Consider the following 71775-nt stretch of genomic DNA (forward strand, 5'->3'; position numbering starts at 1 on the left):
ATTCATGTCCCAATCTGTGTTCTGAAAGGTTCTACCAGATTACACCTCTTGGTTTTATGACAAATGTACATGAGTTAGGACATTTCCTCCCAGCTGACCAGAATTTACAGCAAGGCCTGGCAGTGTTGAATATGGGTTCAAGCTGCTTTCCCTGGGAAGAGCGGGGTTTTCGTCGGTCATAAGTGCCATGGTTAGGTAGGGACAGCACAAGCAGTGCCTTTCCAGGTCAGCACCTGCCCTGAGCCCACGGATCATTGGCAGTTAGTCGTAGAGAACTAGGTGTCTCTGTTGGTGAGTAAAATCTATCTTCTTTTTTAAAAACTGAAAGATCTTAACATTTTATTTTTAAGATAAAAACTTAACTTTGACAATTTTCAAGCCTTCAAAAGAGTTGCAACAATAGCACAGTGATTTGCCAAGAGTTAACATTTTACCCGTTTGCCTTTTCTCTTTCTATACACAAAACTTTCACCCGAACCATTTGAAGTAAATGACCTCATGGCCATCACCAAACAAACTTCTGTGCCAGGATTGTGTTTTTTCCCCCATCATGTTTTTGCCACAGTAATTACTGGCCAAAAGAAAAAGAAAACAGTAATAATAACCCATGTAACATGTTCATTTGCTGTCCCTCTCTATCTATTTCCTTCATTTCTCTTTCCTTTCTAAACAGATCAGGCCTAAAACAGTAACAGTAACCCATGTAACATGGGTTATTGTTTTCTCTTACTTTGGGCAGGTAATTACTGAGAAATTAAATAGATTGGAATAAATGCTATACTCTATAGTATTACTCCATAGTATAGATACTGCCACTTAAGAGTATCTAACCAGAATACATGTTCTCTTATGACTATAGGTAAATGAAATAGACATATACTGTCAATTGCCTCTAAGTTTAAGGGCATAATTTCGTTTGTTTCCTAGGAATATTATTCTCTTTAAGGAAGGTGGTGCTGTAAGAATTTACTGACCTGCCAAGCCACATAGCTTGTTAGAACCTGAGCCAAAACTAGAACCCACAGCCCCGACCCTTGGGCCAGTCTTCTTAGTTACAGTAACTCCCAGTTTAAGCCACTTCATATCCTTTCAGAAAATAGGATGCTTAAAACATTTTTTAAAAAATCAAAATCTTTCCCAAATAAGCAATTTGTGTTTAGTCTAGGTGTCTCATGCTTTATTTCAGAATAGATTTTTTTTTTTTTTTGAGATGGAGTTTTGCTTGTTGCCCAGGCTAGAGTACAGTGGCATGATCTTGGCTCACTGCAACCTCCGCCTCCTGGGTTCAAGCAATTCTCCTGCCTCAGCCTCCCGAGTAGCTGGGATTACAGGTGCCTGCCACTGTCCCTGGCTAATGTTTTCTATTTTTAGTAGAAACGGGGTTTCACCATGTTGGCCAGGCTGGTCTTGAACTCCTGACCTCAGGCGATCCGCCTGCCTTGGTGCTGGGATTACAGGTGTGAGCCACTGCGCCCAGCTTCAGAATAGCGTTTTTGGAATTCCTTGTTAGAATAAAAATAAGTATTTCACTTTCTGAACACACTGTTCTTTCTTACAGGCAATCTGTACAGAAGCTGGTCTGATGGCCTTAAGAGAACGTAGAATGAAAGTAACAAATGAAGACTTCAAAAAATCTAAAGAAAATGTTCTTTATAAGAAACAGGAAGGCACCCCTGAGGGGCTGTATCTCTAGTGAACCACGGCTGCCATCAGGAAAATGGTTGGGAAATTTCTCAATCCCTGAAAGGGATGAGGTTGCGGGAGTTGCCCAGAGGAATCCGTGTTCCCATTGATTTTTATTAGCAAAGCATCCTGTGTCTTTTGGAGTACGATGTGTAAGTGCCCATTGGGTGGTCTGTCTGTTGGTCACTGTGCAGCAGTCTGCTTCCCAATAAAGCGTGCTCTTTCACAAGCACTTCCTGTTTCTGCAGTCTCCACACACACCTACCGCTCAGCAGCAGCCTGTGGGTGGACCCAGCTGCAGGGAAGCCTGTGGATAGGAACTCAGGCTGCAGTCACAAGGAGTGTGGACCTCACTATGCGTTCCCCACGTCACACCCCCAGAGCTGGCGTTCAACAGTAATTATGGCGGGAAATGGTCACTACCACAGAGCCAGGGATATTCGTTGTTTAATAAAGGCTGAGTTAATGTGGCTGTTGCTTCTAAAGGAAGTCCAGCATTCCTTTTTGGAAGTTTTGTGGACCATGCGTGTTTCAGCACTCTGAGGGCAGAAAATAACTACTGGTGTTCCCAAGAGACTGAGGATTCCTAGAGATGTCTTGAAAGCCCTTGTTCTTGGGCTTAGAAACCTCATCCCTTTCAAGGTGTTCAGAAACATGTCAGAACTTCCCCTTCCCTTTCTCCATCTATTTCCTTCATTTCTCTTTCTGAACAAATCAGGCCTAAAGCTATTAAGTGGCGCAGATCAAGGTAAGCATTCCCTCGACAGGTGGCCTGGCGTGGGTTGTAGGGGCCCATGTTGAATGAGGAGGGTGTATTCGTTTTTTGTTAATACCATAACAGGTTACCGCAGGCTTTGTTTAAAAACAGCACAATTTGGCCAGGCACGGTGGCTCATGCCTGTAATCCCAGCACTTTGGGAAGCTGAGGCAGGCGTATCACAAGGTCAGTAGTTCGAGACCAGTCTGGCCAACATGGTGAAACCCCATCTTTACTAAAAATACAAAAATTAGCCATGAGTGGTGACGGGTGCCTGTAGTCCCAGCTACTCAGGAAGCTGAGGCAGGAGAATCGCTTGAACCCAGGAGGCGGAGGTTGTAGTGAGCCAAGATTGCATCGCTGCACTCCAGCCTGGGTGACAGAGCAAGACTCCGTCTCAAAATAAAATTAAATTTAAAAAAATAAAAATGAAGACCACAATTTAATCTCAGTTCTGTTGGTCAGAAGTCCAACACGGTGTCTCCAGGCTAAAGTCATGCTGTTGGCAGGACCGTTCTCTCTGGCGTCTCTAAGGGAGAATCCGTTTCCTTGCTGAGCATTGTTGGCAGAATTCTGTTTCTTGGAGTTGTGGGGCCGAGGTCGGCATTTCCCTGCTGGCTGCCAGCTGAGGCCTTTGCCCGTCTGTGAAGGCCACCCTCCCTCCTGACTCGCGGCCCTTCATCTTCCGCCTGCAGCAGCAGGCCCAGTCCCTCTCTCCAGCTGACCCTTCTTTCTCTCTGCCTTTTCTACTCTTACGGATCCTTGTGATTACATTGGACCCGCGCAGATAATCCAGGATAATTTCCCTGTTTTAAAGTTTACAATCTTGATTTTTATCTGCAAAGTTCCTTTTGCCATGTAACATCCACAGGTTCCAGGGCTTAGGGTGTGGCCATCTTTAGGGGCGCCACTCTGCCTACCACAGAGGACATTCACACATGGGGGTGGCCCAGTGCAGGGTGAGGACAGGGTGCTCGTGGGGAAGGCGGGTGTCAGCCCAAGCAGGGTGTGGAGCTGTCTGTGTGGAGAAGCCCCACAGCACGGGGACTCAGCATGGGCAGGGGGAGGGTGGCATCCGTGTGGGGTGTACGTGCAGGGCTGGGGTGGTCCAATACGGGGAGTCAATATGGGCAGCCCGATGTGCAGTACGGGAGCCCAAGTGGGTGAGGAAGGCATCTGCAGGGACGGGCTGGTGGCAGGGGAGGGAGGCTGCTTATGTATGGAGGCAGTCAGGTAGGGAAACAGGACGGTGGGCGCCAGGTTTCTCTGAGGAGTTAGACACAGAAAGGAGAAAACGAGAAGGACCCCTGTCCACTGGGAGCGCCTAGGAACAGTGACACCCCAGCTGCAGCAAGCGCCCCTAGACCCAGACCTTTGCTTCTATGTATTATTCTCCATTAAGGAGTGAGGGCTGATTCCAGGGCTAGGCAGGGAAAGGACAAGATGAACCCAAAGTCTGTTTTGCCAGAAAGCAAGGGAATGCTCAAGGAATGATAGGGACATGTCCAAAGGACACCGAAGCCTATGTGAAGGGGCTTCCACTGGCCAAACCTGGGACAATCTGAGCATCCTAACAGCTAACTATTAATGGAATTCAGTACAGCCCTTTAAATAGGGAACTACACACACATACCACTACATATGAATTGATCTGAAAGTTTGCTGAGGAAGGGGTATTTACAGAGTTTGAGAGTATCCCACAAAACACCGTTCAGTTAGAAAGGAAAGTCCCACTGGAGAAGCGCAGCAGACACCGTCTTCGCCAAGTGGTCAAAATGCACATCGGTAATGGGCACTTTGACAGTACGTGCCACCCAAGAGTGTCACTGCTGTCACACTCCTGCCAAAGATGCTTAGCCTGAATCCAGTGATGAGGAAACACCAGGCAAACACAAACTGAGGAACATTCTACAAATTCAGAACATTTCAAAAGTATCCACATCTTGGAAGTCAAAAAGCTTCCAGTTGGAAGACCAAAGAGATGACAACCAAATGCAGCTCCTGCTCCTGAACTGGACCTTTTCCTAGAGGATGTGACCGGCCTGAGGACCCGCTGGGAGTACCGTGTCCATGCCGACTTCCTGCTCAGTGTCTGTATCGTGAGCAGGAAGCAGACTATCGGCAACTGCCTCTCACATGGTTCAGGAAAGAAACTTCTTTGTAACGGACTTGCACCTTTTCCCGAAGTTTGAAATTAAAAAACAAAATAAAACCCAGCACATCAGTATTGCCTTTCCCTTATTGGTAATAGCTGAGCCTTTTCCTCTAGAGGACAGTCTCCCTCATGTCAATCCTACAAAAGCAGCTAAAGCAAACGCCAGGGCCTAGAGTGTCAGGGTAGCAGGCTGAACTGTACCCCACCCCAGCTGCTTCTCCAGTTTGCTTGTTGACCAAAATGCTGAAATTACCGTTTCAGCAGCTGGCCACTGAGGCCTGCAGTGCCAAGTGCAGGAATGCAGGGGTAAGTGCTTGTGAAGTAATAGAATTCCCATAGCAATTTCTTCCCTGGCTTCCTACACTGGTGAGCCGGACAGGGAGAGCCCTGTCTGCCTGCGAAAAACCCACCGGCTCTTTGGAGCCCTTCCTCAGTAGAACCATTTAAGGTGAACTCTCCCATCACTCCCTCTGCAGCAAGCCCAACTTCACTTTTCCAACGCAAAATAGTATGTGTGCCTTACAAGTAGTAGCTGCCTCCTCCTACTGGGGACACCACACAGAGGTGCCTCCTGGCCTCCACAGGCCCAGCAATCCTGTGCCAAAGGCACTGCCCCTGCTTCATTCCAGGAAAGAACACTGTCCCAAACCCGCGGCGGGCCGACCACTGTGGTCTGACATGGTCAGTGGCTCCTTTGAGGAAACGAGCGCTTCTAATGAAGCGCATGAGCCACTGTTTGACTCAAGCTCAGAACCCCCTTCTCAGCCCTCCGAGCTGACAGTTAGTCTTGGGAAGCACGGAGTCGTCTTTCAGAACTTCATGTCAGCAATCTCAAACAGGCTTTTAAAAAACAACAGTGATGCTCTCGACATCTTGTTGGTCAGGCCTGAGTTTTTCAGCAGCCCCAGGGCACGCTGCCTCTCCAGCTCCAGGCGGAGGCATCGCGGGGGTAAACTCAGGGAACTTTCCACACCCTGCGTGCAGGCCAGAACATCAAGCGTTAACTGCGGGTCTGAACACAAGGGTAAAATCTGCTCACCAGCCTGGGGAAAACATCCTAGTGCTGAAAAACCAGCCCTTTATCTCAGAGAGGGCCTGGCAGGGCCACCACGCCGCCAGCGGAGGGGACTCACTCACCATGCAGGGGCCGGTGCTGGCTGCGCACAGGGAGAGAATGAGCAAGGACGCTGCCACACGTCAATCATCATCGGTTTAATGACCCCTTGGCATGACTCTCTGGCTATATACAAATATACACATATTCACATATATAATATGTAAATAGCTTTTGTGTCATTTACACACCCAAAAAGTGTGCAAGATGTGAAGAGGCTGGCAGCCCACATTATTACCATCGAGAAAGAACATTTCGAAAGCCGAGGTCTCCTAACACACACGTTCTCCGCTCACGCCTCCTAGCTCTGCAGGGTGGGCGACTTGGCCTTGCTGCTCTCTAATCCTCCAGCAGCAGCTCCAGCTCCTCCAGCGGCAGGCGCACCCGGAGCTCCTTCTCAGTCATCAGGTCCAGGATCTCCTGCATCTCGTCGGGGAAGTACTCCACAGCGTCCAGGTATAACACCTAGGGGCAGGCAGGAAGGCCACCCCACTCAGCCTCCACTTCCTGTCATGCTGGAGGAACTCAGGAAGCAAGGGCCAGGTTCCTGGGGACCCTGCCATCCTGTCGCTCCCCACGGCCCCTGCTCCCCTTGGCTCAGACTTTCTTAACTCGGGCAGCACTGGGCACGTCCAGGAAGGACACCACATTCGCAAAAGCGAGCAAACGCCAAGCGAGGCCTTCTCTTTCAAAAGCGGGGCCACGAATTGCTGGCCGTCACCCTCAGTTTGACTTCTGAGTGTCACCTGACCTGGGCCCTCACAGCCGGGCTGGGATATATCCCAACTCTTTCGGCATCTGGGCTGAACTCAGCAAATGCTGGGAAACCTGCTACCCACGGCAACACTTCCATGAGCTCCAGCCCCAGGCAGGGCCAGGCTCTGACTCCACAGGGGACAGCTCCACCAGGAAAAGGCTCTAGATGTACCTTGGGACAGGGTATGGCATCCATGAGCTGAGCATCCCCGGTGCCGCGGAGCAGGCCGGGAAGACACTAGCTGGACGGAGCCCTGGCGGGAAGTCTTCGGGAAGCTGGAGACACCATGGCCTTTAACACTTACCTTTGCCCAAGGGCAGTTCTGAAGCGCTTTGTAGAATACACCTTTGCTTCTTTCTTTATTTCCTAAGGAAACCTGGGGTGAGGGGGAGAAAATACACACATGATTCGTTGACACACAGAGGCTAAGGCTACACAAACGCCCCTGGATGACGGGCACAAGCCCCTCAGCTTCAGTGAGCCTGCCTGTGCGGAGAGCCTGTCACCGTCACGGGGGCCGTGGGATGGGGGCAGGTGCCAGGGAGCACTCTCAGAAGCCACTGCTGTATTGGGGTTGTTTCCTCCCATACAAACGGCCCAAGAGTGTCAACCCTGAACACGTCTGACTTTTTAAAGTCTCGTATCTCCTCCTCTGCTGTGGGCTGTCACGTCTGGGTGTTATAACAGTGCTTGAAACCAAGCAGCGTCGGTGAGATGAGGCTGAAGACCTCATACAAATAGAGAAAATCTTCTACGATACTTATATAGAAAACATAGAGAAGATACTTGCTTTAATACTTGCCATTCTGAAAACCATCTTTTAGAGAAACGAGGCGGCCAGGACGGTGATCACTACCTTACTAAAGGTGCAAGTTCCATCAGCAATCTCAGCATCACTGTGTGGATATTCAGCACGTGTTCTCTAGATATAAAACCCTCCATCGCGACTCAGCCACCCAGCCTCCTTCCCAGCCCAGTGTGGAAGGAGACCCAGCCTGGGACCTCCGCTGACAACAGCCCCTCTCCAGCCCCTCCAAGGAATCACAGCCCACACGGGCAGCTCCACAGGTAGCTGGCTGTGCAGCCAGGAGTGGGCATAGGCAGGGCTTGTGGAGCTGAAGTTTCTGTGTTTCCATCCACCCCGTCCTTCAGGCTCCCCTCCCTCAGAAGACTGTTCTAGGGGACACCAACCTTGCCCAGCCAAGCGGCTGGGGCACAGCATCCAGCCCGGGACCAGTGAGGGCTGCTGACCGGCCTCCCAGAAACCTGAACAGTGGCATCCAGGGACTCCAATCTCCAATTTACATCTCAGGAACTCCATCTACCAAGGATGGCCTCATTCCTTTTTCAATTTTTTTTTTTCACGGTCTATGTTGCCCAGGCTAGCCTTGAATTCCTGGGCTTGAGCAATCCTCCCACCTCAGTCTCCCAAGTAGCCAGGACTCCATGGCCGGTCCTTCTCAACTGTTAACTCCCACAGTCACAGGGACCGGAACTGTGATAACCTTGCTTCAGGCAAGGCCCAGTCTGTCCGCAGCCTCTGCAAGTGCCACGCACAGGGCCAACTGTGAGGCTCGGAGGACTCCTGAGTGTCCTCCCTGGCGGGAGCCTCCAGTTCTGAGGCTGAGCCTCTGAATTTATAACCAAAGAGCCATGGAGCGCTGTCTTTCCTTCCCATGACAACATACTTCAGCGTCCTTTCCTAAGATACTGACAAAATTTAAGACTTTTTTTGTCGTTTTTGAAAGAAAGAAGAAAAACTTTATGACTGTACTTTCTCCACCATGCACAGCTAATCCTGGAACCCAACAAATCCAGGTACACAGCTGGCTAGCCTCCATCAGCGCTGGAGACGCCCCTACTGTATGGAGGTCTGGAAGGGCTTGACGCCAAGTGAAAGCTTGCTGTGACTATGTGTGGCTTCCGTGCATGATTTCATATTCTGAGACGTGGCCTGTGTGTACCTTTGCCTTCTGACTGGTGCAGAGTCTCAAGGGAGGGAAGAGTTCATGGGCGCTATCTGGCTCTCCTGGTCCTCCTTCCTCACCTTCTGAATTGACAACTGAGACTCCTCATGAAATTCCTAAGTCAGGACTGAAACCTAACAGAGGGGGCAACTCTTCTTTGCTGGAGTTCCGACGGTACTGTGTCTGCCACCCCACGGGATTGTGGCCAGGTAAATGTCTCCTCAGGTGGACTGGGAGCATCTCAGGGAACCAACAGGGTCTTTGCTGGGAACCTAAGAAAACAGCTAATGGAGGAGAACTGCCCTGATGGGTCCCCGAGTGAGTGTGTGATTCGGCCAAGGGCAGTCTCCCAGAGGGAAGCGGGAATGGAGACTTCATACAGAGGCCTTCTCCCTCACACGAAGCCCCAAGAACTGAATCTCATACAAACCATCCGAAGAACTCAGCCAACAAGATGCTGGCCAGGCACGGGGGCTCACGCCTATAATCCCAGCACTTTGGGAGGCTAAGGCAGGCGGGCTGCTCGAGCTCAGTAGTTCAAGACCAGCCTGGGCAACATGGCAAAATGCTGTCTCTACAAAAATACAAAAATTAGCCCAGCACGGTGGCGCGCACCTGTGGTCCCGGCTAAGGTGTGGGGGTTGCTTGAGCTCAGGAGGTTGAGGTTGCAGTGAGCTGAGATTGCGCCACTGCATTCCAGCCTGCGTGACAGAGCAAGACCCTGTCTCAAAAAAACAAAAAATGCTCACGACTCAGACCTGAGCTGGGCCATTAATAATTCTCCCCCGCAGGACCACGGGGGAGACGAGTGACAGTGGCGGACAGCTGCCTGTCGGCTGCATCACTAACGTCCCAAGTGTCTGAGCCCTCCGTGTAGAGAAGCTATCTGGTTTCTCGTAATCACTTGTTTTGGCATTTGTCTACCTTCTTAGCAGACGTGTGCTGCCTCCCCATGGGGGAAGCAACATCTCTAAGAAAACGAGGAAGCTGAAGGTCTTCAGGCTCTTGCAAATTTTGATTCTCTTTTTTTATCTCCTTACAAACAAATCTGAGCAACTGTTACCTTATACAGCTTTTTAACTAATTTAACAAAACATGACCAACCTTGCCCAAACAAAAAAAGATCCATTTCTATAACGCTCCCTCCTTGTGCTCCTGAGAGAAGACGGACACTCTGCTGAGAGGTTTACTGGTTTATCTCTGATAGATAAAAAAAGGGGGCTTCTTTTCCCTCCCACCAGATCTTGTAAATGATGGCCTTTCAATATATACCAATTCCTGCCAGCTGTCAACAGGATGGAAGAAGTTATACTAGAGGGTAAAAGAAAATCTAATGATTCACAATTCAGAAATGCCACTGTGCCCTTTTTATTTACGACGTCTTTCATCAATCCCATGAAATCAGCTAACTGGCTTATATACTCATAGTTCCTTCTTTATTGTGTAGGCACACGTCCAAATTAAAGGATTTTAAGTATCTTGAAAATAACTGCAATTTTAGCTAAAACAACAAAACAATAAACAAGCCAGGCGCAGTGGCTCACGCCCATAATCTGAACACTTTGGGAGGCTGAGGTGAGTGGACTGCTTGAGGCCAGGAGTTCGAGGCTAGCCTGGGCAACATGTGAGACCCCATCTTTACAAAAAAATAAAAAAAACCAGCCAGGCATGGTGGTGCACGCCTGTAGTCCCAGCTACTCAGGAGGCTGACGTGGGAGGATTGCATGAGCCCAGGAGGTTGAGGCTGCAGTGAGTCGTGACAGTGCCATTGCAGTCCAGCAGCCTGGGCAATAGAGTAAGACCCTATCTCAAAAAAAAAGAAAAGAAAAAAAGTTTGGTGGAGAGTGTTAATGTATATGCAAAACAGCGCATTTGAAAGTCTCTATTACAAGTGAGGTTTTAACCTGCTAAGTTCCAACATTAGTGGAAAATTTTAACTGCTGTTTGTCCAATTCCTTTCCCTCCCATATTCTCCATGGCCAAGAATAAGCTTTAATTCCTTCAAACTCTTTTTTTTTTTTTTTTAGACGGAGTTTCGCTCTTGTTGCACAGGCTGGAGTGCAGTGGCGCGATCTCAGCTCACCACAACCTCCGCCTCCCGGGTTCAAGTGATTCTCCTGCCTCAGCCTCCCGAGTAGCTGGGATCACAGGCATGTGCCACCACACCCGGCTAATTTTGTATTTTTAGTAGAGATGGGCTTTCTCCATCTTGGTCAGGCTGGTCTGGAACTCCTTCAAACATTTTTACAGGGAAAAAAAGTGCAAACAAGCAAATACGCTTGCATGCATGTTGCAAGAGTGTATGTATGTGCATATGTATAAGCATGCATGTATGTGCACATGTACACAAAAAGGCACAATCGCACAACCAGCCTCACAGCCCTCCTCCAGGGAGCCTTAGCCTTCCCCCTGGCCTGCCAGGCTCTCTTCTCCTGCCTCTTCAGACACTTGCTACCTTCCTCTTGCATGCTGGCCCTAATGTGATTTTTCCCTGTGTTAACAAAGTGCTAGGAGCCTGCCCAGATGCCTCAGGAACTGCTATGGGCACTCTGCTCTAATTGGTCCTTAGTTCCAATACTACCTTTCCAAAAAGAGAGAAATTCCCTAAGGGGTCAGATATTTTTTTCAAAGCCAACAAGCACTTTTTGTCTACAACCCAACCAAACTAGGCTAATGGCAGATTCTTAGTAAAAATATGGTACATTTGCACCTTACCCTGCCTCTACCTGTAAAAGACTGGGCAAGTTAAACTGGCAAATGTGCGAGCTCCACCATTTTAAACGTAAAGATGGGTGGAATCTTTATGCTGGGAATATCAGGGAGCATCTGCCCTGCTCCCTCAGCTGAGCAGCCTGATGACAGGAGTGGAGGTTTCACTAAAACCCCGGGCTCCTGACTCTGCTGCCTCAAACTGCTGTCTCTACCAACAGCAGCGTCCTGCCTGCAAGTTTCCAGCTCACACACGAGTCAAACCATAAGATCAGAGCTTCTGGGTCTGAAGAATAAATGTTAAGAGAAATGCACAAACTTTTGCAGTTTTTTTTTTTTTTTGAGATGGAGTCTTGCTCTGTGGCCCAGGTTGGAGTGCAGTGGCGCAATCTTGGCTCACTGCAGCCTCCGCCTCCCGGGTTCAAGCGATTCTCCTGCCTCAGCCTCCCGAGTAGCTGGGACTACAGGCGCCCGCCACCACACCCGGCTAATTTTTTGTACTTTTAGTAGAGACGGGGTTTCACCGTGTTAGCCAGGATGGTCTCCATCTCCTGACCTCGTGATCCGCCCACCTCGGCCTCCCAAAGTGCTGGGATTACAGACGTGAGACACCGCACCCGGCCGGAAATGTTGATTTTAAAAATTACATTCTAGATTGCATTTTTTTTTTAAAAAAGACAAGGTCTCACTTTGTCACCCAGGCCGGAGGGCAGTGGTGTGATCATAACTCACTGCTACTTCAAACTCCTGGGCTCAAGGAATCCTCCTGCCTCAACCTCTGGTGTAGCTGGGACCAAAGGCTCACACCACAGTGCCCAGCTAATTTTTAAATTTTTTTGTAGAGATGCGGTATCGCCATCTTGCTTAGGCTGGTCTCGAACTCTTGGGCTCAAGCAATTTTCCTGCCTTGGCCTCCGAAAGTGCTGGGACTACAGCCTGAACCATTGCACCCATCCTGAACCTTTTCTTTTAAAAATAAAACAATCAGGACCTAGAAATTCCTATGAGCAGAATGAAAAAGAATATAGGTCTCTTTCAAAGGAAAGCTCTTAGACCATTTTGCAAGTTGCCAACTTAAGTCAACTTAGAGAAACCCACATTAAATCCTGTTGCACTCAATAGCCTAGTAACTACTCTTCAACTTCGTTCTACCAAATATTTTGAGGAGATGGACCACTTGCAACCTCTTCCCAAGTCCTGAGAGATCTGACATTATCCCATCAGGATTTCTTAGGGATTCACCAATGCCAAGAAGATGAGAGTGAAATATGGCCTCCCAGCTCTCCCGGGCAGGGGCTTCTGGACAGCCGTACTTTCTCATTAATGAAGGAAGAGGTAGAGCTCTGCATGAACACAAAACATCTCAATATTTTCTTACCAGAAAGTTCAAATACATCCTCCACAGCAAGGGGCACTGGCTGCCACTGTCGCTGCGCATGGCGTTTTCAAACAGGGCTTGGATTCGATGCGTTAAGCCGGTCTCAGGAATTGTGGCGTGGATCTCTCTACCGTCTAACCTGCAAGACAAAGGCTCATGTGACTCTGACACAGTTCTCTCATCCTACATCACAGGAGGGAGAGATGCCTTAGTGATGACAAGTGTCAGCAACAGCCGGATCAGAGAGAGTCAGGGAAGAGATGTCCCTCAGGCACAGGGCGCTGTGCACGGGGCTTCTCCAAGGCCAGGAGAAGGCACAGGCAAGAGTTCTGTGGTTTCTACACCACATCAAGTCTGTCTTGAAGTCACACCAAAACCCCCCCGCCCGTTTTCTAAAGAAAGCTACCCTTTGCCAGGCACAGTGGCTCACGCCTATAATCCCAGCACTTCAGGAGGCTGAGGTGGGTAGATCATGAGGTCAGTAGTTCAAGGCCAGCCTGGCCAATATGGTGAAACCTCGTCTCTACTAAAAATACAAAATTTAGCTGGTGCCTATAGTCCCAGCTACTCAGGAGGCTGAGGCTGGAGAATCGCTTGAACCCGGGAGGCGGAGGTTGCAGTGAGCTGAGATCACGTCACACTGCATTCCAGCCTGGGCAACACAGTGAGACTCCATCTGAAAAAAAAAAAGAAAGAAAAGAAAGCAAGCAAGCTACCCTTTAATCAGCAGAATGCAAATTCTACTTTACAGGAAGAAAAGACCTTTTGATTTATAGTAGAGAAAGCAAGGCTCACATGGAGTGAACAAAATCCCAATGAAGGAATAAAAAACAAGTGAAATATTATTCAAAGACAGTTTTGGCTAATTTATAAGGTCAGAGTGAAGCAACAGCAAAGATTCTGGGAAAACAATGATGCCTAAGCTAATGTGTCCCCCAGATTAACATTTAACCTTTAGAGAGAAAATACTGGATCAGGCCGGATGCCATGCCTCCCTCCTGTAATCCCAGCACTTTGGAAGGCTGAGATGGGAGGACCACTTAAGCTCAGGAGATGGAGACCAGCCTATGCAACATGGCAAAACCCCATCTCTACAAAAAATAAAAAATAAAAAAATTAGCCAGGCATGGTGGTGCCTGTAGTCCCAGCTACCGGGGAGGCTGAGGTGGGAGGATCACTTGAGCCCAGGAGGTCAAGGCTGCCGTGAGCTGAGACTGCACCACTGCACTCCAGCCTGAGCGACAGAGTGAGACCCTGTCTCAAAAGAAAAGAAAAAAAAGAAAATATCGTATCGAAGATGGTATTTAAACATGACAGTGCTGTCACTAAGAATGCTGACAAAAGCTCCCAGTCGTTACACACTTTGTGCCAAGCACTTACCTCACTGCCCCCTCAGAGAGACCCCATGACGTAGCTTCTTCATGCCCATTTGACAGAGAGGGAGCTATGAGAGGGGAAGCGGCCGGCTCGAGTCACCCAGCCGAGAAGAGCTGGCACTGGAATCCAGAGCTGCCACCCAGCCCCTGTGCTGTCAGCCACCAGGCTTCCGTGACGGCTTCTCAGCATTCCCGTGGTCTGACGGCCACCACCCATGCACACAGAAGCAACATTCACACTCCCGAGAAGCACACCCAGGCGACCGCCACCAACCCCTCTCCTGAGAGGCGCCGCTACTTTGTGACTTGATCACCTTTCAAACCATTTTTCTACGACACCTACAGCCCCACAGCAGGTGTTCCGGGCACCGTGCCGTGTTCATCCCTGTATTCCTGAGACCCGGCAAGGTGGGGGGAACACAGCAAGCATTTCATAAACATTGGCGGGGCACACGAACAGGACGGTCTGGAATTACCTCTGGACAGTTTCCACCAGTCTCTTCCTCAGTTTCTCAGCTTCAATTGCAAACAACCAAGGCTCCAAGGCTTTGGCAGACCTGGTGATTGTGTCAAAAAATCTCCTGGTCTTGCTGGCACTGTGGGACTTATTCTGAATCTGTACATAGGACCTCCAAAGAACCTGGTTGCCCGGATACAACTTTAAAGCCTGTGAGAGCGCCTCTCGCAGAGGGGCCAGCGGGTAAACACTCACTTTCATGTGGAACCTCAGCAGGCTCGTATGCATCAGTGTGATGGCTTCGAGAACACTGGTCCAACTCTGGGAGCTGGCACTGTCCCCCTCGCCAGAGCCTTCTGGGAAAACATAACTGTTCAGTTTTGCAAATACCTGTTCGTATATCCGCACAGCAGCATCAATCCCTGTGGTCAAATACTGGAAGAGCATGAAGCATTTAGCCAAGCTAATTAGGCGGCTACAGGAATCGGTGGGAGCTGGATCGGAGACACAACTGTCACCCAAACAGTCCTGCAGCGCGTGCTCATAAGCCTTTCGCGCTTTCAAAATGTGAACAGCCAACACCTGTCCAGTGTAGGGCCCACAGGGGCTGCTCTCAGTCAGCTTGGTTAATATGTGAACAGCTCGGGCCGTGGCAGCCCCTCTCACTTCCGGCGACAGCTCCACCTCCAGCTCAGCATAGAGCAGACTGAGCTCACAGAGGTCGGAGTCTTTCAGTTCTCTGCTTCCTGCCATGCCGAGTGCTGTGTCAAAAACTTTTCTGGCATCCTCCGTGTTGCCAAGCAACCACTCTAGATGTGCATACTGCTTCCAGAGGCAAAAGTTGTTGCGGTTTTCTGGCTCCTTAAGGAGATTCTTGGCTAGTTTTTTGCAGTTCTTCCCTTGTGACTTTAATCTCTTCTTGTTTTTAGTGTGCAGACACCAAATTACCTACAGGGAAAAAGAGAAGAATGACCCCAGGTGCTCTGAAATTAAGACGTCCTCTGCTGCCAACGGTAGAAAGCACTGACAGGGAAAAAGGCGTCTATACTTCCCCCTTTATCACGGGTCTGGTAAACACTGAGGCTCTCTCTAAGCTGGAAAAGAAATGAGGATTTTTACCAGGGCCATAACTGCCCAAATTTACAATCCAGGGTTCCAGCTGAAATCTCTATAAACAAGGCTGATACCTACAAATGTTCTTCTCCAAAGAGATGTAGCCACAACATTTTAACATACTATTTCAATACAACCTGGTGTGTGTAATCTGTAGTTAAAGCTTCAGAACTTGGGTGCTAAGAGAGCCAATACTAACTGTGGCCAGCAGAGGACAGAACAGCTGACTCAGACTCATTTCTAGCAGAAAGAGGAGGGTAAGTATTAGAAGTAGCTTATCTTTTATTTATTTATTTATTGAGATGGAGTCTCACTCTGTCACCCAGGCTGGAATGCAATGGTGTGATCTCAGCTCTCAGCAACCCCCACCTCCCAGGTTCAAGGGATTCTCCTACCTCAGCCTCCTGAGCAGCTCGGATTACAGGCATGTACCACCACACCCAGCGAATTTTTGCATTGTTAGTAGAGACGAGGTTTTGCCATGTTGGCCAGGCTGGTCTCGAACTCCTGACCTCAGGTGATCCGCCCGCCTCGGCCTCCCAGAGGGCTGGGATTATAGGTGTGAGCCACCCCGCCTCGGCCTCCCAGAGGGCTGGGATTATAGGCGTGAGCCACCCCGCCTCGGCCTCCCAGAGTGCTGGGATTATAGGTGTGAGCCATCGCGCCCAAAGCTTATCTATTTTAATAAACCCCTGAGTACTCTGACGCTGCTTTAAAACTGTTCTCAGCACTCACTGCTCATATATGGACGGGGACCGGGTAGTGCAAGATAATACAATAAACAGCTCGAGAGTCACTGAGGTAGCCTGACTCATTCCTGTCTCACTCCTCTTTGCTGTGGCCCCTCAGAAGGGCAAACACACACAAGGTGCCTTCAGGGTCACTGGAGGAGGCGGCGCTGGGGCATATTCCAGGGAGAGCACTCAGAGGCTTACAATCCCGTTTATAAACACTGACATGAAATGAAAAGTCCCCAGACACAGGAGGACGAGTCTGGAATTACCTTTGCAATCTCATACTGTAACCAGGAGAAGCAGAGCTGGGACTTCTCTTTGCCTGAAAACAAAGGCATGACAAGGTGGAAGACATTGCGGATGAACTCCTCGCCCTCTCGGTTCTGACCCCTGGTCCAGCGAGGACAGCCCAACCGATCCATGCGGCCAACACAGCTAGCCCCGGAAAATGAGGGGTTGAAAAAAGTCAAGGGCTTTTCATCATAAAGTCCATTATCAAAGATGCTGTTCTCATCCATAGCCAGATAAAGACAAGAGGCTGGAGGAGTAAGGCCAGAAGGCACACCCAAGAACTGCAGGAAGGCCTCCACCAGCTGGAACTGAAGATTGTGGCTGGAAAGTCTGATCAAAGACTGCCCAATATCATCAAACAACACCTGCAACAAAGGCAAAATAAAGCGACCCATGTCACAAAACCAAACCTGCACATTTTTCACAGTTCTCTTTATGTGCATGTACTAATGGTTCAACATTATTCAAATTAAATTCGTTTTAGATAGACAGAAGCTTAGCTCTCTGTTAGCAAAAGCCAGAGGCCTCTCAAGGAGCCTGGACAGCTGGAGAATAACTGTTAGGCAGCCCTGTGGTGCCATTAACATTTCCACACATGGGAAAGCCTGGGAAGGAGAGAAGGCATGAACAGGTTTAAGCCAGAAGCTTTCAAAGTATCCTGATGGATTTGTAGAAAATCTAGAACATGCTCACTTCTGAAAGCGTATATAATTGCTTTTGTACTTTGATAATGCATGATGGTGAAAAATTTTTATTGTACAATGGAAGATAAGAACTTTACTATTTGTGGTTTTCTTGTATAAAATTGCTCCAAGAAATGAAAAATATGCTCAAAACTAGATAAACAGACTCAAGGTAAGAAGGAACCTACAGGAGCAATGGAGCATGTTAAAAGCAATTATAAGAGCTTAATACTAACTGTAAATGTCTGTAGCTGAGTTCATGTAATAATTTAAAAACATAAGGCCAAGGAGGCCACCTTTTGTGTCCTGGTGCTGCTTATCTGACTGGTCTTTGTGGCTCTCAGCAAAGAGGAAATCATAACATAAGCACAATAAACCAGAGTATATGGGATTCAATCAAAACCATCAATTAATCAGAAAGCTGCTTCTCTACGTTAAAAATAAATTAGAAAGCTTTTCTCCCCCAGGCTTTGATTACAGAAAAAGCTAAACGGCAAGAAACTGCTCGCAGCAGCAGTCTGCTCCAGAAATCTGCTTCCAGGAGACTGCTGGGACTCCAAGCCTCGAGAAACGACTTCCAGAAGGGTGGCTGTGAACTCTACCAAAGAAAGACTCCACTGTTCTGCAGACATTCAGCTTCAGCGAGGCAAGAGGCCTCACGGGCAGTCCCCTCTCCAAGACCTCCAGTGAGCTGAGGCTTCCCTAGAAGCTGGCCCCTCCTTCCTCCAGAGATCACCTCTGTCTCTATCCCCACTTCTCTGTGTCCTCACTCCAGTCTGGCCACCCCATTCCCCACTCCTCAAACGCTCCTGGCACTCTGGGGCCTTCACCTGTGCGGATCCCTCTGCCCAGAGCAGACACTCTGTCATCAAACAAATATTCCTTCCGCATCCAAGAGGATTCACTGAGCGCTCACCACAGGACGAATGCTGTTCTAGGCACTGACGTCACAGCAGTAAACAAAGGGGATAAACTCCTTGCCTTCAGGGTACCTCATTTGTAGAAAAGGTTACGGAGCTCCAAGACACAGAGTTGGTATCTTGTGAAACTGGATCAATTCCAGGTATCAAGATAGCATTTCTTCATTTTAATTTAAAACCTCCAGAGCTGCTGGCCACTAAACATGGGGCAGCATGTAGCAAGTCACATGGTAACAGTAAATGAGATAACACAGGTGAAGTGCCTGGCACGCCACAGGTATTCAATAAATGCTAGTTTCTTCTTCCGCAAGACACGCTGATGCCAACTGTTCAACAAGGACCCTACAGCCAGTCCCTCTTGTCTTCTAGAGTTCAGTCTGTATCTGCTACAGCTTCACGGACCCAAGAGTGGGGTGGGGAAAGTGGACACAAGGAAAGAATCTAGGACGGTGATTACGAGTTTTCTGAATAATCTGTATGTATCCCACAGGGTTCCACATGAAAAATTCACTGAATGACCTGGAAGTCAATCTCCAGAGGGGTGACCACAAGGGCCCATCCACCTACTAGGGGACAGGAGCTCTCTGGTCAAGCGCCTATATGCTTCCTCATCACCAGCAGCCAAGGAAATTCTACACTGATATCCAGCAGGAAGGAAGTTTCACAGATGAGAACAGGAACAGGTTACCATCTCCTAAGCTAGCCAACTGCTAAGAGAGCTCCAGCGGCCTCCTTTCAGATAACCAAAGTGCACGGGAATGGAAAGCAGGCAGAGGCCCCCGGTCAGCTTCCTGCCTGGGGCGGAGGATACATGCCTGTCTCTCGGGATCCTCACAGTCTTCCTCAGTTTGCTTCTTGGTCTTATCAGGGCGCCAGGGCCGCCAGTGCCTCTGGTCTCGGGAACGCTCAGCAGCAAGCCAGATCTGCCACCGGGGCAGAGTCTTATCTTTTATTTCCTGGTCATCCTCTTCTGGTTCATCGTCATCTTCATCTAGACAAGAATGAGACTTCTTCACCTCATCAGCAAAGAAAACCACCACCGCCACTCAATCAGCCTGCTATGTCAGGGATGGCTGGGCACCCGCAATGCCAAGATGTGTAAGAGCCATGCCAGCCTCCCAGGATACTCAGTGGCATTTAGGACCTCCCTTGTGATCAGTCAAGTCCTCAGGAAACCACGGAAGACAAGGTGATAAAATCAAATTATTATTAATAGTATAGTGATTAGAATGGAAATGACACAGACTCTAGAACAGTACTGTTTAGCAGAATGCTCTGTGATGATGAAAATGCCATATATATCTGCATTAACGGGGTAGCCACATGTGACTCACTGGGCACGTGAGATGTAGCTAGTAAAGGAACTGAATTCCTTTTTTTTGAGACGGAGTCTCGCTCTTGTCACCCAGGCTGGAGTGCAGTGGCGCAATCTCGGATCACTGCAACCTCCGCCTCCCGAGTTCAAGCAATTCTGCCTTAGCCTCCTGAGTAGCTGAGATTACAGGTATGTGCCACCACGCCTGGCTAATTTTTTTGTATTTAGTAGAGACGGGGTTTCACCATGTTGGTCAGGCTGGTTTCAAACTCCTGACCTCAGGTGATCCACCTGCCTTGGCCTCCCAAAGTGTTGGGAATACAGGTGTGAGTCACCACACCTGGCCTGAATTCTTATTTATTTTTAAATAGTCACATGTGGCTAGAGGTTACTATATTGGACAACATAGTTTTAGAGTGCTAAATGACATTTAATGATGGTACTAGTTTAGATTTTCTTAAGCCATCAGAATTTTTAGCCAGGGACCTTGTAATTAATTATGACCTGTGCTCACTAGAGCTTGCCTTTAAAAAAGCCAAATCAGGATCTCCAATAATTTATTTCACTTTGTTTCCTAACTCTGAACGTGCAGAATGGAAGAGGAGGAAAGCCAGTGTCATCTGTAAAGTTCAAGGTTAGAAAATAAAGAAGATGTATAAATGGTATGGCCACACAGGAAATCATTTTGGCCGTTTCTTACAAAACTAAACACACACTTAGCATAACTGCACTCTTGGGCACTGATCCCAGATAAATGAAAACCCATGTTTACACAAAAACCTATATGCTAATGCTCAGAAACAGCTTTATGCATAATCGCCCACACCTGGAAACAATCCAAACATCCTTCAGTAGGTTGAACAGTTAAGCTGTGGTCTATTTACACAGTGGAATACTACTCAGCAATAAACATGAACAAACTACTGATATATGCAACAATTTGTATGTATCTCAGGAAAATTATGCTAAGCTAAAAAAGCCAATCTCAAAAAGTTACACAACAAAACAACTGTTCCCAGGGATGCGGACAAATCGGAACCCTGGTGCCCTGCTGCTGGGAATGTAAAATGGTGCAGCTACCGTCTGCTGCATGGAAAACAGCACGGCATACTAGACACAGGATTATCGTATGAGGCAATTCCACTGCTGAGTATCTACCCAGGAGAACTGAAAGCAGAGACTCAAACAGATAGTGTACACCCATGTTCAGAGCAGCATTATTCACAACGGCCCAGAGGTGGAAGCAACCAAAGTGTTCACTGACAAATGAATGGCTAAACCACTGTGGTATATACACACAGTGGAGAAGTTCGGCTTTAAAAAGGAAGGAAATCCTGGTGCGACATGGATGAACCCTGACAACATTGTGCTAAGTGGAATCAGCCAGTCACAGAAGGTCAACTACTGTATGATTCCACATCTACCGGGCTCCTAAAGTAGTCACATTCACAGAGACAGAAAGTAGAACGATGACTGCTGGGGCCTGAGGGGAGCGAGAAATGAGGAATTTGTCTTCAATGGGTACAGAATTGGGGAGGATGAAAAAGTTGTGGAGGTCGATAGAGGTGATGGCTGCATGGCAGTGTGAATGTACTTAATGTCACTCAACTGTATACTTAAAAATGATCAATTTTATCATATATATTTTACAACTAAAACAATTTTGTTAATCAGTTATATACCTTATGATTCCATTTATATAACCTTCATGAGGTAACAGAAAACAGACAGAGAACAGATTAGTGGTTCCCAGGAGTTAGGGAGGGGAAGGGGCAGATGTGACTAAGAAAGGATAGCGCGAGGGAGCCTTGCAGTAGTCCACCAGTTCTGTATCTTGACTGCGGTAGTGATTACACAAAGCTACACACGTGATAGAAACTGCCTGGTACTATAGAAACACACACACAAATGAGTGCATGTAAAATGGTGAAATGTGAATCAACTCTGCAGATTGTACCAATGTCGTTCCCTGGTTCTGACACTGTACTGTGGTACCACCACTGGAAGGAACTGGGTGAAGGGTGCACAAAACCTCTTGGTACATTTTTTTTACTTCTTGTGACTCTATACTATTTCAAAATAAAATATTTTAAAAAATGTAAATGCATAATGTGTATCTATAGTATATTATATATTGTATATATTAGCATTATATACAGTATATATTAGCATAATGTATATATTAGCATTCTATTATTCCCCCAATATTCTGCCTAAATGCTCTTCTGAGTTTCTCAGAGAAGAAAACTAAATTTATTTATCACTTTCTTCTAAAGATCTATGTTTAAAGTATCCTTTAATCACTCTGAAAAACTCTTATAAGAGATACTACCTTTGTGAGTCATACATCAGACTTAGATACCTGAATTTACTACATGAAAGACTCAAAAGATTACATGGCTTTCATGTATAACAATTACATAGTAACAGAGAGTGAGGGCAAGAGAGAAGAAACATGCTATGAAAAATGCTCGACTGCCTGATGTAATCAGCTACCCTTTAAACGCTAACCTTTCAGGATGAATAAGAGAAGTTAAAAATACAATAAAAACAAAAACTGTTACCAATTAGGTTTGCTGGAATCAAGAAAATTTTCAGCCTTTCTTTTGACCCTCCTAGTTTTTTGGAGGACTTCCACTAAATTCATTAGAAAGAAATTCATAAATTCAGCAGAAGTTTCTCCACAATGGAAATGTGTGAGAAGCTTGCAGAGAATGTAAATACCAACACAAGTCTCTAACCTGATGCTAAAAGTCAAGATTTTGGTATTAATTTGCATTCCCCTTTGGAGAAAACTAACTTTACACCTGATTTTAAGTGACCATTAGACATCTGGAAACTTATCACAGAAGTAAAATTAGTCTGTGACACTGCTATGAAAACTTTATTGTCACAGAAATGCAGAACACAGCAAACTGTGTAACAGATACTATGCATTGTAATGGGCTCGCTCTCTAACAAAAACCAAACAAAACCAAAAAAACAAAAAACTAAGCCTAAAAACACAGACCTATGCTAAGTCAGTCACTCAGAGAGGAGACTTACTAATCAGACTTCCGTGTTTTGGCCCTTGCTTATGCAGTCTTGCAGACTCAGTGGCTGAGTGCAGTACCTACTTCCGTTTCATGCAGGCTGTTTTTCTTCATACGTAAAACCACTGGTCAGCCTGATGAATAGTTCTCATTCTTTTTGGAAAAGAACACTCCAAGGAAATCTAAACAGCTGAGACTCTGACAGCCCCAAGTGAGGCATGATCACTGCCTGACAGCACTGCCCAGAGGAGAGTTATCCGAAAACACCTGAAGGGCCCCTCTCGCTTCTTGGTGGTAATAGAGATGCTCCCTGGCCCAGAGCTCTGAACTGTCATGCAAGACAATGCCTAATCCAAAGTTTTCATGGTGCAAATGAATAAACAAAGAAAGGCCACACCTGTGGAAAGAGGCTTACTGAGCCTAGGCAGGGAGCCAGTCTCCTGAGTCCTTGTCCATCCCTCTTTCCCTATGGAACTTTTTTTTTTTTTTTTTTTTGAGACGGAGTCTAGCTCTGTCGCCCAGGCTGGAGTGCAGTGGCCAGATCTCAGCTCACTGCAAGCTCCGCCTCCCGGGTTTACGCCATTCTCCTGGCTCAGCCTCCCGAGTAGCTGGGACTACAGGCGCCTGCCACCTCGCCCGGCTAGTTTTTTTGTATTTTTTTAGTAGAGACGGGGTTTCACCGTGTTAACCAGGATGGTCTCGATCTCCTGACCTTGTGATCCGCCCGTCTCGGCCTCCCAAAGTGCTGGGATTAGAGGCTTGAGCCACCGCGCCCGGCCTCCCTATGGAACTTTTGATGAAACCATCTGCCTGGCAGATCTCTCTATGCTGGAACTGCCTTTGCAGGGAGTGAAGCAGTTCCTGAATGTCTAAGAGTTGTGCTGTCCAATATATCGCCATTAATATGTGGCTATCAAGCACTTGAAAAGTAGCTAGCCTGGGCTGGGTGTGGTGACTCACATCGGTAATCCCAGCACTTTGGGAGGCAGAGATGGGTGGATTACTTGAGGTCAGGGGTTCGAGACCAGCCTGGACCAACATAGTGAAACCCTGTCTCTACTAAAAATACAAAATTAGGTGGGCGTGGTGGTGCATGCCTGTAATCCCAGCTACTTGGGAGGCTGAGGCACAAGAATCCCTTGAACCTGGGAGGCAGAGGTTGCAGTGAGCCAAGATCGACCCACTACATTCCAGCCTGGGCGACAGACCAAGACTCTGTCTCAAAAAAAAAAAAAAAAAAAAAAAAAAAAAAAAGGTAGCTAGTCTGCACTGAGATTTGCTAAAAGTGTAAAATACACACCAGATTTCAAAGAGTACTAAAAAGAGAATGCAAAATACCTAGTTAATAATTTTTTTTCCTTTTAAAGCATGCAATTGGCATCTGAATCTCTGGTTAATAATTTTAAAATATTGATTACATGCTGAAATGCTTTGATATACTAGGTTAAGTAAAATACACTATCAAAATTAATATCATCTGTTCCTTTTTACTTTTTTAATGTGGCCACTAGAAAATTTGAAATTACACAAGAGGCTCACATATTTATACTGGGCAGCTCTGTGTTAGAGTATAAATCTGGAAAGTATTTTGGGGTCATTTAGAATGACAGTTATGTAAATGCTAGGTAATAATTACTTTACAGTAGTCCTAAAAAGGTAGTTTTCAAAGTATCTGTTGGTCTGTACATTGACAGGATAACAAAAAGACTGTCTGAAATACACACTAAAAAAGAATGGGGTTGGGCGTGGTGGCTCACATCTGTAATCCTAGCACTTTGGGAGGCCAAGGTGGGCAGATCACTGGAGGTCAGGTGTTTGAGACCAGAGAGACCAGCCTGGCCAACATGGAGACCCTACCTCTACCAAAAATACAAAAATTAGCTGGGCGTGGTGGCAGGTGCCTGGAATCCCGGCTACTCAGGAGTCTGACGCATGAGAACTGCTTGAACCCAGGAGGCAGAGGCTGCAGTGAGCCAAGATCGTGCCACTGCACTCCAGCCTGGGTGACAGAGCGAGACACTGTCTCAAAAAAAAAAAAAAAAAAGAATGGGGATTGGGGCAGTTATTAACAAGATTCCTTCTTCAGTTGCAACCTTTAAAAGGAAAAAGGAAAATTACAGAAACTTTCAAATCCTCAAAGCATCCTGTACTGAAGGAGTAAGCCAACTGCTTTAAAACTTCTCAGGGGAACCCATGACATCCACTTAACATTTTTGACATTTTGATGTTTGTGCAATGTTCTGAAGCTACTGATAGCTTAAGCAGATAAACAAATAATCAAGAGGACATAAAAACAAATTCCAGAAGAAAAAAATGTACACGTCTTCACTGAGAGGGACTTACCTGGGTTGATGACCACCCAGCCACCTCGTTCCTGCTGGTGCATCCATGCCTTCCAGCCTCGGGCTCCTTTCTCCCCAGCCCGGGGCTCTCCACTGTCCCAAAAGGGCTCAAAGAATTCCACCTGTTCAGATTTTAGAATGGATGTTAGACCTCACTTGTACAAAACTGCTGAGTCAGTGGGCAAAATCCGTGCTGGTGGACATAAGAGAAGCTTACAATCCTTAAAATCATGTTTGCCATCAGTCTTTGAAGTAGATACATGCTACACACCCCAAGATAGAAAAAAGAACTATCTAGTGTGGCAGGCAGCTTCCAAGATAGCCCCCATGACACTACCCCTGCCTCGTGGTTTTCACACTCGCATGTGAGCTGGACCTAGTGATTCTAACACACACAATATGGCAAAAGTGATGGAAGGTCACTCCCGAGATTAGGTTACAAAAAGACTAGCTGAGGTTCAGCAAGAAGGGTCTCCAGCTGGGTAGGAAGGGAGTGGTTTCCTAGTTCTCATCCTGCCAGGCCAGTCTAACCAGGGACAGTGGCACTGCCAGTTCACCTAGTGCCACTGGACCCCCAAGCTAATTCCTAAAGTCATGCCGCTTTCAAGGTATTTTGAGAGGAAGGCTCCAACAAGAAAGATCATGAGCTCCTGAGCACAACCATATCTTAAGTAACTATATATTCCTAACACCTGGCACAATACTCACTGCCTAGCAGGGACTCAGTAAACGCTTGTTGGCACAGATCTGAACAAGGTAGGCAACCAGGGAGTAAAAAGGTCTGCTTTTTTTTTTTTTTTGTGAGACAAGTTTCACTCTTGTTGCCCAGGCTGGAGTGCAGTGGCGTGATCTTGGCTCACTGCAACCTCCGCCTCCCGGGCTCAAGCGATTCTCCTACCTCAGCCTCCCGAGTAGCTGGGATTACAGGCATGAGTCACCATGCCCAGCTAATTTTGTATTTTTTTAGTAGAGACAGGGTTTCTCCATGTTGGTCAGGCTGGTCTCCAACTCCCGATCTCAGGTGATCTGCTCACCTCAGCCTCCCAAAGTGCTGGGATTACAGGCATAAGCCACCGCACCCAGCCTAAAGATCTGCATTTTAAAGCCTGGCCCCATTAGCGCCTCCCTCATTCATTGGGGCATTAGGTCTGCAGTGTGTGGTAAGCAGCTCCCTGGCAATAAATCTTTCCCCATGGAACAGAATGTGAACACAGCAATGAACAGAAACGTGATCATGTTACTGACTCGAAACAGGACTGTAAAAGTGAGCCAATAACCTACTCAATAAAAGCTTTCCTAAGAAACCTTTTGAAGAGGACAAACAGGCTTCCAGTGGACACAGCATGGGCCAGGAGCCACAGGATTCTCCAGCCTGAGCCCTGGGCAGTGCCATGCATGCCTGGAAGAGTATGGCATCCAGGAGAGTCATGTCAGGGCAGGGCAAATGTCCTGACACGTCAGTCATCCTCAGGAAGGGGAACCAGGAAGATGACGCTCCCTCTTTAGAGGTCTGGTTCTTGTAAGAGTGAAGAAAGAAAGTTTACTCAAGAAAGGATTTTTTTTAAAAAATAGTGTGATAAATGAGTATAATCTATTTGTTTATTCCACAGAAACACAGACCAGTAATATCAGACCTGCCTGTGTCAAAGCATGCTACTGTGTTTATGGTAACAATGTCTCTCAGTCAAAAAAGCAATATGGAATATTAAGTAAGAAACTATATTCCAAATCTGTCATGTAAATACTTTGGAATTACAAGTGCTGTTCGTGTTTAAAACCTCAAGCACGTGGATCTTTGATGGGTCACATTCGTAGGCAGAACCCTCCACCCATCACTCTGTTCTTATCACGGTGGGTCTTAGGAAAGGGGCAGGGGAGGGGGTGAGAGAAATTCTGATCCTGACCTACAAGCCTCCTTAGAGTCAGCTGAGAATTCTGTAGTACAGGCTATTCTTAAAATCTCACAGCATGTCTTAAAATCACTCTGTTATATGGCTTACTAATGATCGATTAGAGTAATTTAACTGGTATAATTCTTTAATCCCATTTTTTCTAGAGGTAGCATCATGATAAAAATGGTCTTTACTGGCAATTCATGAAACTCCCACATGATGGAGACCTTGGCCTCTCAAGAAACATTTTTGAATGTTCACCATAAACTCATATATTCTATTTATCTTCCACTAGACATCTTTACAGAGTAGAAAACTGAGTTTTCTTTAGTGCAAAAAGGGAAAAGATATGTTTTCTTATATGCGTAGCTCTATAAAAATTCTTTATTTCTTCACTTATCTTCACTTATCTCAAACACTGGCAATGCTCGCTTGTCATCTAAAGGATTAACCCTTCCCCAGTAAGATTCACTGTTGACAAGGTGCCTTTGTGTAATTTCATTTGCAACGCTACCGAAGATTGTGGGTAATTAGAAGGTTAACTGGGGAAGTGACACAAGACCCAAACTAGAATGCATACGGGTGGAAGACAGTAATACAAAGTTTAAAATGGCATGACAACTTATTCCCTGACTGGGGGAGTTAACCAGTATTGAAACAAAGGTGGAAAGGCGATGGAGTGGAGAGGGGAAAGGGGGGAGTGGGGTGAGGAGGGGAGGGGAGGAGGGGAGGGGAAGAGGGGAGGAAAGGAGGGGAGGGGAGGAGGGGGAAGTGGAGGGGAGGAGGGGAGGGGAAGAGAGGAGGAAAGGAGGGGAGGAAAGGAGGGGAGGGGAGGAGGGGGGAGGGGAGGGGAGGAAGGGAGGGGAAGAGGGGAGGAGGGGAGGGGAGGAGGGGGGAAGGGAGGGGAGAGGAAGGGGGAGAGGAGGGGGAAGGGAGGGGAGGGGGAGGAGGGAGGAGGGAGAAGAGGAGGAAGGAGAGGAAGGAGGGAGGGAAAAGAAAAGGAAAAGGAAAGAAGGCAGGCAGGATGAGAGGGTGGGTCCTCAGACAGCCTTTATGTTGTGAAGGAGGGGAAGCGTCTTTACCTATCCGTATCTCACCACTTTCATTACAAAACTTTCCTCAGATCACTGGACTATTTCTGAGAAGTCCTCCTCAGCAGACTGATATAAAGGAGGATATGATATTTTAAAAACACTACCACACCACCTCTCATTATCCACACCACCTCTCATTATCCACACCTTCCCCCTCTCCCTCCCTCCAAAGAGCCAGAAAGAAAAGATGAGGCGAGCAGAGCTGGGTACCTGTCCTTTGGTAGGCAGATCTTTCACGCTGTCAGGTTTAAAGAAGGTGAAGTCCACCATGGCCTGGAACAATGAGACGGCCTTCTCAGAGTGGCCGGCCTGCCGCAGAAAGTGGCACTGCTGAAGGAAGAGTGCTGCGAACAGAGGGCAAAGGGGAAGAAGCCAGGTTGATACCAGTAAAGGGAAAGAATGTACTTCTCAAAACAGGCAATTAACACACTGAGAACATCTTTTACCTGCAATCACCGTTAATTTACAAAGCTGTGATACGTATCCTGATTTAAAGCGTCTCACACAGTATTATAAACCAAGTATGTTTGTTCTAATTTTTGTATGAAACCACAGAACACAAATATTAACAATAAAAACTATATATAGTACATAAAAATAAGTCAAGAGGTTGGTCTGAATGCTATCAAATAATCAGAGCTCATTATTACAAGAAAAATGGTAGAAACAGGATGGCGTAGCAGATTTTTATCAGGAAGCAAAGAGCTGTATTCAATTGATCACTAGATGGCATTATTCGCCAGCAACTTTCATCCTATGTTCAGAGTCGGCTATAAAAAAATCAAGTTTCCATGTCTGAATATTCCAGTTCATCTTACTTGTGGTACAATTCCAGCTACTAAGTAACACTAAACTATTTGAGTAGATCACAAACAGTAACAAAGTCAAGACTCTGTGTCAGTGTGATAAATGCTTATTATTTTGAGAGCAATGTATTTCTATCTTTAGATGCCAATAGTAATCAATACTCAATAACAGGGGTTGTGATCAAATAAATGCCGGACATTGAGCTAGACTTGCCACAGATTATCTCGCTTACTGTGCACCACAGTCCTGTAAAGCAGGTTTATAGTATTGTTGCTGATGGAGAAACTGGGGCTCAAAGAGGACCTGCCCAAGGACACACCAGAGCCAGTGAAGGGCAAAGCCTTCAGGATTCAAGGTCAGGAGTGATACTCTCTGGCTCAGCAAAACATGCAGCCTCCAACATCTCAATGCTGTCAAAATTTATATCCCAGGCTCCTTCAGGACAGACCAAAAATGTTAGCAGCATAATAATGCCCAAAACTTCTATTTATGCAGTGGTTCCCAGTCAGGGCATCTCACAGACATCACTGCCTGGGACCCTATAATTGGGTGAGACAGGCACACGCATCTCAACAGATAAGGCCATCGACTGCCAAAGCAGTTAAGAGATTTGCCTGTTTACTTGGCTAATCAGCAGAACCTTGTCCAGTGATATCTTAACTCTACTGGCTCTACTGGCCCCACCTGCCCTGGGAGCTGGGGGCAAATTTGTTATCAAAAAGAGTCGTAATACTTTTTTAAAAAATCAGTTCTATCAAACAATTCAGACTTTTTCTAGAATAAATCAAAAATAGATCTTCATTTTCAAGTAAAGCCAAAAGAAAGTCTAACTCCTCCCACGTAACTGGATCTGGTTATCTCCTTACCAAACATGGCCTCTTCCGTGCCAGGCAACGCAGGGTGAGATAAGATGCTGCCGTCCTTAACGGCAGACAAAGTGCTCAAGCATTTTCCATAAAGACTGTGAATTTTTGATATCGAAAAGGTACTAAACTGGCTCTGGCAAAATAAAAGGTATTTCTGCCAAAGGGCTGTATTATTGGGATGCAAAAATATCAGTTTCTGCCACTCTTTGACCAGAGTGGAGGGCTCCCAGAACTCTGTGCAGAGCTTCAGCTTGGCCAGTTTCAGATCCACACTGCTCTGGTTGCTCTCAATGGCCCGCTCCAGAATGGCCAGCTTCTTCTCCAGAATGAGCTTCAGGGACCTCTTTCGCTTTTCCTGCTCTCCTTCCTCGATGGCATACAGGCCAGGACTTTTCATGACCTCGTCCTCAACAACAAAAACACCAATTGACAAATGCAAATGGACCTGGGGGATCCTCAGAGTTTCAACAAAGCTTAGTGATTTTCTTACCACCCCCTAGGGACTTTCTTAAACCACCGGTTCGCCACAATTTCTTTTAAAGAACACTTGGATCCTAAGGTGCTTGTGTCACCTGGTATGTCTGATCTTGTGTTTCTCACTTAACTGTCCATTCTTTGCCATTTTAGGCTTTGATTTCTGTATCAATGACTGGCATACAATGCCTTGAAAGTCTTTTCTGAAGAGCAGACCTTACCAATAAAAGGGCCAAATGTGGCACAAAATATGGTATTGTATGAGTGGTTCAAAATGAGAGACTCAGACAAACCCACAAGTTTTTGAAAGGGAATGCATGGCTCTAACTGGGTAATACACTGAGCAGCCCTCTCTCTTTCACAACTCTGTGAGCTCTGCCTCTTCTGTTTGTACTTCAGGAATGCCTTTCCCTATCTGGTGAACATTCCTTCTTCTTTCAAGATTGTGTTGTTGAACTTTACCTTCTCCTTCTTGGTAGGTAGCTCTTTCTCCTCCCTCAATGCAAATCATCCCCTCACTCCACTCCCAAGTTACACATTACAGCATTTACTACCCCAGGGTTGCACGTATTCTTCACATGTCCACTCTCCTCACTGGACTCTGAGCGAGCTCAGGGCAAAGCCTCTAATAATCTTTGTATGCCCAGTGTCAAATTTCCTCATTAGCTCAAAAATTGTTGCAGAGTCCATCAGTTTGCCCAAAATCAGGAATGTCCTTCTAAGGTAAGAGAACTGGGATGGCAACACATACCTGAAAAGCAACGAAGGCCATCCACAGCTGCGTATCCCGAGGATTCTCCCGCACCCTCCTGTTAAACTCCTCCACCTTGGCCTTGAGAGCTGCACTCTCGCTGTCTGGCTGTGTGTCTGGCTGCTTTGATTCCTGCTCTGGAGGACCCTGTCCTTGTAGCCACTGTGTGGTTGACTGATCATAAATCCCCAGAGGATTCAACCAGGTTGTAACAGGAGCCGCATCTTCCAAGTCCTTCACTGGTATAAAGGAGATGGGCTCAGATGAGGGAGGTTCAGTTTTACTGCTGATGGCAGCTCCGTCAATGTTCATTAATCCCACACTCTTCTTAGTAAAATAGCGTTCAACCTGCTTGCGTGAATGCTTCTTCTCTGTGGAAGTCCCTTCCCAAGATATGCACTGCTTCTTAGGGTTAATGCCAAGGCAGGAGTCTCCTTTCCTCTTGTATCTGATATTAGAAAAAGAAAAAAAGTTACTGAGGGAATATGTGTACTACCTCTGAATGATTGAAGGCGCATTAGACCTCAACTCTTGTTACGCAGGTTCGCTGCATAGATCCAAATTCACCTTACCTTCAGATTGTTTCTATCTGGAGATACACAAGGACTAGCAATTAACTTTTTTTCTGCCTGGCTTGACTTCCTCCTATAACACTTCAACTCTTTGTTAACATCTCATGAATTTCAGATCATGCCTGTCTTCTAGATCTTAGTAATTTCTATTTTCCTGGAGCCTTGTAAAGAACTGTCACACACATTATGTCATTTGATCATCACAGCCATATGTGACAGGCAAGGCAAAAATTATCATCCCCTCTCTTAACTGTTCCTAAATAAGGACACTGAGGCCTGGGAACCTGGATCATCTGTCTCCTAGACCAGTCCTGTTTTCTCAATATTTTCCTGTGTCCCTACTTAAGAAGGTAACATATAGGCCTAAGATTCTTTTTTTAATCCTGAAACAAAGTATGTCAAATGAAATTACATTTAGTTATTTTCTACTCTAGAGGAAAAGAGGTTGGGTTCTAAAACGCTTTTATGGAACGTGTAGGCGTCCCCAGAGTTAACAAACACATGACTACTGAATATTTGCACAGGCAAAAGCTAAGGAAAATTGTACATTCTTCTGTATGTATGTTAGCAAACAATTCAATTTTAAAAATGGGCAAAAGATCTGAACTGAAATTCCACAAAAGAAGACATGAATAACCAATAAGCACATAAAAAAAAATACTCAACATCATTAGTCAACAAGGACATGCAAATTAAAACCACAATGAGGTACCCTACACACCATCTAGAACAGTTTTAAACTAATATTGAAAAGGCTGACAACACCAAATGTTGGTGAGTAACCTGTGGAGGAACCAGGACTCTCATCCGCTGTCAGCGGGAATGTAACCTGGTATAATCACTTTGGGAAAAGATCTGGCTATTTCTTAAAAAACTCGACACAGACCTAACCTATGACCCAGCAATTCTATTCCTACATATTTACCCAAGAAAAAGGAAAGCATATGTCTACACAAAGACGTGAGCACAAATGTTCTCGACAGCTTTATTCCTAACAGCCAAACACTGAAAGAGTCCACGTGTCCATCAATAGAAGATGGATAAGTAAACGAAGGTACAGCCATACAATGGAATACTACCAGCAGTAAAAAGGAGCTACTGGTAAGTGCCTTATGGACGGATGATCTCAAAAACATTACGCTGAGTGAAAGCAGCCAGATACGGAAGAGTACACACTGCATAATTCCACCTACATGACATTCTAGAACAGGTAAAATGAATTGATGGTGGAAACAAATGAGAACAGTGATTGCCTCTGGGAGAATGGGGTGCAAACTGACCAGAAAAGAACACGAGGAAACTTTTGGGGGTCATAGTAATATTTCACATTTTAATAAAAGTTCGGGTTATACAGGCGTGTATACATTTCCCGAAACTCAAGAGAATGAAGCTTTGTGCATTACATTGCATGTAAATTTTCGATTAAAGTAATAAAACTAAATAAATACTGACTCTTGACCTCTAGTTAATAATACACATGCTCAAGTATATAGCGGGTTGTTTATTGATCTGCAGTTTACTTTGAAATGCATCAAAGAAATAGGATGGGCTGATGGATGGACAGATATGGCAAAGCAAGTACAATACAAAGTTAATGGTAGATGTAGGTGGCAGTTATATGAACATTTGCTGTAAAAATCTTTCAACTTTTGCTATATATTAAACTTTTTCCTAATAAAATTGGAAATGCTGTGGGGAGAAAAAGGCAGGGGAGAACTGCCTTTATCTTCTATCAGCTCCCAGGAAGCTCCGCTCCACTTCACCTTGGTTCAGGGCCGGGCTCTCTCCCTCACCTCTGTGGCTTCTCCACCGTCAACAAGTCCCCTCTCTAAGCGCCTTTGCCCTCCTCACTGACCAAACACAGCAAATTTCACAGCAGGGGACTATTTTCTCACACAGACATAAACATTCTCTCTCAAACCTTTTACCTAGCCTCCCTCCCAATTCTTTCTAGACTATCTCATGATAATTTCTTGCCATTACATTTATGAGTCAAAAACAACCTTAACAAAGGTGTAATGAGATAAAATAGCACTAATGTAGGCCGGGCGTGGTGGCTCACGTCTGTAATCCCAGTACTTTGGGAGGCCGAGGTGGGCGGATTACCAGAGGTCAGAGTTTGAGATCAGTCTGGCTAACATGATGAAACCCCATCTCTACTAAACATACTAAATTAACTGGGCGTGGTGGCACACGACTATAATCCCAGCTACTTGGGAGGCTGAGGCAGGAGAATCGCTTGAACCCAGGAGGTGGAGGTTGCAGCAAGCCGGGATCAAGCCACTGCACTCCAGCCTGGGCAAAAGAGTGAGACTCAGTCTCAAAAAAAAAAAAAAAAATATATATATATATATATATAGCACTAATGTAGTTCTAAACAAGGCTACTATTCCCTAAGGAACAAAGTCAAAAAGCTAGTTTTGTTCTCCTTAATCCTCTTTTAATAGTATTGATTCCTCATTAGTCTCACAAAAAATATACAGTATTTTAGATATTCGTGTAATCTCTTGAAAAATGTTTACTGTTTCCTGACTTTAAACTAACAGCTGCATTTTTATAACAAATTAGATGGAAATGATAAGGGAAGGGGAAAAATGTTACTGGCCTATATTATTATCTACTTTCAGACACTATATATGTTTCAGTAAGTATTTATATGTGTGCACATACATCCTTTTTAAAAATAGTTGATATCACATAGTTTCAGGCCTTCCTTCCTACTTTTAAGCATCTCTCCATACCATTAATCTAAGAAAATATAATTTTTATTGACTTCAAACTGTTCCATTGTATGAATGTGCCATAATTTATTTAACCATTTCCCAATTGTTAGACATTTAGGTTGTATCCAATTTATCAGTTACCATAAGATCTTAATAATTATACAGGACCTAGGCTGTAATTTAACACAAAGTTCCCCCAAATGAAGGCACTTTTCCTATAAAATCCTTATCAAATAATCAACTAACGGCCGGGCGTGGTAGCTCACACCTGTAATCCCAGAACTTTGGGAGGCCGAGGTGGGTGGATCAATGAAGGCCAACATGGTAAAACCCCATCTCTACTAAAAATACAAAATTTAGCCGGGCTGTCTTGAACTCCTGACCTCAAGCGATCCACCCACCTCAGCACTTTGGGAGGCCAAGGTAGGCGGATCACGAGGTCAGGAGATTGAGACCATCCTGGCTAACATGGTGAAACCCCATCGCTACTAAAAATACAGGGATTACAGGTGTGAGCCACTGCACCGGTCTACAAAAAAATTTGTAGGGTTTCCCTCTGTTGCCCAGGCTGGAGTGCAGTGATGCAATATAGCTCACTGCAGCCTCAAACTCCTTCAGCAGTCCTCCCGCTTCAGCCTCCTGAATAGCTGGACTACAGGCACACGCCACCACACTCAGCTAATTTTTAAATTTTTTGTAGAGACACAGCCTCACTATGTTGTTAAGCCTTGTCTTGAACCCCCGGCCTGAAGCAATCCTCCTGTCTTGACCTCCCAAAGTGCTGGCACTACAAGTGTGGGTCACTGCACTTGGCCAAAAATCTTTATATATGTAAAGTCCTTAGAAGAGTGTCTGCCATACAGTAAGGGTTAGATAAGTTTAAACTATTATTTTATCAAAGTTGGCTCCTAAACATAAGCCAACTATTTTATCTGGTGTATAGCCAAAGAAATAACAGTCTATTCCAAAAACGGAGAAAAAACGGACTGAACTGAACTTCACTATCAGACAGTATATTAGTCTTAAGGAATTTTCCAAATATAGTTTGACTCTAATTTTCTCAAGTTATACACTAACTTTAGCACCTAACCCCTGCTCACCACAATCCTCCCGTACACAGTGTCACAGCGGGATGCTCATAGGAGTAGAGGATGTGCTACTCTATACGGAGTCAAATCTGACCTCCTGGAACTTCCACTCATTAGTACTGGTTCTAACTTCACAAGCCACACAAAACATTGTCAATCCAGCCTCCAAAGGGCAGTCCAACCAAGCTTAAAAGACAATGATCGGGGGTGGGATGGGGGAAAAAAAGAAAAAAAAAAACAATGATCATATCTCTGCCTAGGCTAAATGCCCATCTAGTCCTTACATGACAGTGCTAGTCAAATTTTAAGTGTTCATCTTCATTTCAATGCTCTCAGTGTGTCAGTGTTCCCCCTAAAGTGTGAAAATTCAGTACCCGACACGAAATTGTTAGCTGCAGAACCAGTTCAAACTACTTCAACTTTGTCAATAACAGAACGATGAGTTGTTTTTCAGTTGCATGGACCCACAGCTCGCCAGTCACAAGCTCGTGCAGGTGAATCAAGTGTGCTCAATTGGTGACCCCAAAGCCAGGGATCAAAAATGTTAATTAACCACATAGGGAACCAAGGTACCTGAACCAAGGAGCACGGACCAAATTAAGAAGTGAGGGGAGTTGCTGCCACATGAACTTAAGAGCCAAGAACCCACAGGCCGGGCACAGTGGCTCACACCTGTAATCTCAGCACTTTGTGAGGCTGAGGTGGGTGGATCACGAGGTCAGGAGATTGAGACCATCCTGGCTAACATGGTGAAAGCCCATCTCTACTAAAAATACACAAATACAAAAAAATCAGCCAGGCATTTATCTTCCCAGAGTCCATGCATGTGAGTTGGGTCAGGTGTACTGGCCCAATGGAAAAGAGAAAGAAAGAATAAAAGCTAGAGAGAGTGAAGCAAATGAAAGATACAAAGTGGGATGGAAGAATTAAATCCAAAGCTCCAGGCAATCAAAATGAATGCAGGTTGAATAAACTTGGGCAAATTTTAGTGGCATATGGAAAAAAAAAATTAGTCGGGCATGGTAGCACATGCCTGTAGTTACTTAGGAGACTGAGGCAGAGAATCATTTGAACCCAGGAGGCGGAGGTTGCAGTGAGTCAAGATCACGTCACTGCACTCCAGCCTGGGCGACAGAGCGAGACTCCATCTCAATAGAAAAAAAAAAAAAAGAGACAAGAACCCTACACTGTCTGTCTCCATAACCCAATCAAATCATGCCTCAATGCAGTTTCCTATCTCCCTCACAGTTACTCTCTTCCTCTAAAACACAGACCCCATTTGGGGGAGACAGATTCAAGTGCTGCCTCCTGTTGACCTTGCAATAAAGCTGCTGCTTCTCTCAAAAGCTGGTGCCATAGTATTGATTTCTATGCACTTGAGGCATGAAGCCCATTGCTCACTGACAGTATTCTCACTGTCTTCTGACCAGCTCAGACGGCCATAGTATCAATATCTTCTCAGAACTGGACACTAACAGTTACTAATCCAGCTACTAATCCAGGCAAGATGTGTCTTGTGTAAACTTTACCAAATGGCTAGGAAATCACAATGCCCTAAGCCCTTTAGTAGTGGCATCCTTGAGGTTTAGATTAATAAGGCTGTTTCCAATTACTTTCTTCCTAAGTCTGTGCTATTCATTAGCAGAAGCTCAAGAGCCACTCTTTGTTAGTACGTTCTCCTCTTTTCATCTATTAATAAATACTAACCCTTTATGTCTGCATACCAATTTCCAATTCCATATCAAATATTCTGATATTTGAGCACAAGCCATGGCAGAAGTTGCAATTTCCAATTTACAAATGAAGCAACAGAGCCTCAGACAGGTCGGATGACTTGCCTGGAACTATATTGCTAGTAAATGGCAAAGTCAGAATGAGAACCAGAGTCCTCTGTTTCCAAATCTAGAAAACCACGCACCCTGTCTCATCTTTCTGCATGGGCAGTGAAAGAACATTTGAAATGTGAAGTCAGAGACATGAGGGTGGCCGGGCGCGGTGGCTCAAGCCTGTAATCCCAGCACTTTGGGAGGCCGAGACGGGCGGATCACGAGGTCAGGAGATTGAGACCATCCTGGCTAACACGGTGAAACCCCGTCTCTACTAAAAAAAAAAAATACAAAAAACTAGCCGGGCGAGGTGGTGGGCGCCTGTAGTCCCAGCTACTCGGGAGGCTGAGGCAGGAGAATGACATAAACCCGGGAGGCGGAGCTTGCAGTGAGCTGAGATCCGGCCACTGCACTCCAGCCTGGGCGACAGAGTGAGACTCCGTCTCAAAAAAAAAAAAAAAAAAAAAAAAAAAGAGACATGAGGGTTCAAATCCCAACCCTGCGGCTGCCTGGCTGCATGATCTTGTGCAGTTACTTAACCTCTCCGCAATTCCTTTTCTTCATTTGTGAAATGAACAGGGTTCTCCTCCTCCTCCTCACAAGCAGCTGTGAGGATCAGACAGGCTGACTTAAGTGAAACAACACACACAGCACCATGGCCACTATCTCATGTCCAACCTCTGTTTGTTGACTGCCCATCTTTTTTTTTTTTTGAGATGGAGTCCTACTCTGTCACCCAGGCTGGAGTGCAGTAGCACAATCTCGGCTCACTGCAACCTCCATCTCCTAGGTTCAAGCGATTGTCCTGCCTCAGCTCCCCCAGTAGCTGGGATTACAGGCATGCGACAACATGCCCAGCTAATTTTTGTATTTTTAGTGAAGATGGGGTTTCACCATGTTGGCCAGGCTGGTCTAGAACTCCTGACCTCAAGTTATCCACCCACCTCGGCCTCCCAAAGTGCTGGGATGACAGGCATGAGCTACCATGCCTGGCCCAACTGCCCATCTTTTCTTGGGAATCTACCACATCTGGGTGTGCCTTTGGTGGCACAGAAAACCAAGTAATACCTCAAGGAGCATTAAGATAACTCAAAAATACATGAATACATTGAAAATATAATAGTCATTTATGCTCAACCATAAAGTTTCTACTGACAGTAGGTAGATTAAATATGTACTGAATAAAACAACTCATCAGGAAGGAAATTTTAGTTGGAATTGCTTACATGGTGAGGTATAATGTCAGGATAAGTGACAACAGGATTAAAAGTTGGAGACACAGCAAAATAATGGAAATGGAAATTTATTTCACAAAGTCATTAGTCTATAAAGAATAATGATCTTCAAGATCTCCTCTTGTCTTTGTATTCTAAAACTGATGATTCTCTGTCTTCAATTCTCATTATCTGTAAACTGTTTGGGAACAGATTGTGTGTTACTGTTCTTTATGTTCCTCACGATTTCTCATAAAGTACTAAATGTCTAAAGCAGGGGTATCAGATACGGTTTGGCTGTGTCCCCACCCAAATCTCATCTTGAACTGTAGCTCCCATAATCCCCACATCGTGGGAGGGGCCTGGTGGGAGGTAATTGAATCATGGGGCAGGTCTTTCCTGTGCCATTCTTGTGATAGTGAGTGTCACGAGAGCTGATGGTTTTATAAAGGGCAATTCTCCTGGTTTTATAAAGAGCAGCCACCATGTAAGACGTGCCTTTGCTCCTTTTTCACCTTCTGCCATGATTGTGAAGTCTCCCCAGCCATGTAGAACTGTGAGTCCATTAAAACTCTTTTTCTTTATAATTTACCTAGTCTCGGGTATTTCTTCACAACAGTACGAAAATGGACTAATACCGTACCCAATCTTTTGGTTTCCCTGGGCCCCATGGGATGAAGAATTGTCTTGGGCCACACATAAAATACACTAACACTAATAATAGCTGATGAGTTTAAAAAAAAAATTCACAAAAAAATGTCATAATGTTTTAAGAAAGTTTACAAATTTGGGTTGGACAAGTTTGGTCTAAAGGGTTTAGTAAGTACTCAAATATTTTTGATTGCCAGATTAGAGGGGAAAAGTTCAAACTCTATTACTAAAGCAAGTATCACCTATTTTTTATGATTTTTTCTTATGATTTTTATGATTATCTGATGGTATATGCTAGAAACATTTTGAGAAAGTCCTTACCACTAAATGTCATTTTGTAAATGACAGAAGTTGGGGGTGGATAAATAAAAGCTTTGCCACTTTAAAAAATGGCATATAGGTTAGACCAAATGGTTACCAGATATCTGTCACAATTAATTATTACAAGGTACTTTTGGATTCACTTATTCAACAAATACTTATTGAATGTCTACTGTGCCAGGCACTATGGCAAGCACTAGGAATAAATAAGATTAATCTGACTTGAATTCAAGCATTAAGCTTTCATTTTAGAATATGAGATAAGACACGTGCCTGAACAATGCAATAAATAAAACCCAACAGAACTGATGAAAGACAGAAACAGGCAGACAGACAGTGCCAAGAGAGTTCCGAGGAGAAAAAAGTTACTTTCCTACAGTGAAAACTGGGGCAAAACAAGGTGGCTACCTTGCTATATCCCCTCTGTAGAGAGACTTGTACTCCCAGTTCGCAGGATCTGGTTTCTTATCTGTTCTGAAGGTTTCTCCCGTCACAGCCTGAATGTCCTCAAGCCAAACAAAGCGATGTCCAGTATCAGCTGCAGCATTATTTCCTTGACTGTGAGACAAAGGAAGAAGAAGGGAGAAGCACTTTAAAAATCTTCCAGTGACACAGTTGGCATTTTCAGCAATATGAGAGTTAAACACTTCAAACTTCACATAGCATCAAACATGCCCAAGTACATAAAATGTACATGTGCCACAGAGATGGAAGAGGACTCTCACTCTGGGCAAAGAGTTTTAAAAAATAAAGCAAAACCTGTCACCACTAAATGACACTCTACCAACAAAAGTCTTCCTATCTCAAAAATTAACCTGAAGAATATAGGTACACAGGAGTTCTTTTAAAATGTTTCATTTAGATTACTGTAACCTGAATTTCAAATATATTTATAAACAAAGTCTTTAAAGTATTTCTGCTCTGAGGCACCTTAGAGGGCTAGGCAGAGGGAACTCCCACACCTCCCAAGGTGACAACCACTGACATTCAAGTGCACTGCCCTAACTTCACCTAACTTACTTGAAAGTGCCTCGATAGTTCATTCCAACTCAAAACCTCTCAAAAAAGCCATTGCTCTGAACTGTTCAGCCTCCAACATTACTTAGGCTTTGTCTCAGCCTCATTTTTATGGTCTGGACTCTGTGTTTGCCGTTTTGCTTATACGTCTGGACTTTGTACATAAAGGGCAGAATCACGAGGCTCCCCTGAAGACAAGACCCTAATCTATCTCTCTGAACCAATGTGTAGGCTGGCAGACTTTCAGCTCAGATACAAAAGGAACCACTCCCGGGGCGTTAAGTGAGAGGAAGGGAAGGTTTTTCTGGCATCTAACATCTTCTTCCTGTAAAGAAAATCAGTTCATAATGCTGCTGACACAAGAAGGTGCCAAAGTAGTCAAAACAGCCATTAACTGTTGCTCCATCTCTGCTTTTCAGCTCTGCCCAGGTACAAACAAAGATTCTGGAGGCTTCTTAGTTATTCTTGGCAGGGAATACAAGGGAATGGCATTTCAGGAACACTAGCTACTCAATAAATAGTTGTTGAATGATGAGCCTCAGGTTAATGTATGGAGATTTCAACACATTTCCCTTCAGAACAACTGCAGAGGGCTCTCTGTCAACAAAAACCATAAGGGGCAATGAAAAGATGGAGAGTCTACTGCAAACTGATTGATGCATTCAAGAAAGAAATGGAAAGCCAACTGGGAGAAAAAAAGGAGAGGCCAGCTGCAGACCACCCCTGAGGAGTCAACAGGTCCTTTCCTCTCCCCTTGGTGGTACTGAGCTAAGGAAGCAGGATGTGGTAGTCTGGGCTGTGTGCAAGGAAGGAGCTGCCTCCACCTAAAGGTGAGGGAAAGCTCATCCCAGAAACTCAAGGTCAGTTAGTAGCTGTGGCCTCTGGGGAAGGTCATTTGTCATCACCCTGAAACAGAGTCTCACAGGGTCTGCTACCCTCATGAACCCATTTTCCTGACATCACAGAAAGACTCTCACAACTCACTAGTATTGCAGTCCTTGTCTATGTGGAAATAAATAATTCTTCCAGGTCACCTTCTCAGGAAGAGAATACGTAAGTTAATAACAAGACAGTAAAACAGAAGGACAAGAACAATCTTAATAAGGATAGTCTACAAAGTATCAATAAACTTAAAAATGCTATCTGGATCATAAAACTATCAAGAGGCTATAAAGATTCCCTGACATGATTAAGCATAGGCTGAAATTAACTATCCTTCAAGTTCTAAAGACAGCTTCTGTGTGGTTTCGGGAAATCCTTTAAAACTCATTGTCCCCAGCTATAAAAAAGGACAAGTAGCTAAAAGGTGAGTTTTGGGAAGACATAACAATTAAAGTAGCTTGCTTTAAAGACACAGTAAAAAGTAAGGATACCAATAATATATTCATTCATTCACGTAACAAAAACGAATTCAGTGCTTACTCTCTATCGGGCCCTGTGCATCAAGTGCTGTGGGAATATAGTGGTAAGCAAGACAGGCCAGATTCCTACCCTCAAAAATTCAGTCAAATTCAGAACCTTTTTGCTCAACCGCTTTATTTTTTCCTCTAAAGAGCAAGCTTGGGGGCTGGGCGCGGTGGCTCATGGCTGTAATCCCAGCACTTTGGGAGGCAGAGGCAGGCGGATACCTGAGGTCAGGAGTTCGGGACCAGCCGAGTCAACATGGAGAAACCCCATCTCTACTAAAAATACAAAAACTAGCCAGGCATGGTGGCACACGCCTGTAATCCTAGCTACTTGGGAGGCCGAGGCAGGAGACTTGCTTGAGCCCGGGAGGCGGAGATTGCAGTCAGTTGAGATCGTGCCACTGCACTCCAGCCTGGCCGACACAGCAAGACTCTGTCTCAAAAAAAAAAAAAAAAAAAACAAGCTTGGGTTACAGGTAGAGCTCTCCAACACTGATCTGTTATCAGAGGGATCCCATAAGCCTGCAGTGACTGTCTCTTGGAATGGAAACATTAAGGGCCAGTTTCCAGACTTGCTCCAACACAGAGCCCTCGCTGACATCAATGGGACTTCTAAGCACACAATGGAAGTAACTAACTCCTGAAGGCCAGGTGCAGTGGCTCATGCCTGTAATCCCAGCACTTTGGGAAGCTGCGGCAGGTGGACTGCTTGAGGCCAGGAATTCAAGACCAGCCTGGCCAACACGGCAAAACCCCATCTCTACTAAAAATACAAAAATTAGCTGGGTGGGGTGGTGCGTGCCCGTAGTCCCAGTTACTTGGGAGGGTGAGGCAAGAGAATCGCTTGAACCTGGGAGGCAGAGGTTGCAGTGAGGCAAGATCATACCACTGCACACCAGCCTGGGTGACAGAATGAGACTCTGTCTAAAAAAAGGAAAAAAAAAAATCCTGAAGAGTTGCAAAAATCTCAACAGCACTATTTCTTTTTTAGCGATGTTCTAGACAGGTACCTAGGTTTTCTCTCTTCTAGACCATATAAGCAAAAAAAGGAGAAAGTTAAATGAGCAATAATTCAGGTAGTTTTACCATATACCACCTGTCCCACCCACAGGCAAATACCCCTCTACTTAGGAAGACATTCAACTAGGCACAGAGAAAAAGGTGTATTGAGCACCTATGCTGTGGCCATCCTGTAGAATGAATTGAACAATATGCTGAAGCTAGAAAGCAGAGTAGGCCGCAGTGGCTCATGCCTGTAATCCCAGCACTTTGGGAGGCCGAGGTGGGTGGATCACCTGAGGTGAGGAGTTCAAGACCAGCCTGGCCAACATGGTGAAACCCTGTTTCTACTAAAAATACAAAAAATTAGCTAGGTGTGGTGGCAGACGCCTGTAATCCCAGCTACTCAGGAGGCTGAGGCAGGAGAATCACTTGAATCCGGGAGGTAGAGGTTGCAGTGAGCCGAGATCGCGTCACTGCACTCCAGCCTGGGTAACAGAAGTGAAACCCTGTCCCCCCGCCAAAAAAAAAAAAAAAAAAAAAAGAAAGCAGAGTAAAATATGGGAGAAATAAAGCCCCCAAGGAATGGAAATACTGTAGTCATGAGCTGTTTTCCACCACCTTCGACATAGTGGTCTTAAACAAATATGAAAGAGAAAAGGAAAAGGACAAATGTAACAATTATTTAAGTGCTATGTTAATCTTAAAAGGGTGTGTGATCATGTATACACACAGGAGTTGATAGCAGTGACTGAATGAAAGATAGATGAAGGCAGAGAGAGATGCTTCCCTTACCCTGAGCGTGGAGACCCACGGCCCTCAGAGGGGGATCCCTTATCTGTGAGGTGCACTGGCTCACAGACCCGCCGCGGCACATCTGCCATCTTCTGAAAATCCCAAGGACTTGTTGTCTGAACCAGACTCACACAATCATCACTATGTCTAAATAACATTTCTCAAATAAAATCGTGTCCTTAATTTTTTCCCTTCTCTTTTTTAAGCTGATATAATGGCAGAGCTCTCTTCTGATTGAGTGACTACATGGTTATTTGAATATCTAATTTGTGACAACAATTAAGGGAGAAAAACTCAGGACTTAAAATATCATAGGTGCTTGAGAACAGCAACCTACTTCGGTTTCTCAGATTGCCTTTTACTGCCTACGACGCCTCTGGAAGGTTTGTCCTTTTCAGAATCAGTGTCTGTCTCAGACCTGCTGCTACTCGACTGCCCATGCTTCCTCTTTGTTTTCTTATGATGCTGATGCTTCCTTTTTTTCTTTTTCTCTTTCTTCTTTTTTCTGCTTATTTGTTTGAGCTTTTTGTCAGTGTCACTTTCATCCGAAGGCTCTGATTTCAGAGGACTCCTGTTTGGGAAAATCAACATTAGAATTACTTTCTAAAAAGATGTAGGAAAAATAATACTATGTAAATAAGTCAACAAATATTTAAGAGGGAACTCTATACATGTTCACACAGATTTACTATTTGCCCATATATTATACAGTAACTTCCTGGATTACACCTTACCTGCAAGACTCAGGAATTGGACCTAAAATAAAAACAGGTGAAGAAATTCTAATTTTAATAGTTTCTAAACCTATACTTTCATACTTACACATCTTTAAATGAAAGTAACCTACCACTTATCAAATATAGTATTTTTTAAGACATTATTAAAGGTTGACTGGGTGTGGAGACTCACTCCTATAATCCTAGCACTTTGGGATGCCAAGGCAAGAGGACTGTTGAAGGTGCTCGGCAGTTTGAGACAAGCCTGGGCAACGTAGCAAGACCTCATCTTTATTTAAAAAAAAAAACAACAAATTTCAAAAAAAAAATCATTATAAAAGGTTTATTTTCAGTGCCACATATTATGTCAGCATGTCGTTAATAGAAAAAAACAAAACATTTAATTGTGGTCCGTGTTTTCGGAGATGACAATGAGCTCTTCTTCCTCATTACTGAAGTATCTAATATCTACCAGCTTCCTCTCACGCATCAACTATTCTCAATTTCCAGAGGCTTCTTACACATTTAGAGTATGGGGTTTCATAGCCTATTAACCCTATTAATGAAATCATCTAGTCTATATTTGTGAGAGAACTTATTTCTCAGTTCAATGATCTAAAACAAAACTCTTTCACAGTTGAGGAGAGATGTGTGCCATCTTGCTTTCCCTGATGTTTTCATGCCATTTTTAATCTTATATTATACAAGCTCCCTCTATTTTTACAAAAGGGTTGAAAATGCAACTAAAAAAAAATCTGAATTATGATATTCTAAAGGTTACTAATGAGGCTAGTAAAGTTACTTGAGAATCACAATGATGCCATTTCCCTCTTGGCCTAATTACAGGCACTAACTGTGTCACGTACTTGCCACTGCAAAGCAAAGAAAAAAAAAATTAATACAAAAGGTAAGGGAAAATAGTCAAAGATCACCTCATTACTTTAAGTAAGAGTTTTACATAGCTCTTTTATTAGAGTTTTCTAAGGAGCATCATTTCAGCTAAGCTATACATAGTAAACTGACAAAAACGAAAACACATCTGTCAAACAAAAACTACCTTGTCAGCGGTGACCCTTCAGAAACATGGGCTGGGGCTGCTTCAGTCTGTTGGCTCAGGGACGTTATGGATCCAACACAAAAGCTTGGGTTGCTCAGCCAGTCTAACTCTGCACAGGCAAAAGGAGAAAAGATCAATGAAATTAGTTCAATATGATTCTAAAGCAGGAGATCTATCCATCTTATCAGCTGACATCCTAATTCACAGCCAATGTCAGCCAATTTTGAACAGTCAGTCCAAAGTCCACAGAAGCTGAACAGAATCCATGAAATTTTTATTTCACAGGGCATGGCTTTAAAACACCCGAAAATATTCAAGACCAAAATCCTTCCATGATATCAAGTTGCAGCTTAAGCAAAAGCCATGTAATAAGTATGGGCTAAAAGGCAACAAGGCATTATGCATTCCATCCACCCACACTGTCTAATGAGAGTGAAAGCTTCCAATGCATTAGGTTTTTATGACCTCAAATTTGATTCAGACAATTCCTAAAAGTTAAAAAATCAAACTGGCTGGGCGTGGTGCCTCACACCTGTAATCCCAGCACTTTGGGAAGCTGAGGAGGGCAGATCATCTGAGGCTGGCAGTTCGACACCAGCCTGGCCAACATGGCGAAAAACCATCTCTAGTAAAAATACAAAAATTAGCCAGGGGTGGTAGCACACGCCTGTAAACCCAGCGACTGGGGAGGCTCAGGCAGGAGATCGCTTGAACCCAGGAGGCAGAGGTTGCAGTGAGCCAGTATCGCGCTACTGCACTCCAGCATGGATGACAGAGTCAGACTCCACCTCAAACAAAACAAAACAAAACAAAACAAAATCAAATCATGCATAAAAGCCCACCATGCTTAACATTATTACAGAAGATTAAGATATTTTTAAAAATATTCCATGTTCTACCTTAGTACACTAACTTAACAAACCTTTCCTTATAATAATACTCTTCTTTGGAAATAAAAACCCAAGATGTCAACTTTTAATGTAAAATTATATAAATGTTAATACTGTGGTGATTATCTCTAGGTGATTATATTAAATGTCTAAAGATTTTCTTCTTTCTGCTTATCCATAATTTCTTACTTTTCTACAGTGAACTATTTCTAAATTACTTATTTTCTAACTTTTAGGAGTCTTAGCTGTGAAGGGAAGAAAAAACATGGGATGGCAGCAGCAAGGGAGCCCAGAGTGGGGTTTGTATTTTGTCCTGTTTTGTTTTAGGATGGGAGGCCAGCGAATATTCATATCCTGAAGAGGAAGAACCTGTTAAATGGTTGAAGATACAAAAGAAGAGGGAAACTGCATTTTTGAACAGTTTTATTGAGATATAATTTACATACCATAAGTTTCAGCCATTATTCATGTACAATTTGACAGATTTCTAGTATATTTACAGAGTTGCGCAGCCATCTCCAGAACTTTAAAACATTTTCATCATCCCAAAACAAAACCCCAGACCTATTAGCAGTCCATCCCTATCACCCACCTCCTGCTTCCCTGCCCCGCCCACCTCACCCCTAGCCAAACACTAATCTGCTTTCTATCGCTCTAGATTTGCCTATTTTGGACATTTAATATAAATGAGCTCATATAATATATGTGGTCTTCTGTAACTTTCTACAAAGTTTTCAAGGTTCATCCATGCTGTAGTGTCTATCACTAACCGCATTCCTTTTTATTGTCAGATAATATCCCATTTTATGGATTTACCACATTTTACCTGTCCGTTAGTTGATGAACACTTGGATTATTTCTTTTTAGCTATTATGAATACTACTACTCGGAATATTTCTGTACAAGTTTTCATATGGACATATTTTCACTTCTCCTGAGTGGACACCTAGGAGCAGAACTGCTGGGTGATACGGTAACTCACGTTTAACATTTTGAGCAACTGCCAGATTATTTTCCAAAGTAGCTGTACCATTTAGATTCTCATTAACAATGTACAAGAATTCCAATTTCTCCATATCCTTTTTTGTTATATTATCTTTTTTATTACAGTCATCCTAGTGGGTGTGATGGGTTATCTTGCTGTAGTTTTGATTTCCATTTCCCTAATGACTAATGATGCTGAACATCTTTTCATGTGTTTATTAGCCAATCACAGATATTCTTTGAAGAAGTTCTTTATTCTGGATACTAGCTCCTTACAGTAACTGTATTAGTCCGTTCTCACACTGCTATAAAGAAATACCCAAGACTGGGTAATTCATAAAGGAAAGAAGTCTAACTGACTTGCAGTTCCACATAGCTGGGGAGGCCTCAGGAAACTCACAATCATGGTGGAAGGCAAAGAGGAAGCAAGGACCTTCTTGATGTGGTGGCAGCAGAGAAGAGAGTAAAGAACCAAGGGGGAAGAGCCCCTTATAAAACCATCAGATCTCATGAGAACTCACTCACTATCGCGAGAACAGCACGGGACGAACTGCCTCCAGGATCCAATCACCTCCCACCGGTTCCTCCCTTGACACTTGGGGACTATAGGGATTACAATTCAAGATGAGATCTGGAGGGGCACACAGAGCCAAACCGTATCCGTATTTGCATCTTACTATGGAGGAGACACCAGAATGTATGCCTCCTGACAACAGGTGCTGTTTTAATCACTGGCTTATAGTAAGTGTTCAACAAATACTTGTGAGAAAGAAGGAAAAGAGGAAGGAAGAAAAATCCCAAAGAAAGGAAGGAATATTAAACAGCACAGAAAAAAGGGAAAGAAGTGACAGATTCCAACTTAAGTGCCTACAGCAGGCCAAACACCAGGCTAATCACTTAAATCCTTTTCATCTTTTAATCCTCACAACAAGGCTCTATGGCAGGTATTATGATCACCATTTTATAGAAGAGAAAACTAAGACTCAAAGGGGTTAAGTAATTAGTAAGGTCATACCTAGTAAATGCTAAACAAATGCTCATGCAACTTTCTACTGTTTTTTTCCTTCTGAGGTTGGTTCCCTTCACTTGGGCCTAATTCCTGGCAAAAGATATGTGAAACTAGTTCCTGTTGCTCACTGAGATCAAAATTATTTCCACAATAATCAGATTCTATCATGAAAAAGGAAAAGTGGAAAAAGATGGAACAAACAGAATTCAGGAAAAGATGCTCTCAAACAATTCCAGCATATTTCTACATAAATATTCTAGATAGTGATGACAGCTGGAAGAAAATGTAAAGAAATACAGACATCACAACATACAGCACGAGACTCTTCAAAGAAAGTCCTTCAGAAGACACAAGAAAGGCTTTTTAAATTTGAGCAATGGGGTCTTGCTGTGTTGCCCAAGCTGGTCTCAAACTCCTACGCTCAAGCAATCCTCCTGCTTCAGCCTCCCAAGAAGCTGGGACTACAGGCGTGCCACCACTGTGCCAGGCTTTTAAGGATGCAATTGAGGCTTTGCTGTATGGCACTACTATGGGGGAAAAAAATTCAGAAAGAAAGAAAATTTGGCCAGTGCATCTATTATACTAGCACTTTGGGAAGCTGAGGAGGGAGGACCACTTGAGCCCAGGAGTTCAAGATCAGCCTGGGCAACATAAGGAAGACTCCAACTCTATTAAAAAAAAAAAAAAAAAAAAACAGCTCTTGGGTTTTGAACCTGAATCATGATGGATCCTCTGTGACCTTCATGACAATCAAATGACCTTCTGTGGAGCAAAAGGTATTTTCACCTGACAAGTAGTTGTGTTTTATTTTATTTTTTGATAGCATATTAGCAGTAGACATGCAGGGAATATCAGAAGTAATACTCACTGTATGGCAGGCTTGGAAAGATTTTGGAAGTCCTCTAGTCCATGAATTTTCAAACTTTTCTTAGCCAAGGAACTCACTTTTCAAAGAGAATCTTGCAGAGAAGTCCAACATGAAGAACAGAAAAGGCAGGGATGCTCTCTAGTTGGGAGTTCAGAGGGAGGGGCTGGGTCTGAGATGGCTCTTCAGAGCTCAACCTGGACACCACCCCCTCCCTTATAGACCAACAGCTGGAGTCCCAGCTGTGGCCAAGGGCAAGCATCTGAACCTGAATCTGTGACTCTTCATCCAGTTCTCTCCATCCCACACCATGGGAGCTTCTCTTCACTTTCTCAGCTAAGGGGGCTTGTTCTCCTAAAGTCTCCCTGCAGTTAGTACACGGGGCTCTTATGGCAATCTTCACATTGTAATCTCATTATCTTCCCACTATACTCTAAGCCAAGGGTCAACAACTCAAATCCTTATAGGGACCAGATTAGTAATGACTACTGTGATACTACACAAGTGGCAAAAGAAAAAAGAAACACCACTGGCTTACAACTCTTATATCCAAGTTTCCAGCTCCCTCCCCTCCTCCCATCTGTCACTTCCCAAACTATAGGCCCCATGAGGGCAGGGCCATGACTATTCTCTACTGTATTCCCAACTCCTAGCACAGTGCCTTGGTACAAAGCAACTGGACTCGATAAATATCTGTTGAATAAATAAAATGAATGGGGATATGCACCACATCTTTGCATGTTTATACTCCAACACCTAATCAAATGAACTGAAGAAATTTGAAATCTTCAAAAAAAATCCATTATCTAGGTATAAAGTACAACTAGTATAATTCTTCCTTTCTTCACTGTAAACGTATATTTAATCATGACATAAGTTGCTGAACACCAACTCCACGCCCAGGCACAGGTCGAAGTATTGGGGGTACAGTGGGGAACAAGAAAGGTTCTGCTCACATGGGGCTTATAATTATAACCTTCACTGTCAAATAAAAACTTGCATTGTTAAATTCAATTTTAATTCAACAGAATTCTGGAGAAAGTGATCTGAGATGAACAGACGCTTTATTAATCAGATTGCAAAGTCCTTTTCAACAGTTACATCCTCACGTAATTTACATACTTGATGGATATAAAATGTGTACATAGGTAATTGTGCCAATACTAAGCAAGATGTAACATTTATAGAGAAGACCAGCAGCACACCAAACACCTACAATTTAAGAAAGAGAATCCCACTGGCTGACAAGGCTTTTGTCCTTGCAGGTTAGTAAATTACGAGTTAGAATGTGCCTGGAAATTAACACTCTGCCATACATTTTATTATGCATACACACCAAGCAATGTGGAAACATCAGGCAGAAAAACCACGTTAGAACTACTGCCTAACAAAAATAGGCAGGTATCTGGTAGAAATGTAGCATGTATAAATTTTCAGCATAATTTAACAGAAAATAATATAATGAATCACCACTGAATAATTTCAGCTGAAATACTTTTTATGAACATTTATTATGTAACCCCATTTCTCCATCACTAGTAAAAATGCTTTAATTCTATTACACATAGAGGGAGGAAGGAATTGCCATGAAAAGATCTGAACTTTAAAATAGATTTTTAACTATAATTGGATAAAATATCCAAGTTCTACATCCATTCCCCTTCTATTATAACGAAATAGCACTGATTACTAGTTCCTTTGAGTGAACTCAGACGTAAGTGCTCCTCCTGAGACGGTAATTCAAAAAACATTTCTAGGGCCAATTGTATAAATAAAGTAGTGTATATATTACGGAAGAGATTTGTTCCTTTAAAATAAATAAGCCTAACAAAGGATCTGGGAGCACAAACTTATTTATACAAAAAGCACCAGCAAACATGGCTGAGAACTGCATTTAAGATGATTATTACAGAGAACCTGAGCAAAGTCAGCCCTTCCATAGCAGTTAACCTACAATTTGAAGAGGCCCAGGAATTCCAAAGGTATTATATAAAGGACCAAAACCCCAATGTTCTAATACCATAGCATGGTTTATAACACAAGTTCTGTAGTTAGAAGGACCTATGTTCAAACTGGTTGTTTCTTGGTTGTGCAACTCTGAACAAAGTAACTTCTCTGAGTCTCTTTTTTTTCATTTGGCAATTTTTTACCAACAGCCAGGTATTGGTCTAGGTGCTAGGAATGCACGATGAGTAAGACAAACCCAGCACTCCCTTCATGGAGCTACCCTACTAGCAGTCACTTCTACGCAATGTGACAAATGCAGAGAGAGAGAAAATAGACAGGGAATAATGAGAGCACGCTCCCTAATTCAAACAAGGTCTGAATCAGAGAAAACTGCCTTAGAAAATATCTCAGCTAAGATCTAAAGGAGGAGGAGTGAAGGAAATATGCTCCTAGAAAGTGTCTGGGAAATAGACACTGAGAAATAGGAGAAGTGATTGTGGCTTGGACATTGGGACTGAGGGAAAATGGGGGCAAAATGAAGCAGGAGAGGTAGGGCCTTAAAAAACATGTTTGAGAGCTTAGCATTACCCTAAGAGCAATGGGTAGATGGTCATGTTTTGAATGAGAGTGACAAAATCAGATATACTGTTTGAAAGATCAGCAGCAAAGAACAGCATTTAAGAGCACACATTTTAGACCAGGCATGGTGGCTCGTGCCTGCAATCCCAGCATTTTGGGAGGCTGAGGCGGGTGGATCACTTGAGGTCAGGAGTTCGAGACTAGCCTGGCCAACATGGTAAAACCCCATCTCTACTAGAAATACAAAAATTAGCCAGGTGTGGTGGCGCACACCTGTAATCCCAGTTACTCAGGAGGCTGAGGGAGGAGAATCATTTGAGCCCTGGAGGCAGAGGTTGCTGTGGGCGGAGATGCCACTGCACTCTAGCCTGGGCGACAGAGTGAGACTCCATCTCAAAAAAAAAAAAAAAAAAAAAAAAGAGCAAACACTTTGAAGCTAAATTGCCTGAGTTCAAATCCTGACTCTGTGACTTACTAACCATGGGACCTTCAGAAGTTACTTACCGGCTCCCTCTGTGCCTACATTTGAAGAGTATTAATTTCATAGAGTTGTTATGAGAATTCAGTAGGTTAGTAGTTGTAAGGCATTTAAACCAGCCAGTGTCACATAGTGTTGTTTTTAAATAAAGACATTTTAAAATTCTTGCTACAGTGTGGCGAGTGGCTCAGGGAGCAATGGTAGGACTAGTGGTGGGGATGCTATTTTAGGAGGCTGTTGTAGTAATCCAGGGGACAAAAGTTAGGTAGTGGTAGTAAGACTACGGAGAAACTAAGGACTTTCAGAGTTGTTTGGAAGGACTAAAGAACTGAATGGGTGTGTGTCTAAGTTTCGGTTTGGGTGAATGGTAGTGCCATTTTCTGATGTTTGGACACAAGAAGAAAAAGGTTTGGAGGAAAAAGATAATGTGTTTAGTTTCTTCCCCAAATACGGATAATATGCTTCATATAATACGAAGATTAAATAAACTAATACACCATCTTCCATTCCAAATCTGTCAAATATTTGATTCCCAAGCAACAATGTTTTAGGGTACACAATCCTAGTCAACAATCTGAGGGTAGGAAGAAAAGCTCCAGAACTGAAGGGGTTAGATACTGGGCGCTCTCTGCTGCTCTTGACACAATGGATGCTCCTATTCCTGTTGGTTGAAAGAATGAATTTTACTAAACATAGCCCCACCAGGCTCATTACTGAATGTGATACCTACTTAAATCCTGGCCTCTTTGTTTTTTTCTAAGATGGAGTCTCTCACTATGTCACCCAGGCTGGAGTGCAGTGGTGAGCCCTCAGCTCACTGTAACCTCCAACTCCCAGGCTTAAGCAATCCTCCCACCTCAACCTCCCGAGTAGCTGGGACCACAGGAACACGCCACCACACCCTGCTAGTTTTTGTTGTTGTTATTAGAGCCCAGGCTGGTCTCAAACTCCTAAGCTCAAGTGATCTGCCCGCCTTGGCCTCTCAAAGTGCTGGGGTTTCAGGTGTAAGCCACTGTGCCTGGCCCTTGGCCTAACTTTTAATGGCAGCCAGAAAGAGGAGAACAGCGCCCCTCTCACTCATTTTGGTATTGGCTGTCTTTCCTGTCCAGGAGTTTAACATTTTTTTTTTTTTAATTGAAACTCTGCACCCACTTCTTGCTAATACTATTTTACATTTTTATAACATTTTTATAGTGTAAGGCAAAAAGTACACTGCTTCTATTTATAACAGTAAAAGACTGGAAAGAGTCCAAATGTCCTTAATAGGGGACTAGTTGAATAAAGCATGTGACAGCCACACGATGGAGTTCTGTGCACTAGTAAAAAGAAATGAGGAAGATCTCTATAGAGTGTAGAGCGATCTCCAGGATCCAAGGTAAAATGCAGAATAGTACGCATTTAAGAAAGAGAGGGGAAATGTAGTTGCTTATAGATACAGAAAGGAAGAAAAAAAAATGGGAAGATACCATGGGATAATGAAAATGTTAGTCTGCAGGGGAAGGAAAGTGACATGTTGGATAAACAGAGATGGAAGGCTTTTCTTCTCTGAATATACCTGGTTTACAATTTTAACATTAGACTAAGTGTTTTATAACATTATAAAGCAAAATCAAATTAAAAAGAAAAACAATGCCTAAAAATGGAAAACATTTACATTTATATCACCATATATCAAACTGGTGGTAAAATCACACAGGGAATTGTTTCAAGTGATTTTCAAACTCAGTAAATTGACCGCATATCCACTGTGGGCTACGTCCTTAAAACAAATAGAACCATAAAAAAATCTGAAACTCTTAGTATTAGTCACATTAACACTGTTATTTTGAACATATACAGAAATTTTAAAATTAAATCAAAGAAGTAAAAGGTTCATAATCTTACATTTGGAGTGGAAATACTAATATGAATTCCTGATGTATTTTTCTCTTCCTGGTTCCATCCACTGAAAAAGTCTAGAAGTAATGACAACACAGTGGTGATGATACCCCTAACAACCCAGTGTGTGGTTTTCATATATCCATACCATTTTCCACTAAAAGAAACCAGGATTCCCTGGAGAAATGGCCAACTCCAGGCCACAACAGAAAATATAAGTGATGATTCCTGGACATCTCTTTGGACAGAAAGCAAGAAAGCTATTAAATAAAGATGATTGGGTCAGGCCCGGCATGATGGCTCATGCCTGTAATCCCAGCATTCTGGGAGGCTATGGCGGGAGCACCGCCTGACGCCAGGAGTTCAAGATCAGCCTGACCAATGTAGCAAGACCCCATCTCTAAAAACATAAATCAATCAGCTGAGTGTGGTGGTGCACACTAGTAGTCCTAGCTACTCAGGAGGCTGAGACAGGAAGACTGCTTGAGCCCAGGAATTGGAGATTGCAGTGAGCTATGATCGCGCCACTACACTCCAACCTGGGCGACAGGGTGAAACCTCATCTCTTAAAAAAAAAAAAAAAAAAAAAGCCTACCTGCAATGGATTGAAATATAAACGTTAAAAATTCATGACTTCATAATGAAAACAAAAGACTTCATACCTCACTGGTCACCTCGAGAAGTTACTGGGACCCCAACTCATTATTCTGAAACTAACGAAAGGAATGAATCAAGTAATCAAGTAATTATCCTAGGCCAGGCGAGGTGGCTCACGCACTTTGGGAGGCCAAGGCAGGTGGATCGTTTGAGGTCAGGAGTTTGAGACCAGCCTGGCCAACATGGTAAAACTCTGTCTCTGCTAAAAATACAAAAATTAGTCAGGAGTGGTGGCACATGCCTGTAGTCCCAGTTACTTGGGAAGATGAGGCAGGAGAATCACTTGAACCACAGGTGGAGGTTGCAGTGAGCCAGATCTCACCACTGCACTCCAGCCTGGGCGACAGCTAGACTCTGTCTCAGAAAAAGATAAAAAGAAAAAAGTATTTATCCTATATTTCCTTCCTACCTAAACTGTATTCAGGGTATCCCAATAGTTCTTCATAGAATAACTGATGTTAATAAATACAGGAGGAATGATACGATTAGAAAATAACCATTTTGCAACCTCAATGAAATAATAATGAATCTAAACAATAATCATAAATGGCTGCAAAAATCATTAGCTGTAAGGTTCACAGGCTGCTTCATATGGGATGAAACAGGTTGCAAACACATGAATCCACTGGTCAATCTTAACATCACTAAAACAGAAAACGTCAGACAGGGCATCCTCCTGATATGATTCCATAGTAAGTGCACTGCTCCCCCAATGAGGTACTTTCAACAAAAAGATTAAATCTGAATAACTAATTGACTAGAGCTAAATACCAGTTTATATGAAATACTGGGATACAGAAGCATGTTAAGTGACACTATGAGGATTTGGTGGGAAACGTTTACAGGACAAATAACACGGTTTCCTCAAAAAATCGACCACATGGAATGAAGGAGAGGGAAAAACTGACCTATATTGAAAGAGACCTAAGGCATACATCCACAAAATGCAACGTTGGCTTTATTTTGGAAATTGACTTGAACAATCCAACTGTAAAATCCCATTTTTGAAACATCTTGTGAAACGTGAACACTGACTGGTAAGTGAAAATGACCAGAAAAGAACTATGGCTTGTTTTCACTACAGGAGATAATGTTGTGTTTACATTTTTTCAAAAGACAATACTTTATAAAACATACTTTTACACACATTTTCCTGATCGTAGATATCCAGAGGATGTCAAATAAATATTATTTAAGAGTAAGACTCCTCTGCAAAACTTCGATTTCCCCCTCTCAAAATAAAAGGATAAAGCTTTGTTATTGAAGATCACTACCCTTCATCACCACCAGCCCAACCACATTTCCCAAGGCTCCTCTTTATGCCACTATATCTCCAGACAAACTAGATGATTTGCAGTTCTCATGTTTTTCTTCTGCAGGACTTGAAGGCCCTGGTATACCCTTCCACCATCTTTATTTGTCCAAATCCTACTCTCCTGAAGATCCATCCAAAACTTAACTCTTGGCTAGGCACAGTGGCTCATGCCTGTAATCCCAGAACTTTGGCAGGCTGAGGCAGGAGGATCACTTGAGCCCAGCAGTCTGAGATCAGCCTGGGCAACATAGCAAGACCCTGTCTCTACTTAAGAAAAAAAAAAAAAGAAGCAGGCCGGGCACATTGGCTCATACCTGTAATCCCAGCACTTTGGGAGGCCAAGGTGGGCGGATCCTCTAAGCTCAGGAGTTCCAGACCAGGCTAGACAACATGGTGAAACCCCATTTCTACTAAAAATACAAAAAATTAGCTGGGAGTGGTGGCGCACGCCTGTAATCCAAGCTACTCGGGAGACTGAGGCACAAGAATCACTTGAAGCCGGGAGGCAGAGGTTGCAGTGAGCTGAGATTGTACCACTGCACTCCACCCTGGGTGACAGACTGAGACTGCCTCAAAAAAAAAAAAAGTAAAAGAAAAAAAAATTAGTTCCTACATAAAGCCTTCTTTGAACCTTCTATTAGAAGTAATTATTCCTGGGCTGGGTGCAGTGGCTCACAAGTGTAATCCCAGCACTTTGGGAGGCTGCGGCGGGCAAATCACTTTAAAGTTAGGAGTTCGAGACCAGCCTGGCCAAAACGGTGAAATCCCGTCTCTCTCAAAAACACAAAAATTAGCCAGGCATGGTGGCGAGTGCCTGTAGTCCCAGCTACTTGGGAGGCTGAGGCAGGAGAAACACTTGAACCTGGGAGGAGGAGGCTGCAGTGAGGCAAGATCGTACAACTACACTCCAGCTTGGGCGACAGAGCAAGACTTGGTCTCAAAAAATAAATAAATAAATAAATAAAAAGAAGAAGTAATTAATCCTGTAGTTAACCTACGATATGTATAACATCCTATCTTGTACTATACACTTTTTAGGTGCACTCATGCATTCGTGCAACACATAATTATTAAGTAACTACTATCTATCTGTACATCTAGAAAATATTTATTTAACACCTATTATATTTTGGACCTGTGCTGGGGCTAACTATGCTCCAATGAACAGACAAACACTGCACAACCTGATAGAGATTACAGTCTAGTAAGGGAAGACTACAACTTTACACAAGAAATTACTCACAATTATAAGAAACAGGACGAGCGCAGTGGCTCATGCCTGTAATCCTAGCACTTTGGGAGCACCAAGGCAGAGGATCGCTTGAGCTCAGGAGTTTGAGACCAGCCTGGTCAACACAGTGAGACCTCGTCTCTACTAAATATTAAAAAAAATTAGCCAGGCCTGGTGGTGCACACCTGTAGTTCCAGCTATTCATGAGGCTGAGGCAGGAAGTTGAGCCCAGGAGTCTGAGGCGGCAGTGAGTTATGACAGCGCCACTGCACTCCAGCCTGGGCAACAGAGTGAGACCCTGTCTCAAAAGAAAAAAAAAAATTAGGAGAAACGTTACAAAAAGTGTAGGAACTATATGAGAGGATGTAACAGACGTGTAAGACTCAATTGGGCTCTGTCGCATATGGCACATAATTTAGAATTACTTTTTCTTTTTTAAGAGACAAGGTCCGCCCCCCAGGGCGGGATGCAGCGGCAAGATCATGGCTCACTGCAGCCTCAAACTTCTGGACTCAAGCAATCCTCTCACCTCGGCCTCTTGAGCAGCTGGTACTACAGGTGTGTACCACCATGCCCAGCTTTTTTTTAAGAGACAGGAGTCTCGCTATGTTGACCATGATGGTCATGAACTCCCGGGCTCAAACTATCCTTCCACCTACAGGTGTGGGCCACCGCTCCTGGCCAGGATTAATTACTTCTTAAATGAACTATGTACCCCAATTTTGAACAATGCAGCTCTGCTGGAAATGTCTGGGACTTAAGTAAAATGTGTAAAGCCATAACCTGATATACAGTAGGCCCTCAAGAATAAAAGTTAGTTCTTTTCACTGGGTGCTGTGCCCGTCCAGAGAGAAAATGATTAGATTTTGGATACTAATCCCCTAGCTCTAGGCTGCTAAGTAATACCAACCTAATAAGCATTTCACAAATAAGTAAAACAGGAAAGGAAGGAATACGTAATAAAAACATTCTGCATTTGCATCAAGGGTTTCCTTGAGATGTCGAGTATCACTATTCCCAATTTAAAGATGAAGTAACTGAGGCTCGAAAAAAGAACAGGGCCTAACAACATCGTAGAGAAGTCCCAGCTCCAGGGCATCTGCTGGTCTCTCTCCACCCCTCCATAACTCTACAACCTCGGCCCAGAACAGGCCTTTGGGCCCCAGACCTCGGAGGAGGTCTTGAGCCTTTCCCAGAAGGCTTTGCAGCGCCGCGGAGAACTCTGGGATACAAAAATCCAAGGCAAAAGGCTAGACCTGGGCCCGAAAAACGGCCTCTTAAGCCCCCCAAGTGCCTTCTTCGGCTCGTTTGTGTGCTTACCTTTCCTGGAGCTCCCGCTATCGGGAGCCTCACTAATCCCCGCAAAGGCCGGGAACAGCGCCATGACCACAGGCCGTACCGCAGTTCCTCTCTATAGAGATGGCGTCGGCGAGCGAGCATCGGTGTGAGGACCCCGGCCGTCGCGGTACACTCTGGGAAATGTGGTTTTCGCAGCGCTCGCTGGGGCTTGACCCTGAAGCGGGAGGGGCGGGGCCCAGAGGGGAGGGTGGCCAAGGGACGGGGGCGCGGCGGGGCAGGGCGAGGCAGGGCAAATCGGGGCGGGGGGGGGCCAGGGGGGGGGGGGCGAGAAGTGACGGGTTCCTAGTGGTTGGGACCCTGTGAGAACCGGAACTGCGAAAACCGGGGGAGGGAATTGTTCACGGCGGAAAGGGACTAAGGAAATTGGGATTCCAATTCGACCCCTAAATTCACAGTATCCTTGCTAACTGGGTCAACTTAAACGCTCTAAGCATCTGTTTCCCTATCTGCAAAATGTTGAGAAGATTAAATGAACATATTTATAAAGGGCCTAGCATTGAGTCCGGCCCATGAAAAGCACTTAATATGTGTTAGTTATTTTGTGAATTATGATTGCAAGTTCGGCTCAAAGTCATGTGAGATATCCAAACTTCAATCAGGTTATCATATTAAATACCCCACAACAAGGAAAAATGGAAAGTCCCATCAAGTTCAAGGGTCTTTGATAATTATGAAATACCTGTCTATGAAGCATTCTTGACCCTGGTTCCCCCCACCGAAAATCTAATCACACCTGCTACCAGAAATATAGAGAATAAAGGAACAACTTAGAAGACTTTGTACCACCAAGAAACAATTAGCCAAATTTAGAATGTGGGAAATTATAGAAAACAACTGTGCTTCCTTCACATATCAATGGCTTTAAGAGCACAGGAGATTGTAATAGATACGAAGATCTTACAGACACATCAAGCAAATGCAATGTATCTTTGGCCTCACCTCATTATGATTCTGATTGGACAAACTGTAAAAAGACCTTTTTAAGATAGATGGAGAAATAAGAAGGTACGCAGAGTACAAGCAATTCGTAAGTAATTCTTGTGAATTCTGTTAGAATTACTAAGGTACTGATATCACTGAGGTGACCTTTATGTATTTATTTTGAGACAAGGTCTCCTTCTGTGGCCCAGGCTGGAGTGCAGTGGTGCGACCTCTGTTCGTTACAGCCTCAAACTCCTTGATTCAAGCAATCCCCTCACCTCAGCCTCCCAAGTGGCTGGGACCACAGGCTACACCACCATGTCTGGCAAATTTTTTTTTTTTTTTTTTCAGGTAGAGGCAGGGTTTCACCATGTTGCCCAGGCTGGTCTCGAACTCCTGGGCTCAAGCGATCTGCCCCCCTCAGCCTCCCAAAGTGTTGGGTGCCTGTGCCTGAGCCACCGCACCCAGCCTGAGATGACTTTTTAAAGTTCTTATATATTAGAGATATATACTGAAGTATTTGCAAGAGAAAATAGGTAGGTAAATGAAGATATATTTATTAGGATCCCAGGGAGTTAAAGATCTGTATTAGATAGGAAATACATTAGAAACCAGAGATGCAAATGTAATCATCTAATCAAGGAATGGATAGACTCTAACGAAGGCTGCAGACCTGCATAAGAATTAGGTTCTATGAGTCCAAAATAGACACCCTTAAAGCTTTGAAGTCCCTGGCAGAGTACTTACAAAAAGGAGCTTAGTATGACAATAGGGGCAGTAATTCCTGCATGTCTTCAACTTTAAATCTCAGGTTCTGCCAAAATCTTTGACTAAGTTACCTCAATTAATTGGGGCAGCATTTGTCTTTCTCAGCAGATCACTTCAGGTAACTGGGATGGAAATAGTCTATCCCAATGCCTCCTATCTTTCCACCGCAGAAAAGTAAGAATTAATATGGAAGTTTTAAGAAATTAAAACCATAATAATGTTTCTGTAATACAAAGGAATCTGGGTATTTAGGTATATTGTGTACTTACAAATGTATAAGAGAATGTTGCTCAGGAGACCCTTCTCACAAGAACAACTTAGGCCGGGCGCGGTGGCTCAAGCCTGTAATCCCAGCACTTTGGGAGGCCGAGACGGGTGGATCACGAGGTCAGGAGATCGAGACCATCCTGGCTAACACGGTGAAACCCCGTCTCTACTAAAAAGATACAGAAAACTAGCCGGGCGAGGTGGTGGGCGCCTGTAGTCCCAGCTACTCGGGAGGCTGAGGCAGGAGAATGGCATAAACCCGGGAGGCGGAGCTTGCAGTGAGCTGAGATCCGGCCACTGGACTCCAGCCTGGGTGACAGAGCGAGACTCCGTCTCAAAAAAAAAAAAAAAAAAAAAAAAAAAAGAAGTAAAGCAGGCAGCTAGTCTGTCCAGAAAAAAAAAAAAAAACGAGAGGCTGGGTGCAGTGGCTCATGCCTGTAATGCCAACACTTTGGGAGGCCAAGGTGGGAGGATAAAGTGTTTGAGACCAGCCTGGGCAACAAGGTGAGATACCATTTCTACAGAAAAATTTAAAAATTAGCCAGGCATGGTGGTGCATACCTGTGGTCCCAGCTACTCAGGAGGCTGAGGCAGGAGAATTTCTTGAGCCCAGGAGATCAAGGCTGCAGTGAGCCATGATCGCACCACTGCACTCCAGCCTGGACAACAAAGCAAGACCCTGTCTCAAAAAAAGGAAAAGGTAAAAAAAAAGGAACGGAAAAGAGGTGGGTATGAGTGAGAGCTAAAAACTATAGAAAACAGCCTTTAGGTCATTCCAGAAGACATGATATGAACAAAAGGATCGGCAAGAGGCAGCTAGATACAAAATAGGTAGGTAGTCAGTACTTGTTTGTTGGCAAAATACTGCATATATAATTCCCACTCACTTTTGGAAAAGGATATTATACAAAAGGAATAGGGGGCCAGCCATGGTGTCTCATGCCTATAATCCTAGCACTTTGGGAGGCTGAGGCAGTTGGATTGCTTGAGCCAAGAAGTTCGAGACCAGCCTGGGCAATATAGTGAAACCCCATCTCTATCATTTTTTAAATAAAACTTAAAAAAGAAAAAGGAATAGGTAGTGAACATGTTTTGTTTAGTTTAGTTTAGTTGGCAGGCTCCTTTCTGAATCCACAAGAAGTCTTGTCAGCACAATGTGGTCTGGCTGTCCCAGCCCCATCTGACGGGTTAGGATAAGTGCGTGACCCAGCTCGGTCATGTCCTTAGTTGATAGGTGCTCAACCCAGCTCTGACCCAAGCCAGGCCAAGCAAAGTTCTTTTCCATGAATTTTGAAACCAGAACTGAAAAGGAAAAAGTTATCTCTGTTTGTGTGTAGACTGCAAGATATAATAGTCCAGGAGTAGAGATGCAGAGTAAACTGCCTGTGGAGAGAAGATAAAACCAGGAGTGAGCTGGACAGGACGGCCCCGGGGTTTTGGAACTCAAATTCTAATTCTCCCTAGAGCTCAGCCTCATTCCTAGGCTTGCGTTCTAGGAAACAGCCCAATATCCTTATAATACATTTCACATTTCAGTAAACAAATTCTGTCACTTGCTACCAAGAGTCCTAAATGATACAGAATGAACGAGTGAATGAATAAATGATACCATTTCCACACTCAAAGTCACAATCTCCGAACCTGAGGATACTCCAATTGGTAATAGTTTGAATGACAAATGACACTTTTAAAATGGTCTACTCAGAACATGTATAAACAAACTCCATTCATCTGAAGAGGGAAAGAATCCTTACTCACTGATCAAGAAAACCGGAGAAACGGGTCTATCAACTCCATCAATCTTAAGGAATTTTCTGGTAGTTCCTATGAAGTCAAACGAAAGAAAATGTGCCCTTTGGAAATCAGAAATATCAGCAAGGAAATCAAGCAGCCTGAGCCACTTCACTGGTGTGATCTTTTTTCTGTTTTATTTTATTTTGTTTTGTTTTGGGGTGATGGGGGTCTCAGGTTGGAAATGTCTCAATATGTGGACACAATCCCAAGTAACAGATCTTCAGTCATAGTTAACCAGCCTATTTATGCCTAACTCACAATTCACGCACTCCAGAACCTGCTAAAATATGTAAAGTTATGCAGAAAATAGAGAAGAGGGACACCAATAACACTTAATAACTATACTGTAGTCTAGAATAATCATTAAGAGAACCCTGCTTGGGTTTACTGTCCTAAATGGAGGCTGGGGTACATTTTTAAGAGCCTTGGATAAGAGTGACTTTAACCAGAGTTTTATTTATTTTTTTATTTTTTGTTTTATTTTAGTTTTTTGAGACACAGTTTTGCTCTTGTTGCCCAGGCTGGAGTGCAATGGCACAACCTCAGCTCACCGCAACCTCCACCTCCCATGTTCAAGCGATTCTCCTGCCTCAGCCTTCCCAAGTAGCTGGGATTACAGGCATGCGCCACCAATCCTGGCTAATTTTGTATTTTTAGTAGAGATGGGGTTTCTCCATGTAGGTAGGCTGGTCTCAAACTCCCGACCTCAGGTGATCTGCCCACCTCGGCCTCCCAAAGTGCTGGGATTACAGGCATGAGCCACCGCGCCTGGCCCTAACCAGAGTTTTAAAAGATTAAATCAATCTTCTTGGGTAGCTCACTCTTAAACTAGCACTTCTTCCCAAGATGCTCTGAAACAATTTTCAGCTTTCGTTGTGATTATAGCTCTTCCAGAAGGTGATATGTTTTGTGTTATGTTGATAGTGAAAGAGATCAACGAAACAACACAAACCTCTTTTTTAAAAACTAATTTACAAATAGGCAAATAGTTAAATCACCACTGTTCAGGCTGCCTTTCTTTGACTAGAAAAATGACATTTTAAGAACTGGTGTGGTCCCAGTCTCCATTTAAAATTTCCTTAATCTTGTTGATGTTTGTCTCTCTGGCAATTCTCCTGGCTTGTGGGTGCCCATTTTTAAAGTGTGGTCAGAGGTGTTGGCTGGTTCCTATCTTCCCCCTTGTATTAACATCTGCACCTCTTTTCATTGCCTCCTCTCATTGCCAAAAAGAGTGAAAGTGTGAATTTTTTCACCTGTAAATTTCCAGTTACAGGGGAAAGTATCCATATTAAATTTGTTTTCACCTTTTGCCTATTTATTTAGGAATACAGAGAGGAACTATTCTCTCCTACCATTTTAAGCATGATGCAAGAAAAGTTTTCAACACAGAAAAGTATAAAAAAGATGGGAATGATCACCCATGTTTCCATTACCTAAAATAAAGACAAATATTATTTTGGAGTTTGTTTTGTTTTATATTTTATTTTATTTTACATTTTTAATTATTCAGACAAGTCTCCCTCTGTCCCCCAGGCTGGAAAGCAATGGTGAGATCACAGCTCACTGCAGCCTCAGCCTCCTAGGCTCAAGGGATCTTCCTGTCTCAGCCTCCTGTGTAGCTGGGACGACAGGCGCACATCATCATATCAGGTAATTTTTAAATTTTTTGTAGAGATGGGGTCTCATTTTGTTGCCCAGGCTTTGTTTTGTTTTCTTAGAGATGGAGTCTTGCTCTGTTGCCCAAGCTGGAGTGCCATGGTACGATCATAGTGCATTGCAGCCTCAAATCCATGGGTTCAAGCAATCCTCCTGCTTCAGCCTCCTGAGTAGCTGGGATTACAGGTCTTTCTTTCTTTTACGTTTTTCCTGTATCTTAGATTATGGATAATTTTTTTCATCATAGTTGTGATTGCTCTTTCTCTTAATGTTATACAAAAGCATTTCTGTTTTATTACAAACCTCATAAACATGTATTATTAGATTGGTGCAAAAGTAAGTGCGGTTTTTGCCATTCCTTCGTGTGGTTTTTGCCATTCCTTTCAATGAGGAATGGCATTGAAAGGATGCATAATATTTCATTCAATGGATGGAATTACAATATACTTAATGACTCCCTGTAGCTAGGTATTTAGCAAACCTCACCTCTTATGTCATCTCATCAATGTTATCTATGAGTTCTCCAAACTGTGAACTGGCTGGTCAGGATTGTCAACCATAGGATTTTATTTTATTTTATTTTTTCAGACGGAGTCTTGCTCTGTCACCCAGGCTGGAGTGCAGTGGCATGATCTCAGCTCACTGCCACCTCCGCTTTCCGGGTTTAAGTGATACTCCTCCCTCAGTCTCCCAAATAGCTGGGATTACAGAAACCCACCACCATGCCCAGCTAATTTTTGTATTTTTAGTAGAGAGGAGGTTTCACCATGTTGGCCAGGCTGGTCTCAAACTCCTGACCTCAAGGGATCCACCCACCTCTGCCTCTCAAAGTGCTGGCATTACAGGTGTGAGCTACTGTGCCCTGCCAACCATAGGATTTTAAGTTGTAGCTTGTCCACCAGTAGCCAAGACAGACATTGTTGATGACGAACAGCCATTTCACTGGAGCATGAGGAATGAGGTGTGAAAAAAGCAATCAAGAGGGGCACAATGACACTTTCTAAAAAGATAAATATGTCTGGGTGCGGTGGCTCACGCCTGTAATCCCAGCACTTTGGGAGGCTGAGGTGGGAGGATTACCTGAGGTCAGGAGTTCGAGACCAGCCTGACCGACCTGGTGAAATCCCATTTCTACTAATAATACAAAAATTAGCCAGGTGTGGTGGTGGGCGCCTGTAATCCCAGCTACTCAGGAGGCTGAGGCAGGAGAATCGTTTGAACCCGGAAGGCAGAAGTTGCAGCGAGCTGAGATTGCACCATTGCACTCCACCCTGAGCAAGAAGAGTGAAACTCCATCTCAAAAAAAAAAAAAAAAAAAGCAGACAAATACAACTTCAGATAATAAAGGCAAGGTTCTACTCAAAGCATATTCAGTAAAGGCCATACACTATGTGTCAAAGGTACATATGGACATCTCAACAAACAAGTCTGCCTGAAGAGTTAAGTGCAAAGATGATCTATAAATGAACAAAGGATTACTACCAGCACCGCGGAGGTGGAGATTAACTCTGCCCCTTCGGATGAATCCAAGGAAGTGGAGCTACTTACCCGGGTCTTACAAATGAGAAGTAGTCCCTGGGACAGATGAAGGAGAAAACAAACATAGGCCGAGAAAGCAGCATGCACAGAAGTCCCAGGTTATAAAACAGCAAAGTGTGTTCAAAGATCCTCAAGGGTTCTCTGGCCGCAATGTGATAGGAGAGGCTGGGGGCCTGCAAAGACTGTGTGGGATCCGGACATGAAGAACTCTGATGTCATAAGTGGTTTAATAATTTGTCCCTAGTTCGGCTGGGCACGGTGGCTCACGCCTGTAATCCCAGCACTTTGGGAGGCCGAGGCGGGGGAATCACGAGGTCAGGAGATCAAGACCATCCTGGCTAACATGGTGAAACCCCGCCTCTGCTAAAAATACAAAAAATTAGCCGGGCGTGGTAGTGCACACCTGTAGTCCCAGCTACTCAGGAGACTGAGGGAAGAGAATGGCTTGAACCTGGGAGGCGGAGGTTACAGTGAGCCGAGATCATGCCACTGCACTCCAGCCTGGGTGACAGAGCAAGATTCTGTCTCAAAATAATAATAATAATAATAATAGTAATAATAATAATAATAATAATAATAATAAGGGTTCTTCCCGGGTGTTAAACTCTGAATCTTTGGAGTTTCCCCAGTGATAGGATAGGAGTGTCTTTGTTATTCATGGTGGCCTACACCTGAGTTTATGCTAACAAGATAACTCAGATGGAGGATGCCTAGAAAGACCAACTCTGTGATTAGAGAGGAGGGGTTTCTAGCCAGCCCGACCTCTAGGGAGTAAAGGTAGCTAGAGGCTGAATTTGATCATATTGAATAACGCGCCAGTAATTCAGTCCATCATTCCTATGTCTTGAAACCCCAATAAAACTCTAGACACAGGCTGAGCAAGCTTCCTGGTCGGTAAACACGACAGCATGCATCCTGATTCTCAGAGGGCACAGAAATTCCATATTCAGGACCCTCTCAGAACTGTCATTTGGCTGGTCCTGATTGGTATCTTTTTTTTTTTTTTTTTAGGCAGTCTCGCTCTATTGCCCGGGATGGAGTGCAGTGGCACAATCTCTGCTCACTGCAACCTCTGCCTCCCAGGCTCAAGGGATTCTTGTGCCTCAGCCTCAAGTAGCTGGGATTACAAGTATGCACAACTATGCCCAGCTATTGTCTGTATTTTTAGTAGAGATGGGGTTTCACCGTGTTGGTCTCTGACTCCTGGCCCCAAGTGATCCACCCGCCTTGGCCTCCCAAAGTGATAGGATTATAGGCATGAGCCACCGTGCCTGGCCCTGATTTGTATCCTTTATAATAAAACTGTAATAGTAAATATAGCAGTCTCCTGAGTTCTACAAGTCATTCTAGAGAATTTTTGAACCCGAAAGTGCCATGGAAACTTCCAAATTTGTTGCCACTTGAGCCACTGGGTGCCACTGGCTCACACTTGTAATCTCAGCACTTTGGGAGGCTGAGGCGGGAGGATCTCTTGAGCTCAGGAGAGTTTAAGACCAGCCTGAGAAACATGGTGAAACCCCATCTCTACAAAAAATACCAAAAATTAGCCACGTGTCATGGCACATGCCTGTAGTCCCAGCTACTTGGGAGGGTGAGATGAGGATCAGGAAGAGCCCAGGAGGTCAAGGCTGCAGTGAGCTGAGATTGTGCCAGTGCACTCCAGCCTGGGTGACAGAGCAAGACCCTGCCAAAAAAAAAAAAAGAAAGAAAGAAAAGAGAGAGAGAGAAAGAAATAAAAGAGAGAAGGAAGCAAGAAAAAGAAAGAGAGAAAGAAAGAAAGAAAGAAAAGGAAGGAAGGAAGGAAGGCAGGCAGGCAGGAAGGAAGGAGAGGCTGGGCGTGGTGGCTCACGCGCAATCTCAGCACTTTGGGAGGCTGAGGTGGAAGGACCACCTGAGGTCAGGAGTTCGAGACTAGACTGACCAACATGGAGAAACCTGGTCTCTACTAAAAATGCAAAATTAGTCAGGCATGGTGGCACATGCCTGTAATCCCAGCTACTCCGGAGGCTGAGGCAGGAGAATCGCTTGAACTCAGGAGGCGGAGGTTGCAGTGAGCCAAGATTGTGCCATTGCACTCCAGCCTGGGTAACAAGAGTGAAACTCTGTCTCAAAAAAAAAAAAAAAAAAAAAGAGGAAAAAAAAAGAAAGAGTGGGTGGCCTGGGGACATCTGGAACTTGTAGCTGGCATCTGAAGTCAGGGTGGTCTAGTTGGGAGCTATGCCCTTGAATCTGTGGAGTCTGTGCTTACTCTGGGTGCCTCACATAAGAATGGCACTGTCGACTGGGCTCAGTGGCTCATGCCTGTAATCCCATCACTTTGGGAAACTGAGGTGGGTGGATCCCTTGAGATCAGGAGTTTGGACCAGCCTGGCCAACATGTTGAAACCCTGTCTCTACTAAAAATACAAAAATTAGCCAGGCATGGTGGCACATCTGTAATTCCAGCTACTAGTGAGGCTGAGGCAGGAGAATCACTTGAGCCCAGGAGGTGGAGGTGGCAGTGAGCCAAGATCAGGCTACTGCACTCCAGCCTGGGCAACAGATCGAGACTCCGTCTCAAAAAAAAAAAAAAAAAGGAATTGCGTTGCAGTATTTCATAATGCATACACCTTATTTTGAAAAGTTTTAAGTAAGGAAATACCAAATACTTGTGTCAGAAAAACCAGTCTGCGACAGTATAAAGAATGGATTAGACAGGGTAGAATATGAAGGAGGGTGTGTTGCAGATGGCTAGGAATCGGGATGATCAATAAACCAGGCCAGCATACAGTGATCAGGAGTGAGACTGTTCTTTTTGAGTTAACATTTAGGACAACAGTGTGTTTAAGAGAATGAATTACAAACATATCTGTGAAATATGTGTGCGAAGAGGCAGATGAAAGAGCAGCACCTCCAGGGTTTAGTTCTGCATGTGACCAGCCTGGCGTGGAACAGTTGGCAACTTATCACTTTAGATTACTGGTAGGCTAAAGGATTTGTTTTTTGTTTGTTTGTTTCTGTGTTTTGTTTCGTTTTTGAGACAGAGTCTCGTTCTGTCACCGGGCTGGAGTGCAGTGGCGCATCTCAGCTCACTGCAACCTCTGCCTCCCGGGTTCAAGCAATTCCCCTGCCTCAGCCTCCCAAGTAGCTGGGACTACAGGCACGTGCCACCATGCCTGGATAATTTTTTTTTTTTGTATTTTAGTAGAGACAGGGTTTCATCATGTTGGCCAAGATGGTCTTGATCTTCTGACCCCGTGATCCGCCCTCCTTGGGCCTCCCAAAATGCAGGGATTACAGGCGTGAGCCACCGTGCCAAGCCCAGATTTGGGTCTTTTAAAGATACATTTTCCTTTTGAGTTTTTGGGAAGAATTTTAAAATACAAAATAATAAAACAGGCCAGATGCAGTGGCTCATGCCTATAATCCCAGCACTTTGGGAGGCCAAGGTGGGCAGATCACTTGAGCCCAGGAGTTTGAGACCAGTTTGGGCAAGGTGGTGAAACTCTCTCTCTATAAAAAATATAAAAATTACCCACGCATGGTGGTGCACCCCTGTGGTCCCAGCTACTTGGGAGGATTGAGCCTGGGAGGTTTGAGGTTGCAGTGAGCCAAGATCACACCACTGCACTCCAGCCTGGGTGACAGAGTAAGACTCTCTTTCGAAAAATGAATTAATAAATAATGATAATAATAATCATAAAACAAATGATTAAGTGCTCTCTCCCACCCCCAATTTAGCACATGCTAAGATTTTCTTCATTTGTTCTATTTGTGCTTATTTGCTTTTTATGATGGTGTGGGGAGTGGGGGCGGTGTGGGGGAAGCAATTTTATTTCCCAGGGGACTTTTGGCAAAGGCTGGAGATACTTTGGGTGGTCACAATTTGGGGTGCTATTGGCATCTAGAGGGGAGAGGCCAGGGATGCTGCTGAACATCCTACAATGCCCAGAACTGCCCCTACCACAAAGAATTACCTGGCCTCAAATGTCAGTAGTGCTGAGACTGAAAAACTCCAATTTAAATAAAATACATAAAATATTATACATAAAATCGAAGTCCCTTGGTACCCCTCCCCAAACCTGAATGTACTTGCATCCACTGTCTCCCCCAAAACAACCGCTATCATGAGTTAGGTCTAAGGACAGAGGGGTTTTGTGTATTCCAGCCAAATGGAATTCTGCAGATAAATCCAGTTTTATAACTAGGGACAAAAAATCACATCAGCACATATTGGTATTGTACCTGATTGGTTTACCGACTAATTCCGTCCCAGGCATGACATCGCTTTCCCTTAGTGAAAAATCATCCCTATTTGCTTCTTATTTTGAAGGCGTTTTTGTATTTAAAGCATCAAAATTCAAGTCAGGGCCCTTAAATTCAAAGACCTCAGCAATGAAATGTTGCATGGTGGTGACAGTCATTTAGACGAAGCAACGTTCCTAGTGCAGTTCTCCATCCTGCCTCATTAGAGATGCTTATGTCATGGACAGAACCCCCACAATGCAGCTTGATTGGCTTAAGCAGAAGACAGATCTTTCCACGTTAGACCGAAAGGTGGCATCGAGGATGGAAATTCGCCCCCTTACTTTTCACTATCCTCAAATGTTTCGCTAACAGATTCATCAGAACTAGTGAGAGCATAATGTCTTTCAACATCTCTCAAGAGTATCAAGCAGCTGACTGCAACTTTTCACATTCCTTCAGCATATGGGCTGTATAATCTACAGGGGATTCTGCAGAATATGCTGATAATGGTTTCCTCCTTGACCTTCAAGCTAATTATCACCAGGGAATCTTTAATGCTTTAAAAGTACATGTCACTTGGCCCGGCGTGGTGGTTCACGCCTGTAATCCCAGCAATTTGGGAGGCCAAGGCGGGTGGATCAAGAGGTCAGGAGTTCGAGACCAGCCTGACCAACGTAGTGAAACCTCATCTCTACTAAAAATACAAAAATTAGCCGGGTGTGGTGGCGGGCACCTATAGTCCCAGCTACTCAGGAGGCTGAGGCAGGAGGATGGTGTGAACCCGGGAGGCGGAGCTTGCAGTGAGCCAAGTCTGCCACTGCACTCCAGCCTGGGCGACACAGAGAGACCCTGTCTCAAAAAAAAAAAAAAATTCCTGTCACTTATTTTGCTCACAGATCAGTGATTTAATAAATGCCAGCGTATATGTTAAATTTTGTTAACATTTAATATCTTTTTTTATCAGCCAAAGTGCATTAAAAATTAAAATTAATTCCCACTTTCCCATTTTTATGCTGTCGGGTAATGTTATTTTACATCGTGCTGTAGTGGACGTTCAGTGCTTTGAATTAATGCACTTGGTGATTTATTTATCGCCTTGGGTGTTAGTCATTACTTTTTCAATTACTGTAAAACTTTATGCATCACAGCATGATACTCTGAGAAACCAGATAAACAGTGCTGGGGAGATTTTCTTTTAAATGGGATCCAGTAATAAAGACAAAAGACTACATTAGAATCTCTAATGTGCCAGCCAGAGACATTGGTTTCCATGCTTGTGAGCTTGTGAATCACCTTCCAGAAGTGAACCTTTCCCAACCAGAATGCATGGGAAATCCTGGTCTTCTGCCTTTGAGTCACTGTACAAGTCATAGCAAGCCATCTTTATCCACAGAGCTCAAAAGCAGGAATCTCTAGCATCCAGCGTATTAGCAAGAGGAAGCTGAGATTTTGAAAGGACTGACATTGTGTCATATCATCCTACAAACCTTTAGAAGTGCCATCAGTGATTGCTATGCTATGCACCAAGACCTCAATGTGTCCACGCATTTGATTTCTTTTCCTATATTTGATAAAGCCCTGACAAGATTCCTAGCACTGTCGTGTGCTCTAGGGATTGAAAGCATATAACAGCAAGATGACATGCTCCCGGGGGAGGTTTTAATCTCCTGGAAACCCTGTGTCATTGCCAGGAGGGGCATGCCACTGGAACATGGTCCCTGCTGTAAAACTCACAGGGAGGTGAGGCTGAGGCAAAGAAAGGTTAGAGGAGGCCTCATTGGGCTGCTTCCAGAATCACTTCTAGAGCAGTGGGGAGCGAGGAGGAGCCGTTGGCAAGGCGACAGAAGCCGCAAATGGGCTCAGTGGGAGTCCAAATTCAGCACCTGCAAGCCCGGCTGGCCTGACTGTGGTAAACACACAGCCACAGGGATTGCAAGTAGTCCCTGGAGCGAAGGTTTCTTCCAGTCTGTTCAGCCCACTCTGCCTGGTGGTCCTAGATCTACAGTTATTTAAAATGTGCCGATAAAAAACAAAAGGAAAAAAATGTGCCAATTGAAAGGGAAGTGTTTCAGGACAGGTGCGTTGCCTCATGCCTATAATCCCAGCATTTAGGGAGGCAAAGGTGGGAAAATAGCTTGAGCCCAGGGGTTCAAGATCAGCCTGGGCAACATAGTGAAACCCACTTGTCTTTTTTCTTTTTCTTTTCTTTTTTATTTTTTGAGACGGAGTTTCACTCTTGTTGCCCAGGCTGGAGTGCAGTGCCGTGATCTCAGCTCACTGCAACCTTTGCTTCTCAGGTTCAAGCAATTCTCCTGCCTCAGCCTCCTGAGTAGCTGCGATTACAGGTGCCCGCCACCAC

At 44.3% G+C, this 71775-nt stretch overlaps 2 protein-coding genes across 6 annotated transcripts in view; one reads left to right on the forward strand and one right to left on the reverse strand.

Moving 5' to 3' along the window:
• PSMC1 (proteasome 26S subunit, ATPase 1) overlaps positions 1–1912 on the forward strand; it is a 15725-nt gene extending 13813 nt beyond the window's left edge. For all 3 annotated transcript variants that reach the window (XM_025390930.1, XM_025390932.1, XM_025390931.1), the window contains one exon: positions 1559–1912. In XM_025390930.1, coding sequence (XP_025246715.1) covers positions 1559–1693 — 135 coding nt within the window. In that variant the 3' untranslated portion in view covers positions 1694–1912. The remainder of the gene's footprint in view (positions 1–1558) is intronic.
• A 3874-nt stretch (positions 1913–5786) lies between these two features.
• On the reverse strand, positions 5787–58502 carry NRDE2 (NRDE-2, necessary for RNA interference, domain containing). Of its 3 annotated transcripts, XM_025390927.1 has the most exons (15): positions 58206–58502; positions 45053–45161; positions 43617–43850; positions 39471–39620; positions 30668–31115; positions 29443–29848; positions 28510–28539; positions 27980–28113; positions 24785–24905; positions 18910–19085; positions 16470–16856; positions 14373–15301; positions 12521–12659; positions 6771–6842; positions 5787–6174 (listed from the first exon to the last, which is right to left on the reverse strand). In XM_025390927.1, exons 1-15 carry the CDS (start codon positions 58267–58269, stop codon positions 6049–6051), a joined length of 3525 nt encoding a protein of 1174 aa, XP_025246712.1. In that variant the 5' UTR covers positions 58270–58502; the 3' UTR covers positions 5787–6048. The 3 variants fall into 3 exon arrangements, with proteins under 3 accessions (XP_025246712.1, XP_025246713.1, XP_025246714.1); XM_025390928.1 differs by lacking the exon at positions 28510–28539; XM_025390929.1 differs by lacking the exons at positions 28510–28539; positions 43617–43850; positions 45053–45161 and having other exon boundaries at positions 58206–58275.
• Positions 58503–71775: the final 13273 nt, after the last annotated feature.

Source organism: Theropithecus gelada, chromosome 7b (assembly GCF_003255815.1).
Source record: "Theropithecus gelada isolate Dixy chromosome 7b, Tgel_1.0, whole genome shotgun sequence".
Taxonomy (NCBI): domain Eukaryota; kingdom Metazoa; phylum Chordata; class Mammalia; order Primates; family Cercopithecidae; genus Theropithecus; species Theropithecus gelada.

Excerpts from the sequence above, each read along its gene's own strand:
- NRDE2 (XM_025390927.1), bottom strand. The coding sequence starts at position 58,269 with ATGGCGCTGTTCCCGGCCTTTGCGGGGATTAGTGAGGCTCCCGATAGC. Across the intron at positions 39,621-43,616 it reads AGGCAATCTGAGAAACCGAA|TCAAGGAAATAATGCTGCAG; the intron begins GTAGGTTGCTGT and ends TTTGTCTCACAG. Across the intron at positions 6,843-12,520 it reads GGATGTATTTGAACTTTCTG|GTTTCCTTAGGAAATAAAGA; the intron begins GTAAGAAAATAT and ends CCCTCACCCCAG.